At 41.8% G+C, this 52,387-nt stretch overlaps 2 protein-coding genes, 1 non-coding gene and 1 pseudogene across 3 annotated transcripts; 1 reads left to right on the forward strand and 3 right to left on the reverse strand.

Annotated features, from left to right (window-relative positions):
• Window positions 1-32,211: 32,211 nt before the first annotated feature.
• LOC121763903 lies at window positions 32,212-35,983 on the forward strand (annotated as a pseudogene).
• Window positions 35,984-36,183: 200 nt separating this feature from the next.
• Window positions 36,184-36,663, reverse strand: LOC121764331. The gene has a single exon (XM_042160369.1). It carries the CDS (start codon window positions 36,661-36,663, stop codon window positions 36,184-36,186), a length of 480 nt encoding a protein of 159 aa, XP_042016303.1.
• Window positions 36,664-37,347: 684 nt separating this feature from the next.
• LOC121763497 (mitoferrin-like) lies at window positions 37,348-39,484 on the reverse strand. The gene is made up of 2 exons (XM_042159515.1): window positions 38,696-39,484; window positions 37,348-37,839 (listed from the first exon to the last, which is right to left on the reverse strand). The coding sequence occupies exons 1-2, from the start codon at window positions 39,404-39,406 to the stop codon at window positions 37,642-37,644; spliced, it is 909 nt and encodes a 302-aa protein (XP_042015449.1). The 5' UTR covers window positions 39,407-39,484; the 3' UTR covers window positions 37,348-37,641.
• On the reverse strand, window positions 37,419-37,489 carry TRNAG-GCC. Its single transcript has one exon. It is a non-coding gene; the product is annotated as a tRNA-Gly (tRNA).
• Window positions 39,485-52,387: the final 12,903 nt, after the last annotated feature.

Consider the following 52,387-nt stretch of genomic DNA (forward strand, 5'->3'; position numbering starts at 1 on the left):
GGATACACTCAGGTCTATGGAGTGGATTATGCAGAGACGTTCTCTCCGGTAGCCAAGCTAAATACAGTTAGAACACTGCTGTCTATAGCTGCATCTAGAGATTGGCCTTTACATCAGCTGGATGTCACTAACGCCTTTTTACATGGAGAGTTGGAAGAAAATAAGGAAGTCTACATGGAAGCCCCTCCAGGTTTTCTTGGAGAAGGAAAACCTTGTATGGACTAAAACAGTCTCCCCGGATATGGTTTGGGAGATTCTGCCAGGCAATGTTCAAGCATGAGTATGAACAAAGCCACTCTGACCACACATTGTTCATTAAGAAGAAGGACGGCAAGGTGACATGTCTGATCATCTATGTGGACGACATGATTATCACAGGAGACGATGAAGAGGAAATCAAGAATCTGAAGGAGAATCTATCTAAGGAGTTCGAGATGAAAGAGTTGGGGGCACTGAAATATTTCCTTGGAATCGAAGTCTTGAGATCGAAGAAGGGAATCTTCCTGAGACAGAAGAAGTACGTACTGGATTTACTAGCAGAGACTGGTTTACTAGATTGCAAGCCCTCAGATATTCCTATGGTACCCAACCATGGATTGAAGATAGAAGGAGCAAAGCTAGCAGACCGGGAGAAGTATCAACGATTGGTGGGAAAGTTGATCTATCTCTCACATACTCGACCAGATATTACCTATGCAGTTGGTATAGTCAGTCAGTTTATGCACAAACCGCAAGAAGACCATATGGAGGCTGCCTTGAAGATTGTAAGATATCTGAAGGGGACTGTAGGATACGGAGTACTCCTAGAAAAAGGAGGAGATCTGGAGGTTCATGGATACACTGACGCTGATTGGGCAAGCAATCTAGTTGACAGGAAATCTACGGGAGGATACTTCACGTTCGTAGGGAGAAACCTGGTCACTTGGAGAAGCAAGAAACAAAAGGTCGTTGCCTTATCTAGTGCGGAAGCAGAGTTCCGAGGAATCAAGAGTGGTTTAACGGAGATTATGTGGTTGCGGAGGTTACTTACTGAGATAGGATTTCCTCCAACACAGAAGAGTCAGTTATTCTGCGACAACAAGGCGGCGATCAGTATTTCAGAAAATCCAGTGCAACATGACAGGACTAAGCATGTGGAAGTAGATCGACATTTCATTAAGGAGAACCTAGAAAAAGGAGTCATAGAATTTCCATTTGTGAGGTCAGAGGATCAGCTGGCAGACATCTTAACCAAAGCTGTGAATTAAAGTGTTCAAAGAAGTTCTTGGCAAGTTGAGCATCGGAGATGCCGCGACTCAACTTGAGGGGGAGTGTCAAACCCTAGAAGACACAATTCAAGGAAAGAATCAAGGAAAGAAATAAATCTATTTTAGGAGAATACCAATTAGTGATTATACCTAGAATAGATTGATATGTTTCCAAATATACTTGTATTTCTCTCCTATAAAAAGAGATCATTGTATAGTAGAAAACACAGAAATACAGAAATAAGAGAATCATAAACTTTGTTCTCTGCAATTCACCATTCTTAGTCTTTTATCCCTTATCCCTCTCGGTTACCATCTTCAAGAATACCTTGGTATATGAAATTCATACAGTTACCGTTGCGGTATACCGAAAATCCGGTATTTCGGTATTTTTTCGATACGGTAAGGGCGGTATTTTGGTATTTTTACCCAGCACGCAATATATTGAAATGACTTAATTGACTTCATTAAAACATTTATTTATATATTCTATATTATAAATTTTAAATATCGAACTATAAATTAAAGTATTCGGAGTGGGTTATATTATCGTTATCGTTGGAGTTGTATGAATTATTCTACTTTCATGATAATGGCAAGGCTTTCTTTTTAGCTCAACCAATTGAAAGTAGGGATTTGAGAAGCTTCTTATTTAAGTCCCACTTATCATGTTAACATGTTTGTTAGGTTAATTATTATTATATTTATATTGCTGTCTTGTCTGATATTAGAAGTTGATGAGAATAGTTTATATCACGTCTTTGAAATTTGTCTACTTTAATCTTCAAGAAGATTGGTCGTTAGAATTAATATTTAATCAAGAGTTAACCATTACCAATAATGATGATATAAGTGAATCTGATTTACCATATTTAGACAAAGTAATAAAAGTAAACAAATAAAGATAAAACAGTAGCGAAAGACTTTGTATAGCCACCTCACCGTTGCCATGAGTTTATGTTGGCATTACTTTTTTATATTTTATTTTATTTTATTTTTTGGAGTATTTTATAATTAATATTAGATCATTAAATTCATTATTTTAATTAATGAATTCTTGAAACATGGAATGTCCATATTAAATGTACTGAGCAATTAAAAAATTACGATTTTGGATGCTAGACACAAATTCTTTGAAGTAATCATACTAATCTTGTTTGTCACTATCCCAACATTCATTTATTGTAGAAAACGAATATTAATTCTAGAGTAATCATGCTAACCTTATTACTTTTGAATTACGTGGTTTCCAACTCCTAATACCTTGAGAATGAAATTTATGCTGTGATGAATCCGCGAATTTCTGATGTTAGTGAATGCAGGAAAATACAGATCACGACACAGAGAATTTACGTGGTTCGATTTACTGAAGTAAATCTACGTCCACGGGAAGAAAAGAGGGCAGAGTTGTATTGCTTGATCTGTTTTCTACAGCTTACAAATACAAACTTGCTATATGGTGTTTTATCTCTAGAGAGCTTAACCTTTTTCTACCAGATCTAAGTTCTATTTATATAAAGGACCAAGATCGTGGCATGCAGCACCATTTATTAGGTAGTGGATGTCGTGGAGATCGTGGCCTAAGATCGTGGATGTAGCGTAGGTGACGGCCTACGATCGTGGCCTGAGTTGACACCACGTGGTAGTGGGTGTGTTGGAAGTTGTGGAAATCCTGCATGGGTCCACTAACTCCTTGTTCGGTCGAATACTGAGACCGAACTGCTTTGGTTGCCGATCTGAGAGTAGAGCTTGATGCCGACCTGAGAGCAGAGCTTGATTGGTTGGATTTTGCCGAGCTGTAGGCTGAGGCCGAACTCTTACTGAGACCGAACTGCTTTGGTTGCCGATCTGGGAGCTTGATGCCGACTTGAGAGCAGAGCTTGATTGGTTGGCTTTTACCGAGCTGTAGGCTGAGGCCGAACTCTTTGGTAATGCCGAACTCATACTCTTCCTTGGGCTTTGGGCTGATGGGCCGTTGGTGCTGTTGGGCTTGTTTAGTCCGTACCCCATCACTACCCCCCCCCGAAAGACGAAGTGAATCACTTCGGCGAAGCGAGTCACTTCGGCATTCTGGATAAAGGTACGGGGGAGGCTGTCGTCAGGGGACGTGCCTTGCACGTGACTGCATTAAATGCGACAGTAAAATCCGGCCGTTGAATCCCGAAAAGGTGGGATTCGAAACGGTGCGACGATTTTGAAATCTTCGCCGAATCTGATAAATACCTCCTTTCTTCATCATTGAAGCACTTTTGCGACTGCTTCTTCTGCACTCTATCTCCTTTGCGTAAAAATTTCCTTCCGCTTTCAAGAATTTCTTCAGAATTTCTTCAGATTTTGCAAAGAGTAAGAACCATGTCTTCTTCTTCTTCTTCCGAGTTAGGTAGCGGTAGGAAAGGGGGCAAGGGGTCTTCTAGCCGGAAAGAGTCCGGAGAGAAGACTGTAGAATACTTTCACAGCGTCTTGAGTAAGGACACCGTGATATCTCTACACGAAAAATATCTTCTTCCCGGGGGGAAGGCGGTGGTTCCCGACGATGATCATAGGGCTAACGACCCGCCGGAGGGTTATGCCACCGTTTACGAAGCCTGCTTAGAATGCGGGCTTCGTTTCCCTCTTCCCCCACCTTTTGTAGAGCTTCTTGATTTTTTTCAACTCCCTTTAGGTCAGGTGACTCCGAATTCTTGGAGGCACTTGTCGGCTTTTGCTGCCGAACTCCGTAGGCTAGATAAGGATCTGTCTCTGCGGGCAATCCTTAATTTTTTCCAATTTAAAAGGAAGGGATCTTGGTTTTACTTGATCCCCTTACAGCCTTTTAGGGCATTCTGCAAAACCAAGTGGCCGAAATGGCAAAACCGCTTCTTTTTTTATAATAGGACAGCGGCTCCGGGCTTCCCCTGGAGAGGGCCGAAGTCCGTGATTCCTCATCCTCGGTTAGAACCGTTGGCCGAGCTCGAGGGCGAGCTCAATAAGATTCCTATGATTAGGAAACAATACTCGGAAACTGAGCTCGTCAAGGGCGACCTCGTGTTCAATATCTCGTCTTCGGACGAAGAAACTGAGGGTGAGGATTTCTTTTTTATGCTTTACTGCTTTAGCAGCGAAAACTAACCTTGTTTCCTTGCTTTTTGGCAGTGTACATGTTGAACAAGGCTACCCGAAAATCTTCGGAGTCCAAGGAGCCGGAGAGGCCGAAAACCACCAGCTCGGCGTCTGATGCCGAGAGGACTCCGAAAAGGCAAAAAACCTCTTCGGATCCGAAGAAGCCGGAGTCGACTTCGGCAAAGGGGAAGGGGAAGGCCCAGAAGCCCCCGAGAGTGCCAGAGAAAGACGTGGTCTTGGCGCCTCCTTCGGAACATATCTGTGAGCCGTTTTTATGGCCCACGGACTTCGCCGAGGTGAATTCTCTTCTTGATTTTCTGGCCTTGCTTTTTTCCTGTATTTTTGTGGCCCCTTTGTTGACTTTTTTCTTTACTCATTTTCAGAGGAACGATATGCTCTCCAAGCTCGTCGCCGTCGAACTCTCCAAAGCGTCCAACGACTATGCTGAGATGCAGAGGAAGTTGGCGGCTGCTTGTCATCGGGCCGAACAGGCTGAGGCTAACTTTGAGAAGGCCAGAGCTGCTAGGATTTCGGCCCAGGATGAAGCTCAGTTTGCCAAAAACCAGCTCGTCATCCAGCGAGAGCAGACGAAACGGAGGGATGCTGCTGCCGTGGTTGCCCAAGGGGAGGCTCTCCGTGTAAACACGGAGAAACTCTTTTTGAGCAGCCAGTTCTCGGCCTTTGTCGGTAGTCTGGTAAGGCTAATTACCGATAAGGGCGAGCAGGGGGCCGACGTCGTGCTGCCTCTGTATAGCCGAGAGATAGCGGCTCGGCTTCAGAATCTGCCGCTCCTTGAGGAGCTCGCTTCATCCTCGGTCCTGCTTTCTGCAGACCGAGTCCGGAGTTGTCGAGCTGATCGGGACGAGAACCTGGAGGCTATCTTTGCCTCCGTGGGACCCGTTTCACCCCGCTTCGACTTACAACGGAGAGGGTGAGGCCGAGCCGCTGGAGCTGGAGGCCGAAGTCGAGCGGGCCGGGCATCCGGAGAAGGAAGCCGATCAGGAGGCGGAGGTGAGGCCGGCAGGATGCGAGGCCGAGGCTGAGGTAGCTCAGGAGAAAGAAGCTGAACCAGACCAAGGAGCCGGAGACGAAGCTGGCGGAGTATGATTTCGTCTCCCTTCTCTTAGTCTAATTTCTTCCTTGTGAAATGGCCTTGAAGCCCTCCTAGTGTAAAAAATTTTCCTTGTGAATGAAAAATTCTCTACACTTGTCTTCGTATAGCTTTTCGTACTCGCCTTTATTCCTGTTGTATTTTACTATCTGCTCGGTACAGCTGCCGAACTAATATAGCTGCTTTGTACTCAAGGAGATGGAGATACTTCACTGGAAACGGCTGTACTCTTCGGCTTTAGACGAAGCTGAGAAAAGAGCTATAGCCGATCAGACGAAGAATGACGAGCTTCTGGCTCGTTTAGTGAAGCTGGATGCCGATAATAAGGACTTAGAGTCCGATAAGAAGGATCTGGAGGCCGAGCTGAATACGACCATTGCTGAGAGGACTGCGTACGAGGATTACATCCGTGTGCGCGGGGGAGTGACCATATCAGATGCTCAGAGTCGAGTTGACGAACTGTGGGAGGAATATCATGTACTCCGGAGGAACAATGCGCTGGAGAGCTCGGCTTGCCAACAAGTTGTGACATCACTGCGGCGTTGGGCTTCTCGGTACAACATTGTTCTTTCTCGGCGCCCCTCCATAGAAAGATTCCTTCGGCATATCGTGCCAACAGATGCTCGCACTCCAGATCAAACCTCTGGTTCCCTTGTTCAAAATCCTACTCCAAGTCAACAACGAACTCCGGATCAGCCGGAAACGTCAAGACGAGAACGGGCTCAGGAGCAACCGGAATCGTCAAGACAGGGACGGACTGAAAGTCGCCGAGGAGTTGTGACTATGAGCGAGCAAGATCGGCAAATGCTTCGTGAAGAGACTCTTCGCCGCCGAGGTGCTAGGACTTCCCGGGCTCAGAGAAGAGGTGGCAGGTCGATTAGAGCATCTCGTCAACCTGCTTATTCTGCGGCTGCCTGGAGCGCCCGAACTCAGCTTCACGAGGATTTTGTGAATAGATGGCTCAACTTTAGCAACCCTGGACAGTAGAATAGTCCTTTGTAATAGCGTAACGCCATCTCGTAGGGTAGCGGAGTTGTGTGCCGAACAAGATTTGAAAAATGAAATTTTGTTTTCGCTTCTAACACTCTGTATTTACAGCTTAGCGAAAAAATTTCATCGTACTTGTCCTCGGTCTTATGAAGTAAACTTCTTTGACCGGACTTGGTCCTTGGTCTTATGAAGTAAACTTCTTTGACCGGACTTGGTCCTTGGTCTGATGAAATAAACATCTTTGACCGGACTCGTCTTTGGTCTGATGAAATAAACATCTTTGACCGGACTCGTCTTTGGTCTGATGAAATAAACATCTTTGACCGGACTCGTCTTTGGTCTGATGAAATAAACATCTTTGACCGGACTCGTCTTTGGTCTGATGAAATAAACATCTTTGACCGGACTCGTCTTTGGTCTGATGAAATAAACATCTTTGACCGGACTCGTCTTTGGTCTGATGAAATAAACATCTGGTCTGATGAAATAAACATCTTTGACCGGACTCGTCTTTGGTCTGATGAAATAAACATCTTTGACCGGACTCGTCTTTGGTCTGATGAAATAAACATCTCTGACCGGACTTGGTTTGGGTTCTAATTTGGCGATTTTTGTCGCCGGGATCGAACTTTCCCTTGTCCTAATTCGGCGAGTTTTATCGCGTGGATCGGACTTTCCCAGTTAACCGAAGTGGTCTTATGCAGTAAACCTCTTTGACTAGACATGGTCGTCCTCGGTCTTATGAGGTAAACTTCTTTGACCGAACTTGGTCGTCCTAATTCGGCGAGGTTTATCGCGTGGATCGGACTTTCCCTTATTGCAGTTCGTTTCAGACGAAGTGCTTATTTCTTAAGCCGAATTGTGGTCTTGTATCTTCCTGAGAAGCTTGGACTCACAATCGTTGGCTTATTGCAGTTCGTTTCAGACGAAGTGCTTGTTAAGCTGAATTGTGGTCTTGTATCCTCCTTGGAAGCTTGGACTCACAGTCGTTGGCTTATTGCAGTTCGTTTCAGACGAACTGCTTGTTTAAGCTGAATTGTGGTCTTGTATCCTCTTTAGAAGCTTTGACTCACAATCGTTGGCTTGTATATGTTCTAAGAAGGGGATCAGCCTTCGAAGAACAAGATACCTCAGTAACATTTGTAAGAGACGACACGCACATAGACAGACAAAACGCACATAGACAAAACGCACATAGACAAAACGCACATAGACAAAAAGACCAAGCAAACCAAAGAAAGCACATTGACCGAACAGGACTCAAGACTGACTGACTGACCGGACTGTCTCTTACAAATGGAACTTTTTGAGGTTGGAAACGTACCATGTTCGGGGTACTTGTGCTCCTGACACGCGAGTCAATTTGTAAGACCCTTTGCCGAGGACTTCTGACACCCGATATGGACCTTCCCATGTGGGTTCGAGCTTGCCCAGCTTTTCTGCTCGGCTTACTTCGTTGTTTCTCAAGACGAGATCTCCCACTTGAAATTGCAGCTTTTTTCACCCTTTGGTTAAAATACCGGGCTACTTGCTCCTTGTACTTGGCTGCTTTTATGCAGGCCAATTCTCTTCTTTCTTCGGCAAGATCTAGTTCGGCTCTCAGTCCGTCACCATTCATTTCTGAGGAGAAATTGAGTTCGGGGACTGGGTATGCCGATCTAAACCGGAATCACGGCTTCAGTGCCGTACACCATCGAGTTCGGCTCCGGTGTGACTTCGGTCATTTCGCCTGCCTCTGACTCCGGCTGCTGTGATTGCTATGCTTGATGGTGCCGAACTGATTGCTCGGCACTTTTAAGCGCAATCTGCGAACACACTTGCTCTTTTTCGATCACCTCGGATGACCGCTATCCCTCCTTTGGTGGGGAAGGTGTTCGGCGAGGAAGCCTCTGATCGCTATGATCGGGCTTCTTTTTGTCTTCTCTAGATGAGCTGTCTAAAGACCGTTTTCGACGGTCTGCCTCATCGGCACGAGAAAACTTGTCCGCAATGTCCCACATCTCTTGAGCTGTTTGCGGACTGCATTCCACGAGCTTTCTGTAGAGAGCTCCGGGCAGGATTCCATTTTGGAATGCCGAAATGACAAGTAGATCATTGAGATTATCTACTTGTAGGCATTCCTCATGGAATCTCGTCAGGAAGTCGCTGATCTTTTCGTCGCGACCTTGACGTATAGAAAGCAGCTGAGCCGAAGTAATCCGGGCTTCCGCTTTCTGAAAAAACCTCCTGCTGGCGTTCCCGATGAGCAGCTCGGGGAACAGCTTGCACATATGGACCTCATTGAGACCCTGGTTCGCCATATTATACTGATAGCGTCCCAGGAAGTCATGAGGATCCACCAACCCGTCATAAGTCATTGACGGAGTTCGGTAGTTCTGTGGCAAGGAAGTTCGGGTGATATCGGCCGAGAACGGAGTCTTCAATGCTCCGTACATGGCGAACCCGACATCTCTTCGGTATGGAGGAGATGGAGTTCTCCTGTGATTCCGGTACCGAGGAGGAACAGGAACATGTCGGGGTTGAGGATTCTTCTTCCTGGAAGACACGGCACTACTGCGGTAGCGACTTTCATGTCTGGATGAGGAAGGAGAGTCCACCGTTTTCGTCTTCGGCTCTTGGCTCTTTTGCAGGAAGGCTAAGAACTCATCCTGCTTCTCAGCCAAGAACAGCTTGACAGCCTCATTCAAATCAGGCTGCTGGGAAGACTCGGTGTGTGGACCTTTTGAGCGGCTTGTTCCTTCATCGTGAAAACTGGAAGTAGCTGTATCCCGAGGCTGTTTTCCGGACCTGCGGGCTGGACTAGCTTCCTCATGGTTTTCACGAACGGTATTACGGGTAGTGTGTGATCTGGTATGCATTTTTTGGGGTGGAAAAAGGGTCAAAAATTCGCTTATCACAAATTTGGTTCTCTGCTCCACGACGGCGCCAGGATGAATCCGCGGATTTCTGATGTTAGTGAATGCAGAAAATACAGACACGGACACAGAGAATTACGTGGTTCGATTTATGAAGTAAATTCTAGTCCACGGGAAGAAAGAAAAAGGGAGAAAAGAGGGCAGAGTGTATGCTTGATCTGTTTTCTACAGCTTACAATACAAACTTGCTATATGGTGTTTTATCTCTTAGACGAGCTAAACCTTTTTCGGAGTAGTGGACCCATACAGGATGTCCAAACACACCCACTACCACGTGGTGTCAACTCAGGCCACGATCGTAGCCATGACCTACGCTACATCCACGATCTTAGGCCATGACCTACACGACATCCACGACTTAGGTGTTGATGCAAGCCACGATCTTAGTTCAAGATATAAATAGAACTTAGATCAGATAGAAGAGGGTTAAGCTCTCTAGAGATAAAACCAATAGCATATAGCAAGTTTGTATTTGTAAGCTGTAGAAAAAGATCAAGCAATACAATCTTGCCCCCTTTCTTCCCGTGGACGTAGATTTACTTCAGTAAATCGAACCACGTAATTTCTTTGTGTCATAATCTTCATTCTCTACCAGCATTTACTAACATCAGAAATTCGCGGATCCATCACTGGCGCCGTCTGTGGGAAACGAGAGAACAAAATTTGTGATAAAGCGAATTTTTGATCCATTTTTTTCACCCAAAAAATGCATACCAGATCGCAGAGTACCCGTATTCCTGCCCGTGAGAACCAGGAGGAAGCCAATCCATCCCATAGGTCTGGAAAACAGCCTAGGGATAAATCCACCACCAGTTCTCATGGCGAAGGAACAGGCCGCTCCAAAAATCGTCCCACTGAGTCTTCCAGCAGCCTGATTTGAATGAGGCTGTCAAGCTGTTCTTGGCTGAGAAGCAGGATGAGTTCTTAGCCTTCCTGCAAAAGAGCCAAGAGCCGAAGACGAAACGGAGGATTCTCCTTCCTCATCCAGACATGAAAGTCACTACCGCAGTAGTGCCGTGTCTTCCAGGAAGAGAATCCTCAACCCCGACATATTCCTGTTCTTCCTCGTACCGGAATCACAGGAGAACTCAATCTCCTCCATACCGACGAGATATCGGATTCGCCGTGTACGGAGCACTGAAGACTCCGTTCTCGGACGACATCACCCGAACATCCTCCTACCACAGAACTACCGAACTCCGTCGATGACTTACGACGGGCTCGTGGACCCTCACGATTTCTTGGGGCGCTATCAGTATAACATGGCGAACCAGGGTCTCAACGAGGGTCCACATGTGCAAGCTGTTTCCCGAGCTGCTCATCGGGAACGCGAGAAGGTGGTTCGATAGCCTCCCCCAGGGCAGCATCAGATCTTACCGAGATCTAATGGATGCCTTCCACAGGAGGTTCTTTCAGAAAGCGGAAGCCCGAATCACTTCGGCTCAGCTGCTTTCCATTCGTCAAGGTCGCGACGAAAAAATCAGCGACTTTATGACAAGATTCCACAAGGAATGCCTGCAAGTAGACGATCTCAACGATCTGCTTGTCATCTCGGCATTCCAAAATGGAATCCTGCCCGGAGCTCTCTACAGGAAGCTCGTCGAGTGCGGTCCGCAGACAGCTCAGGAAATGTGGGACATTGCGGACCAGTACTCCCGGGCCGATGAGGCAGACCGTCGCAAACGGTCGTTAGACAGCTCATCGTCCCGAGGAGACAGGAGGAAGCCCGATCATAGCGATCAGGGACATCCTCGCCGAACTCCTTTTGGCGATCAGGGACATCCTCGCCGGACTCCTTTTGAAAGGATTCAAAGGACTCCGGTGCAAGAAAGATTGGGACCCCGTCTCAATCCCGAGAAGCCGCCCGCTCAGTTCGTACCGCTGAACAAGCCGGGAGCGGAAATTTTCGAACTACACTCTGACCTGTTCGAAAAGCCAAAGCGGATGACGAAATCTGCCGCGCGCCGACCCCAGGATAACTACTGCTCCTACCATCAAGACCACGGTCACGATACCGAGGAGTGCAGAAACTTGGCTGCAGGTATCGATGTTCTTGTGAGGGCAGGGACATTGAAAAAATACCAAGCAAGCAGTCAAAGAAGAATAAGAAGCAGAGAGGTGCGAACTGCGCTCCTCAGGATCCGAAAAGGCAGCCGGATCCCGAAGACGATGACGAGCCGCAATATGATGGAGTAATCCTGACTATTGACGCTCTCCCTGCCGGGAAGACCAAGTCGTCCCTGAAGTCAGAGCGCAGAGGCTCCAATCGAGAAGAGCCAACGCATAAAAGGCTGAAGCAGGACGAAGTAATTACGTTCTCGGATGCTGATCCCGTCCCGGCCATCTCTCCTCACCAAGACGCCATTGTCATCCAAGCCGGAGTGGCAAACAAACTGATCCACAGGGTATTTGTGGATACAGGAGCGTCAGTCAGCATTCTTTTTAAAGAGTGCTTCGACAAACTAGAAGTGGACCCAGCTCGGCTCAGCCCGGCTCCGCTTCCCCTGAAGAGCTTCGCCCAGGAGGACACCCGCCCTGAAGGTATTATCAGCCTTCCGATCACGGTGGGGAAAGCGCCTACTAGCTCCAGTACGATGATTGAGTTTTTCGTGGTGAAAGCTCGGTCCCCGTACAACGTCATCCTGGGAAGAGACTGGCTCAACACAGTTCGGGCCATTTGCTCCACTTATCACCTCACCATCAAGATCCCTACTAAAGGAGGGATAGCGGTCATCCGAGGTGACCAAAAGAGAGCAAAGGAATGTCTGCAAATTGCGCTTAGAAGTGCCGAGCAGTCAGATCGGCACCACCAAGCATAGCAATCACAGCAGCCGGAGTCAGAGGCAATGACCGAAGTCATACCGGAGCCGAATTCGATGACAGTTCAGCTGTACGAAGACGATCCATCCAGAACGGTTAAGATCGGCTTCGCGGGAACGCCTCTACTTCGGGAAAAAACCATCCAGCTCCTCAAGGAGTACAAAGACGTCTTTGCATGGTCTCCGTTGGACATGACCGGAGTGCCCCCCGAGGTAATCACTCATCGTTTAAATATTGATCCTTCGGTCCGGCCGATAAAACAGAAGCAAAGACTCTTTGCGGCAGAACGAAGTCAAGTCATCCATGACGAAGTCCGTCAATTATTGAAGGCGGATGTGTTATTCGAAGTGAAGTATCCTTCGTGGGTGGCCAATCCTGTCATGATCAAGAAAAAAGGAAGGAGGATGGCGGATGTGCATAGATTTCACCGATCTAAATAAGCACTGTCCCAAAGATTGCTATCCCCTTCCGAACATAGATAAAAAAGTAGAAGCTCTGATAGGCTTTGAAATTTTTTGTTTTCTTGATCTATACAAAGGATACCATCAGGTTTTAATGGATGAGATTGACGCTTCAAAAACGGCCTTCATTACTGATTTCGGCATTTTCGCTTATAAAAAGATGCCATTCGGTTTAAAGAATGCCGGAGGCCACTTATCAAAGGATGGTAGACAAGCTTTTTCGGCACCTGATTGGAAAGGAGGTCGAAGTGTATGTTGACGATATAGTCGTCAAGAGCAAAAGCACCTCGGAGTACGAGCACAACCTCAAGTCCACTCTCAACGTGCTCAAGAAAGCCAACCTCAAACTTAATCCCCAAAAGTGTACCTTTTTGGTAGATTCGGGAAAGTTTCTGGGTTGTTGGGTTTCAAAGGACGGACTCAAGGCAAACCCCTCAAAAGTTCAAGTCGTTCAGAACATGGCAATGCCGAAGTCCATACATGACGTGCAAAGGCTAACCGGATGTCTAGCCGCACTGAATCGATTCTTTTCCCAAGCAGCCGAAAAGCAACTGCCGTTCTTCAAGGTGTTAAAAAAGGCACCAAAGTTCGAGTGGGGAGCCGAGCAGAAAAGGGCCTTTGACGAGCTCAAAAGTTATCTAGCCGAGCTTCCTATTCTCTCTGCTCCAACCGAAGCCGAAGTAATATTCTTATACTTAGCGGCATCGGATCAAACCATCAGCGCGGTGCTTGTACGAGAAGAAGGCCTAAAGCAGCTTCCCATCTATTTTACAAGCCGAGCATTAAGAGGTCCAGAAACCAGGTATCAACCTCTGGAAAAGATTGCTCTGGCATTAGTAAATGCAGCAAGGAGACTGCGGCCATACTTCTATGCTCACAAGGTATGCGTCTTAACTGATCTGCCACTTCGGCAAGTGTTGACCAAACCAGAAGCATCAGGCAGAATCGCCAAGTGGGCTATAGAGTTGGGAGAGCACACAATTGAATATCTACCTCGGAAAGCCATCAAGGGACAAGCCTTGGCAGATTTTCTTGCAGAAGCAAAGTTCGATCAAGCAATTCCTGTTATTGCCGAACAGAAGAATTCTGCCAATGCCGAGCTAGCACAGCCCTTGGAATCCGAAGTAGAGCCGCCGGACTGCTGGAGCGGATTCGTAGATGGAGCTTCAAACAAATGGGAAGTGGAGCTGGAATTTACTTGTCGCTCCCGACGGACACGAGGTAACCTACTCACTTCGGTTCCTATTCCCCACTACTAATAATGAAGCCGAGTACGAAGCCCTCCTGGCCGGACTCCAGTTAGCGCAAAGTCTGCTCGTCAAATCTCTCAAAGGTCCATTGTGATTCACAAGTCATAGTAAATCACATGTTGGGTACAAGTGAAGCCCGTGACGAGAGAATGAAGAAGTATTTGGACAAAGCGCAAAGCATCAGCCGAAGTTTCTCCTATTTTCGGATAATCCGTATTCCCAGAGCGGAAAATAGCCGAGCAGATACCTTAAGTAAGTTGGCCTCAGATCCGAGCTCAAAGGCGGAAGAATTAATGCATCGAAGCATTGATGAAGCCGAGGTACGTTCAGTATCCAGCTCGCCGAACTGGATGACGCCGATCTTGCAGTATCTGGATCAAGGACAATTGCCCGAGGATAAGAGAGAAGCTCGGAAGATTACGTGCCGAGCACTTCGGTACGAACTTCATGAAGGAGTCCTCTTTTAGAAAGTCTTACCTCCAGCCGTTATTGCGGTGCGTAGGACCAGAAGAGACGGACTACATCCTCAGGGAAGTTCATGAAGGATCGTGCGGTAGCCACATCGGAGCCAGAGCTTTAGCTAAAAAAGTTCTGAGATGGGGATATTATTGGCCAACCATGGTACAAGAGGCAGTGCAGCTCGTCAAGAAGTGTACGAAGTGCCAAATTCATGCAAATGTCCCAAGGATGCCGCAGACCGATCTATACACTATGCAAAGCCCTTGGCCTTTCATGCAATGGGGCATAGACATAGTGGGACCACTTCCTCAAGCTCCTCGGCAAATGAAATTCCTTATCGTTGCCGTGGACTACTTCACGAAGTGGGTGGAGGCTGAACCATTAGCTACAATAACGAGCTCAAAGGCATTGGACTTCGTCTGGAAGAACATAGTGTGCCGATTTGGCATACCCCACATCCTCATCTCGGATAATGGGACTCAGTTCACCGACAAGACGTTCAAGAATTGGTGCCAAGAGCTGAACATTCAACAGCGGTTCACTTCGGTCTCCCATCCCCAAGCAAACGGACAAACGGAAGTAACGAACCGGATTCTGGTGAAAGGGTTAAAAGCTCGGTTAGAACAAGCCAAAGGACAATGGGTAGAAAATCTCCCTCAAGTCCTATGGTCCTACCGAACTACACCCAAAACCTCCAACGGTGAAACTCCGTATAGTCTGGTGTACGGCACTGAAGCCGTAATTCCGGTGGAGATCGGCGTACCCAGTCCCCGAACTCTAAATTTCTCCTCAGAAATGAATGACGACGGACTGAGAGCAGAACTAGATCTCGCCGAAGAAAGAAGAGAATTGGCGTGCATAAAAGCAGCCAAGTATAAGGAGCAAGTAGCCCGGTATTATAACCAAAGGGTGAAAAAGCTTCAATTTCAAGTGGGAGATCTCGTCTTGAGAAACAACGAAGTAAGCCGAGCAGAAAAGCTGGGCAAACTCGAACCCACATGGGAGGGTCCATATCGGGTGTCAGAAGTCCTCGGCAAAGGGTCTTATAAATTGACTCACATGTCAGGAGAACAAGTACCCCGAACATGGCACATCTCCAACCTCAAGAAGTTCCACTTGTAAGAGACAGTCCGGTCAGTCCGTCTCGTGTCTAGTTCGGTCATAGGGGTATGTGTTTTTATTTGTTTGTTTTTTACTTGTACCTTTTACTTGTCGTTTTTTAAAAGGTTTAAAGTCTTTTTCTTTCGTCTTTTTCATTTTTTCCCTATGTGTTTTGTCTCTATGTGCTTGTCGTCTCTTACAAATGGTACCAAGGTATATCGTTCTTTAAAGACTGATCCCCTTTTTAGATCGATTATTAAAGACTATTGTGAGTCCAAGCTTCTAAGGAGGATATAAGACCACAAGTCAGCTTAACAAGCAGTCCGTCTGAAACGAACTGCAATAAGCCAACGATGGTGAGTCCAAGCTTCCAAGGAGGATACAAGACCGCAATTCAGCTTAACAAGCACTTCGTCTGAAACGAACTGCAATAAGGGAAAGTCCGATCCACGCGATAAACCTCGCCGAATTAGGACGACCAAGTTCGGTCAAAGAAGTTTACCTCATAAGACCGGGGACGACCATGTCTGGTCAAAGAGGTTTACTGCATAAGACCACTTCGGTTAACTGGGAAAGTCCGATCCACGCGATAAAACTCGCCGAATTAGGACAAGGGAAAGTTCGATCCCGGCGACAAAAATCGCCAAATTAGAACACAAACCAAGTCGGGTCAAAGATGTTTATTTCATCAGACCAAAGACGAGTCCGGTCAAAGATGTTTATTTCATCAGACCAAAGACGAGTCCGGTCAAAGATGTTTATTTCATCAGACCAAAGACGAGTCCGGTCAAAGATGTTTATTTCATCAGACCAAAGACGAGTCCGGTCAAAGATGTTTACTTCATAAGACCAAGGACCAAGTCCGGTCAAAGAAGTTTACTTCATAAGACCGAGGACAAGTACGATGAAATTTTTTCGCTAAGCTGTAAATACAGTGTTAGAAGCGAAAACAAAATTTCATTTTTCAAATCTTGTTCGGCATACAACTTAGCTACCCTACAAAATGGCGTTACGCTATTACAAAGGACTATTCTACTGTCCAGGGTTGCTGAAGTTAAGCCACCTATCTGCAAAATCCTCTGGAAGCCGAGTTCGGTTGTTCCGAGCAGATGAAGAATAAGCAGGTCGACGAGATGCTATCCTCGACCCAACGCCTCTTCCCCGAGCCCGAGAAGTCCTAACACCTCGGCGATGAAGAGTCTCTGCAATAAGCATCTGCTGATCTTGCTCGCTCATAGTCACAACTCCTCGGCGAATTTCAGTCCGTCCCTGTCTTGACGATTCCGGTTGCTCCTGAGCCCGTTCTCGTCTTGACGTTTCCGGCTGTTCCGGAGTTCGTTGTTGGCTGGGAGTAGGATTTTGAACAAGGGAACCAGAGGTTTGATCTGGAGTGCGAGCATCTGTTGGCGCGATATGCCGAAGGAATCTTTCTATGGAGGGGCGCCGAGAAAGAACAATGTTGTACCGAGAAGCCCAACGCCGCAGTGATGTCACAACTTGTTGGCAAGCCGGGCTCTCCAGCACATTGTTCATACGGAGTACATGATATTCCTCCCACAGTTCGTCAACTCGACTCTGAACATCTGATATGGTCATTCCCCCGCGCACACGGATGTAATCCTCATACGCAGTCCTCTCAGCAATGGCCGTATTCAGCTCGGCCTCCAGATCTTTCTTATCGGACTCTAAGTCCTTGATATCGGCCTCCAGCTTCACTAAACGAGCCAGAAGCTCGTCATTCTTCGTCTGATCGGCTATAGCTCTTCTCTCAGCTTCGTCCAAAGCCGAAGAGTACAGCCGTTTCCAGTGAAGTATCTCCATCTCCTTGGGTACAAAGCAGCTATATTAGTTCGGCAGCTGTACCGAGCAGATTGTAAAATACAACAGGAATAAAGGCGAGTACGAAAAGCTATACGAAGACAGGTGTAGAGAATTTTTCATTCACAAGGAAAATTTTTTACACTAGGGCTTCAAGGCCATTTTACAAGGAAGAAACTAGACTAAGAGAAGGGAGACGAAATCATACTCCGCCAGCTTCGTCTCCGGCTCCTCGGTCTGGTACAGCTTCTTTCTCCTGGGCTACCTCAGCCTCAGCCTCGCCTCCTGCCGGCCTCGCCTCCGCCTCCTGATCGGCTTCCTTCTCCGGATGCCCGGCCTGATCGACTTCGGCCTCCCGCTCCAGCGGCTCGGCCTCACCCTCTCCGTGGTAAGTCGAAGCGGGTGAAACGGGTCCCACGGAGGCAAAGATAGCCTCCAGGTTCTCGTCCCGATCAGCTCGACAACTCCGGACTCGGTCTGCAGAAAGCAGGACCGAAGATGAAGCGAGCTCCTCAAGGAGCGGCAGATTCTGAAGCCGAGCCGCTATCTCTCGGCTGTACAGAGGCAGCACGACGTCGGCCCCCTGCTCGCCCTTATCGGCAATTAGCCTTACCAGACTACCGACAAAGGCCGAGAACTGGCTGCTCAAAAAGAGTTTCTCCGTGTAAACACGGAGAGCCTCCCCTTGGGCAACCACGGCAGCAGCATCCCTCCGTTTCGTCTGCTCCCGCTGGATGACGAGCTGGTTTTTGGCAAACTGAGCTTCATCCTGGGCCGAAATCCTAGCAGCTCTGGCCTTCTCAAAGTTAGCCTCAGCCTGTTCGGCCCGATGACAAGCAGCCGCCAACTTCCTCTGCATCTCAGCATAGTCATTGGACGCTTTGGAGAGTTCGACGGCGACGAGCTTGGAGAGCATATCGTTCCTCTGAAAATGAATAAAGAAAAAAGTCAACAAAGGGACCACAACAAATACAGGAAAAAAGCAAGGCCAGAAAATCAAGAAGAGAATTCACCTCGGCGAAGTCCGTGGGCCATAAAAACGGCTCACAGATATGTTCCGAAGGAGGCGCCAAGACTACGTCTTTCTCTGGCGCTCTCGGGGGCTTCTGGGCCTTCCCCCTCCCCTTTGCCGAAGTTGACTCCGGCTTCTTCGGATCCGAAGAGGTTTTTTGCCTTTTCGGAGTCCTCTCGGCATCAGACGCCGAGCTGGTGGTTTTCGGCCTCTCCGGCTCCTTGGACTCCGAAGATTTTCGGGTAGCCTTGTTCAGCATGTACACTGCCAAAAAGCAAGAAAGCAAGGTTAGTTTTCTTCGTTAAAGCAGTAGAACATAAAGGTAAAGAGAATTCCTCACCCTCGGCCTCTTCGTCCGAAGACGAGATGTCGAACACGACGTCGCCCTTGACGAGCTCAGACTCCGTGTAGTGTTTCCTAACTATGGGAATCTTGTTGAGCTCGCCATCGAGCTCGGCCAATGGTTCTAACCGAGGATGAGGAATCACGGACTTCGGCCCTCTCCAGGGGAAGCCCGGAGCCGCTGTCCTATTATAAAAAAAGAAGCGGTTTTGCCATTTCGGCCACTTGGTTTTGCAGAATGCCCTAAAAGGCTGTAAAGGGATCAAGTAAACCAAGATCCCTTCCTTTTAAATTGAAAAAAAATTAAGGATTGCCCGCAGAGACAGATCCTTATCTAACCTACGGAGTTCGGCAGCAAAAGCCGACAAGTGCCTCCAAGAATTCGGAGTCACCTGACCTAAAGGGAGTTGAAAAAAAATCAAGAAGCTCTACAAAAGGTGGGGGAAGAGGGAAACGAAGCCCGCATTCTAAGCAGGCTTCGTAAACGGTGGCATAACCCTCCGGCGGGTCGTTAGCCCTATGATCATCGTCGGGAACCACTGCCTTCCCCCCAGGAAAAGAGTATTTTTCGTAAAGGGATATCACAGTATCCTTACTCAAGATACTGTGAAAATACTCTACGGTCTTCTCCCCGGATTCTTTCCGGCTAGAAGACCCCTTACCCCCTTTTCTACCGCTACCAGACTCAGACGAAGAAGAAGCAGACATGGTTCTTACTCTTTGAAAGTTTGAAGAAATCCTGAGGAAATTTTTGAAAGCGGAAGGAAATTTTTCACGCAAAAGATAGAGAGTGCAGAAGAAGCCAATAGCAAAGGTGTTCAAATGATGAAGAAAGGCGGTATTTATCAGATTTGGAAAAGATTTCAAATCATCGCACCGTTTCATATCCCACCTTTTCAGGATTCGACGGCCGGATTTTACTGTCGCATTTAATGCCCGCATTTAATGCAGTCACGCGCAGGGCACGTCCCCTGACTTCAGCCTCCCCCGTCCCCTTTTTCAGAATGCCGAAGTGACTCGCTTCGCCGAAGTGATTCACTTCGCTTTTCGGGGGGGGTAGTGATGGGGTGCGTACTAAACAAGCCCAACAGCAATGACGGCCCATCAGCCCAAAGCCCAAGGAAGAGTATGAGTTCGGCATTACCAAAGAGTTCGGCCTCAGCCTACAGCTCGGTAAAAGCCATCCAATCAAGCTCTGCTCTCAGGTCGGCATCAAGCTCTACTCTCAGATCGGCAACCAAAGCAGTTCGGTCTCAGTATTCGACCGAACAAGGAGTTAGTGGACCCATACAGGATGTCCAACACACCCACTACCACGTGGTGTCAACTCAGGCCACGATCGTAGGCCATGACCTACGCTACATCCACGATCTTAGGCCATGACCTACACGACATCCACGACTTAGGGTGGTGATGCAAGCCACGATCTTAGTTCAAGATATAAATAGAACTTAGATCAGATAGAAGAGGGTTAAGCTCTCTAGAGATAAAAGACCATATAGCAAATAGCAAGTTTGTATTTGTAAGCTGTAGAAAACAGATCAAGCAATACAACTCTGCCCCCTTTTCTTCCCGTGGACGTAGATTTACCTCAGTAAATCGAACCACGTAATTTCTTTGTGTCATAATCTTCATTCTCTACCAGCATTTACTAACGTCAGAAATTCGCGGATCCATCATTCTGCATTACAATTAATGCACTTGTCTATAAAAAGGAAAGGAGAAATTTAATTTCCCTGCAAGGAATTTATGGATTCATGTACAAAAATCCCCAACTCATGATGATCAAGAACATGCATATCTCAGTTAGTAGATAGTACAAGAGGCTATGAGAAATCATAAAACAAAGGCAATCATGAGTTTCTTGCTATCTACATTTTGTATATAGTTATTTTTATACATGTACAAGAGGATTCTTTTGTCGCATTGTTAGATTATCACAATAATTGCGGATGTAAGAAATTAAATTACAAGGCGTTATTTAAATTTCCAATTTCAAATCCGTGGCTCTATACAATTTAGAAAATAAAAATAACAATAAAAAATTGGGGACAATTATATTGATGAATATTATGCTTGTAATTAGTCATCAAACTTGAGAAGAAAGGAGATCTATTGGGACAAATTAAAAATTGATAAGAACTTTCTCAAACAATTTAATTCCAACATTATAATTGTAAGCATAAATTAACTAAATCGATGGTTATTTATTTATCGTTGAATCTTGGTCGTCCGTACATCAACAACACACGCATTCTAGGTAAGAAAAAGAAGAGAGAGAAGCTTATTTTTGTTTGATTTTGGGGAAATTAATCGAAAGAGAAAGGAAAGTGCGAGAAACGTGGAAAAGGGCTCTCCTCTCTTGTCTGGACTCAAGTTGTCAACATGGGCACTCCCACAATCATCACAAAAAGCCTGCAATTTAACAAACTAGACACAAAATATATAAAACAAGAATTATTAATTTGATCCAACAAAGAAAATTTATACTGAAAAAAAATAACTTGGATCAGACGAGGACGAGGATGAAGCTTGTAGGTAGAAGGAACCGTGAAACTCAGGATGGATAGCGCTATGACATACTCAAAGAAGTGCTCGTTAGCTAAGCTAGCTAGCCATGGCGCTATCCCTCCTGAGCTTTACAGTTTCCTTCTCTACTTCTCTACTCTCTCTCTCTCTCATGAGTTTTGGTCGTTTTCAAGCATTTACATGAATGGTGTAGTGCAGTAGAAAGGGTGTATATTTATAGGTTGAAAACTTTTTATTTCAATATACCACTACTCTTTTTATATTGAGTATATTTAATTGGGTATTATCTTCATCACACCTTTGCAATTGTATCAATTTTCTTTTTATTTTTGAGAAGAAAAAGAATATGTTACTTTAACGTACGTCGCCGACTTGATTTGATCAATGCTAAATTAAATTGTAGAATTATCAACCAATGCATGAGAAATTTTAGTTGATCTAAGTTGTGTTTGAATTTTTATTTCAATCTACCCCTTGCATGCTATTATGGCAAGGCGAAAAGTAATTTTCCAATAGGGCGACTTCATAGTCTTCCGATTTAACGGGATAAAAATATGTGAATATATGCTAACTACTCACAATTTAATTAGGTAGTGATGTTATTAATTGTAATTAATAAAGCAGCATATATTCAAGATAACCACATTTTTAATTGATATGGAACTTTAGGTAGAGTTATTGGATAGCAAAGTTCAGAAAAAATTATAATTTAATTTTTTAATCAGTAAAAAGAAGAAATATGCATGTTTTATTTTTAAAAGAAAATAAATGTAACATTTTAATTTGGACAAACTAAAAAGAAACTATAGATATCTTGAATGTGCGCTTAGCATAGATAGATGGACATGGCCTGGGTCTCATGAATTTCCTGATATTTTCAAGAAAATGGTTGTGGTATAAACAGATTTAATTCTTAATGTCAGACGTCGAACTAAAATATGATTCATATCGTCGGATAACATATAGTTCATTTTAAGATCATTTTAGTTCAATCTTTCTGCAATGAAATAAAACGATCAAATAATGAAGTTCGTATAAAATGATGTAAAATGATCTAAAATTGAAGTGTATCATTTGCTTGATCTAAATTATACTCCCTCCGTCCCTAAAAAATAATAGACAATATTTGAAATGACAAGACTTTTAATGCACAATTGGTAAAGTAAGAGAAATATAGAAAGAAAAAAAGTTATTGGATTATTGTAAGTTTCCTTAAATAGAATTGGTCTATTTTTAAGAGACATCATAAAATGACAAATATGATCTATTTTTAAGGGACAGATGGAGTAACAAATATTAGGAGTACTTTAAAAAACTATAATTTTTTATTTACTTCTACTAAATAATAATACGGAGTAGCAAATTAAACTGTAGTTTTCAAATATTTTACAAATGTCTCATACGTTTACACTTATGATGAAATTTGTTGTGATTTTTTTTGTCATTATATCGTCACCACATATATACTAATTATTTAACTACCATAATTTAGAACAATAGCAAATTTATTCAGAAATTAATCAAATTTTATTATTTAAATGATAAAATTACAAAATTTTAATTGAATGGAACATATATGAAGGCACAAAAGTTATGATCTCTACTTTAGAAAACGATAAAATTTATATACTCTCATAATTTTATTTTTGAAACTCTTTTTGGATTCTAGTGACAATTTTTGGCTCAGTGGTGGATATGCATGTGAAATATAGCGTGCGTGTCTAGGGGTGGGTAGGTACGGTATACCTTACCGAAACCATCATATCGTATACATTACCGAAAATTCGATATGAGAAAAAATCATACCTTTATCTTACCAAAATTTTCGGTATATCGAACTTCAGTATACCTTATTTTCGGTATGACAAATTTCAATATCGATACCATACCTTATTTTCAGTATGTCATATCTAAATTCGGTATACCGTACTTTGCGGTATACCAGAGTTTTACGGTATATCGGACTACAATACGACATACCAAAATATCATTATTTTGTAAATAATTCTAAATACAAACACAAATGAAAATAAAATTTCAAAAATACTTAGAAAACATGAAATTTAATCAAACTCAAACATATTCAATAAAAAAACTGCAACAATTAAACTCCACGCAATCACATAACGTTCAACGATATTTGTTTGGAACTAATTTAACTAAAATCTTATATTTGTTTGAAACTAATTGATTCAACGATATCAAGTTTTCCTAATTGAGTTTATTTGATTTTATATTTACATGATTACCCGACAACTATAATGAGGCAAGATTTGATTTCTACATGTAAATATTTATTTGTTTAGTAAAAGTATGAATTTACTTGATATAATTTGGCATATATTGATATCGGTATATACCGAAAATTATGGTATATATCATATTTTCAGTATATACCTAAAATTACGATATATACCGCATTTTCGGTATACCCCGGTATACTTGTCAAACCCTAGAAGACACAATTCAAAGAAAGAATCAAGGAAAGAAATAAATCTATTTTAGGACAATACCAATTAGTGATTATACCTAGAATAGATTGATATGTTTCCAAATATACTTGTATTTCTCTCCTATAAAAAGAGATCATTGTATACAATGTAGAACACACAGAAATACAGAAATAAGAGAATCATAAACTTTGTTCTCTGCAATTCACCATGCCTAGTCTTTTATCCCTTATCCCTCTCGGTTACCATCTTCAAGATGGTATCAGAGCAGGTTATTAAGGTGGGGACTCAGAGAGAGTTCATCACCGTCCCAAGGCTACCTTTCCCGACCGTCTGTCCTTAACCCTGTGAGCAAACAAAATGTCAGAAACCACCGAGAGTTCAAACACAGATCCACATAACACAAACACTTCAAACCAAACCAATTTTCCACCAGATTTTGCGGCACAATTTGCCGAATTCCTGAAATTTAAGGAATTTTCATCAGGGCAGAGCTCGAAAAACCCCTCAACCCAGCCAGAATCGCTGGGGGAAGTAACCATCAAAACAAAGCTCAACGGGAACAACTATCCCCTATGGGCCAACTTGATGAAGAGGGCTATTGGCGGTAAAGGGCTGACCTATCACATAATAGGAGTTTCAGACCCCGAACCGCCGATAACCGACCCAAATTACCCGAGGTGGCAGCAGCGAGATCACTGCACCTTCAATTGGATTATCAACAACATCGAATCCGACCTTGTAAACGAAGTTTCTCAATACGCGACCGCCAAGGACCTTTGGGAGGGCCTGACAATCACGTATGGCAGCGGGAGAGATCCATTTCAGGTGTACGACCTACACATACAATGTATGATGATCAAACAAGGAGGAATGACCTTGGAAGCATTGTGGCAAAAATTACAGGATTTGTGGATATCCATAGACGCCCGAGATCCAAGCACGATTGACCATCCTCCGTCAATCGAGAAAGAAAATCAACGGACCCAAAGGATGAGGGTGTATCAGTTTCTTACCGCACTCGATGAACGGTATGAATCAGTCAAGAAGGAGATCATCAACAAAGAGCCATTACCGACTCCTCGAGAGGCATACGCGATGGTGAGGCGCAATGCCGACAATGCGCGAATATTGAAACCTACCGAACAACCAGGCTCTGGAATTGGAGTGGGACTGATCGTATTCGACCGCAACAGGACCAGTCAGCCTCCACCGCCACCACCGGCGCCGTCCCGGTATCCAGCCAATCACCGCAAAAGTGACGAAGATAAAAGCAAATTGTTTTGTAGCCATTGCAGAGGAAAGAGGCATACAAAAGATACCTGCTTCCTCATTCATGGGTATCCCGAATGGTGGGATGAAATGAAGAAATCTAAGCTCCAGAGGGCGGCGAATCCCGGCGGACCGAGGGCATCGACATCAGCAGCAGCGGCAGTCAGAGGCCAAGCCGCCTACGCCGAGCACGCGGCGGGTGGCTTCGGTACTCCAACCACCACCGGAGAGGAGAAAGCCGTGGCCACTGTCACGGCGGCGAGAGTGCAGATTGGAGGAGAAGCAAACGCGGCGGACCCGTCTAGGGTTTGGAGTGAAGGTATGAACCCTCCAAGTTCTGCCAAATCATGTTTTTTTCCCCATCCCCGTAGACTTATTGTTTCCAGCCCCAAAACTCCTCACATATTGCACCCCGTACCCCACTTCGAAAATAACTCCTCTAAACTCCCCAAAATTCCTCATAAACACATTCCAGCCCCTAATCCTTGTGAAAATCTTGTGATACATCCCACAATAAAATGCCAAAATTCCTTTGAAGCCTTGGCCATGTCATCTACCTCAGAAATAGGAGAAAAGAATAAAAATTGGATTTTTGATTGTGGTGCAACTGACACAATGTCTTTTGATATGTTTGATTTTGAAAGTATTTCCAAGTCAAATAAAACTCATGTTCAAACTGCGAGTGGAGATCTGGCACCTGTTCAAGGGGCGGGAACCATCACTATCTCCCAAACCCTTCGACTCTCGAATTGCTTATTTGTTCCGTCACTATCTCACAAATTATTGTCAGTTAGTCATGCGACTAAAGAATTGAACTGCAAGTTACTAATGCAGCCCCGTTTATGTTTACTGCAGGATACCCAAACGGGGATGATAGTTGGGCGTGGCACTGAACGACACGGACTGTACTATGTGGATGAGGTGGCCCATCAGAGTATTGCGTTGCTCTCTCACGGACTGACCGATAAGCAGGCTTGGCTTTGGCATCGCCGGTTAGGGCACCCATCTATAGGATATTTCCGTCTGCTTTTTCCAAAGTTGAATTCTTCTTTTACCGTTAATTGTGAAACATGTTTTTTGGCCAAAAGCCATAGACATTCGTTTAAGTTAAATAATACTAGAGTGAAAACTCCCTTTTCATTAATTCATTCGGATGTGTGGGGTCCTGCACTTGTTACTGGGGGATCGGGCTTTCGCTATTTTTTGTTGTTTGTTGATGATTATACACGCATGACTTGGGTTTATTTCTTAAAAACAAAATCTGAAGTTTTTGACAAGTTCACCCAATTCTATACCTTCGTACAAACTCAATACAAACACAATATCCAAATCCTTCGATCCGATAATGGGGGGAGTTTGTCAATTCTAAAATGCAGTCTTTCTTCACTGAAAAGGGATTAGTCCACCAAACCACCTGTCCACATACTCCTGAACAGAATGGGGTAGCAGAAAGGAAAAACTGATATATTCTAGAAGTCACACGAGTCTTCCTAATCGAATCCCGAATCCCAAAATCTTTTTGGCCAGAAGCCGTAGCCACTGCTGTCTACCTTCTAAACCGTCTCCCTACCAAAATCCTGAACTTCAAAACACCTTTGGATATCCTATCTGCCCAAGCCACTATCCCATCATCTCTTCGTCTAGAACCTAGGATATTTGGGTGCTCCGTCTTTATCCATATTCCCAAACACGAGCGGTCTAAATTTTCCCCTTGTGCTGTTAAATGTGTTTTCCTAGGGTATGGCCGGAATCAAAAGGGCTACAGATGTTATGGTCCTAAAACACGAACCATGTATACCACCATGAACTGCGACTTTGTTGAGGGAGAATACTTCTATAGCCAACCTAGCGGTCAGGGGGAGAGTCGACCAGAAATTCCAGAAAATGACTCACTAGGCTGGCTACCGACACCAATACCCGAACCTACACCTACACCCGTACCCGAACCTACACCTACACCAATACCCGAGCCTACACCAAACCAGGAAGAGAATCACAACAGTCAGGGGGAGGGAAACTTGACTAGTCCAAGTCAACCTGTTCTAAACGTCGGTCCACCAGAGACAGTTAGCGGTAACACCGGGCCGTCAAGTTCCAATGTGCAGGACGAGGAGTTCGGCGACACCTCGCTATCTACCCCGGTGAGGGATCCTGAGGTAAATAGTCATAACTCTGGAAATATTACTCCTGTGGAAGAAACTAATAGTGACAGGGAGAATGAGGAAATTGAGGAACAAGCAGACATGGGTTATGAGTTACCGCTAAGGAGTACGAGAGGCGTTCCTCCTCGGCGATACTCTCCAGACTGGAAAGGACGAAAGTCCTAATATTCTGTAACTAATCTTGTGCAGGGACATCTCACAGAAATGGCTAGAGCTTTTGAGGCTGCCCTCTATGAGGATGAGATTCCTCAATCCTTTGAGGAGGCGATGAAACACAAACATTGGAGAGAGGCAATGAAGAAAGAAATAGATGCCTTAATAAAGAATGGAACATGGGAGAAGTGTACTCTACCAAAGGGAAAGAAGCCAGTAGGATGTCGATGGGTCTTCACAATCAAAAGACGAGCAGATGGTTCAATCGAGAGGTATAAAGCACGACTGGTGGCTAAGGGATACACTCAGGTCTATGGAGTGGATTATGCAGAGACGTTCTCTCCGGTAGCCAAGCTAAAAACAGTTAGAACACTGCTGTCTATAGCTGCATCTAGAGATTGGCCTTTACATCAGCTGGATGTCACTAACGCCTTTTTACATGGAGAGTTGGAAGAAAATAAGGAAGTTTACATGGAAGCCCCTCCAGGTTTTCTTGGAGAAGGAAAACCTTGTATGGACTAAAACAGTCTCCCCGGATATGGTTTGGGAGATTCTGCCAGGCAATGTTCAAGCATGAGTATGAACAAAGCCACTCTGACCACACATTGTTCATTAAGAAGAAGGACGGCAAGGTGACATGTCTGATCATCTATGTGGACGACATGATTATCACAGGAGACGATGAAGAGGAAATCAAGAATCTGAAGGAGAATCTATCTAAGGAGTTCGAGATGAAAGAGTTGGGGGCACTGAAATATTTCCTTGGAATCGAAGTCTTGAGATCGAAGAAGGGAATCTTCCTGAGACAGAAGAAGTACGTACTGGATTTACTAGCAGAGACTGGTTTACTAGATTGCAAGCCCTCAGATATTCCTATGGTACCCAACCATGGATTGAAGATAGAAGGAGCAAAGCTAGCAGACCGGGAGAAGTATCAACGATTGGTGGGAAAGTTGATCTATCTCTCACATACTCGACCAGATATTACCTATGCAGTTGGTATAGTCAGTCAGTTTATGCACAAACCGCAAGAAGACCATATGGAGGCTGCCTTGAAGATTGTAAGATATCTGAAGGGGACTGTAGGATACGGAGTACTCCTAGAAAAAGGAGGAGATCTGGAGGTTCATGGATACACTGACGCTGATTGGGCAAGCAATCTAGACAGGAAATCTACGGGAGGATACTTCACGTTCGTAGGGGGAAACCTGGTCACTTGGAGAAGCAAGAAACAAAAGGTCGTTGCCTTATCTAGTGCGGAAGCAGAGTTCCGAGGAATCAAGAGTGGTTTAACGGAGATTATGTGGTTGCGGAGGTTACTTACTGAGATAGGATTTCCTCCAACACAGAAGAGTCAGTTATTCTGCGACAACAAGGCGACGATCAGTATTTCAGAAAATCCAGTGCAACATGACAGGACTAAGCATGTGGAAGTAGATCGACATTTCATTAAGGAGAACCTAGAAAAAGGAGTCATAGAATTTCCATTTGTGAGGTCAGAGGATCAGCTGGCAGACATCTTAACCAAAGCTGTGAATTAAAGTGTTCAAAGAAGTTCTTGGCAAGTTGAGCATCGGAGATGCCGCGACTCAACTTGAGGGGGAGTGTCAAACCCTAGAAGACACAATTCAAGGAAAGAATCAAGGAAAGAAATAAATCTATTTTAGGAGAATACCAATTAGTGATTATACCTAGAATAGATTGATATGTTTCCAAATATACTTGTATTTCTCTCCTATAAAAAGAGATCATTGTATAGTAGAAAACACGGAAATACAGAAATAAGAGAATCATAAACTTTGTTCTCTGCAATTCACCATGCTTAGTCTTTTATCCCTTATCCCTCTCGGTTACCATCTTCAAGAATACCTTGGTATATGAAATTCATACCGTTACCATTGCGGTATACCGAAAATCCGGTATTTCGGTATTTTTTCGATACGGTAAGGGCGGTATTTTGGTATTTTTACCCAGCACGCAATATATTGAAATGACTTAATTGACTTCATTAAAACATTTATTTATATATTCTATATTATAAATTTTAAATATCGAACTATAAATTAAAGTATTCGGAGTGGGTTATATTATCGTTATCGTTGGAGTTGTATGAATTATTCTACTTTCATGATAATGGCAAGGCTTTCTTTTTAGCTCAACCAATTGAAAGTAGGGATTTGAGAAGCTTCTTATTTAAGTCCCACTTATCATGTTAACATGTTTGTTAGGTTAATTATTATTATATTTATATTGCTGTCTTGTCTGATATTAGAAGTTGATGAGAATAGTTTATATCACGTCTTTGAAATTTGTCTACTTTAATCTTCAAGAAGATTGGTCGTTAGAATTAATATTTAATCAAGAGTTAACCATTTCCCAATAATGATGATATAAGTGAATCTGATTTACCATATTTAGACAAAGTAATAAAAGTAAACAAATAAAGATAAAACAGTAGCGAAAGACTTTGTATAGCCACCTCACCGTTGCCATGAGTTTATGTTGGCATTACTTTTTTATATTTTATTTTATTTTATTTTATTTTTTGGAGTATTTTATAATTAATATTAGATCATTAAATTCATTATTTTAATTAATGAATTCTTGAAACATGGAATGTCCATATTAAATGTACTGAGCAATTAAAAAATTACGATTTTGGATGCTAGACACAAATTCTTTGAAGTAATCATACTAATCTTGTTTGTCACTATCCCAACATTCATTTATTGTAGAAAACGAATATTAATTCTAGAGTAATCATGCTAACCTTATTACTTTTGAATTACGTGGTTTCCAACTCCTAATACATAGAGAATGGAATTTATGCTGCACAATGCAGAAGTACTCAGCTTTTTTTTAAAAATAAATGAACATAAATTTAAAGCTCGTGCAACGGTGAGTTCGCACGTGGCACATTTGATCTAAATATACATTAACTATTACGCCAACACACGTACACGCTGACGTACTAATCTTGATACATAGGCTGAAAGTAGATTTTGTCCTATCGGTTATGGTGTTCATTTAAAAATGTCTCATTATGGTAATCCTCATTACATATATAATGTAGTAGTAGTATTGTTGAGAATAAAATGTCATGTAAACAAATTTTCGACGATCGAAATATTAACATAAACATAGTAGCTGAAATTAGACATTATTATCTATGTGAAAATACACATTTGTGGTGAACTATTAAAAATTGTTAGTCTAACTTAATTATGTCATCTCGTTTAGGGACTTTTTACTCAGTTTTATCTCAACATTCAAGGCATTTACTCGATTTTGTATAATAAAAACATTGAAGGAAAGTGTTCATCAAACAAATATTCTTTGTTACAATTAACTCTGTGTTGTTAATTAGATCTTCCAACTTGAAAAACAAAACTCACCTCAAAATTGAGAATAATTAATCATCCAAAGCAAAAATTAGACAAAGAAAAAAATAAATTAGAACCTGTCGAGGACACAAGTTGATGATTTGAATTCATCAGATTGTATTAGCTGTCAGCATATCATTTTGTCCCCATCCTAATTCTTGCAACATAAATAAAATATACAGAGCTGTAAAACGTGATTATATGAAGCTGATAATTGAACTTCATGTTTGGAAGCTTGACCAAAAATGGTCTAGCCATGATTCCATCGAGGCGTGGGCTTTTCCACAATTTATGCCATTTTTTCCATTTTAAGCATTGCATTATTTTGAGTCTGACCATTACCCTCTTGGTATAAAAGGATGAAATGCTCATCATAAATGTAAATCAATGATTCATCTCATTTTATGTTCGATTTTTAAATCGAATCCGTAGTTTCCAAGCATTTAGCTTCTACTAACAAATAGTAGTAATTCTTATTTCAATAAATATGAGTATACTCGAATTTTGTGGCTGTAACTTTCATGTCATTTGCTTTAGACGACTAAAATCCAACATTATGGCCCTTCTGATATATTGAATGGAATGAAAGATGAAATTGAACGAAAATAAGAATCAAATGATAATTTCTTTGCATTTTTATTTTATTTTATTTTTTCTTTCATTTTATTATATCGAGTAAATAAATAAAATGAGAATAAGAATGACATTTCATTCCATCATAATTACTAAGAAGTGCCTAAGAATATAATTGGAATGTTATCGATTTTTTACATGTTACTGCAAATTTCATTGTACTAACCTTCATAGAATAAAATTATTGGTGAAACAAATTATACTCACGGTTAAATTTCAAATTTTTTTATATATGTACTCCATTGACTAAAAAATAAAATTAGTTAAAAACATACTGATATAATTAGCTCAATATATTGAAAAAAAACCGAAATTGCTATATAAATCACGAAAATTTGTTACTAAATTTTAGTTTGTCCTACAATTTTTTCGCAAACTGAATTATAACAAACGAAGTTTACAATTTTCCCATCCATCTTATTTATGACGATATACATGAGGATTTGAAATCCGATTTTAAGCATGTCACCACCGTATAAATATGTACTCCATCCGTCCTTGAAAATTTGTCACATTTCATTTTCTGCACTCGTTTAGAAAAAATATAATAAATAATTAAAGTGGAGAGAATGTAAAATAAGAGAGAAAATAATGTGAAAAGACTCTCATTTACGTTATTCTCTCTTTTACTTTACCCTCTCATCACTTTAGCTACTATTTATTAAGAGTATTTTTTATCTAAAACGAGTGTAGAAAAAAAATGTGATAAATTTTCAAAGACGAAGGGAGTATGATCCTAATGAAGAGCAAATGTTTCTAACATAGCCATTAGCCATAACATTTCCTCATCCTTAAACTCGGCTACCACATTCATCGACGCATTTTATTGTAAATGAGATGAATGAGATAATTGCGAAAATTGCAAGCTTACTTGAAAAGTATGGGACGGACCATTTTTTATCATCTTTAGTAATTTATTTAACAATTTATCATAAACTAATAAAGCTTTTTTAAAATGAATAACCGCACGGTGAAAAAAAAACCTACCTTAATTGGTAAAGTGTGCAGAAGGATAGCCGTTGGCCTAATTCCGCCCGAGCTGACGGAATTTCTGAAGCTGCTGCTTCGTTTACTCCGCCAAACACTCCCTTATTTTGATGCATGCTCTTCTCCACCACCACAACCACCGCTTCCCCCTACATCATTCGCTTTTCTCCTCCCTCCGCCGCAATGAGTTCCGCAATCGCGCTACCCTTGATTTCTCTCTCCAAATCCGCCTTCTCCGACCCCAATTCCTTCAAGAGCTCCGTCTCTCTGAGGTTTAGAAATGAGACTAGGATGGTTTCGCGGTCGAATTTGGGGAAATATAGGGTTTTCATGAGTGTCGCCGTTGGATCGGATGCGGCGGTCATTGATGACGCACTGTTCAAGGACTACACGCCTTCTACTGCTTTCCTCTTCCCCGGCCAGGTCAGTGTTTGAATTGAGCTTTTGCAGTTTGGTTTTAGTTATGCGGTTAATGTCTTACAGATTTGATTCGCTGATTAAGTTTTGGATTAGTACTTCAATTTGTAGCTCCATTGTTGTTTAATTTACACTGGATAGTTTAATGTTGCACAATGAACTGCAAAGAGTGTTTATTTGATGATCAAGTTGCTTGTTAGTTTCCTTTGTTGTTACTGGACCTTCAATAAGTACTTCCTTGCTAGTGCTACGATCAAAGTTACAACACTGTGTGAATTAGTAGTTCAATTGATTCATGTCTGGAATCATATACTATAAGGAACTTCTTCGTACTGGTATATTGAAATTACACAAAAAGTTAAGCTCAGGTTTACTTATAAATAAATGTGTATAGATGAAACTGTCACTGTTTTGTTGAAATGCTTTTAGGACATTAGTTCTTGTGTATCTGTTGATGCTTCATTGAAATGATATGCTGACTGTTTGTGTCGTATATGTGTTATTTCTCATATTTTTACTTCTTTGAAGGGTGCACAAGCCGTTGGAATGGGGTTGGAAGCTCAAAAGGTGCCTGCTGCAGCTGAATTGTACAAGAAAGCTAATGATATTTTAGGGTAGGCTCAACACTATGAACTAGTAGTTCTCTGCTTTTCCAAATGTTATATTCATGCTCTAAGTTTTTCCTAAATTGGCTACACTAATCTGCTGTCGTATTTTGTCATTGCAATTACATAAATTACTCGTAAACAAATATTATATTGTTGAATAATTTAAGAAGTTGAAACTTGACAATGTTCCCACATGGTGCTCCCTTAAAATGTGTTAACTTTTGATACCTTACTTAACTTGGTCCAATCGTCCGATACCAATAGATCTTCTTGCCATACTTGAAATGTGACTGTGTGAGAGGTTTAGGTGTTGACAAATGACAATAGACTAACAGGTTATCGCATAGATACAAATAAAGAGCATAGTGGTTTTATCATGACAAGAGGAAGTCACTTGGGATTGTCCACTTATCACTACGGCATATTCAAATGATGGGTTAAATTGTGGTTTTACTTCTAACGTTACCATTTGAAATTAGTTTTCTGGACTTCTGTGTACTTTTCATTTTGGTTGGTGTCCTCTCTAATAAGTATTATAGAAGTTCAGTATCTTACACCATTTTTTTAATTGAATTAAGGTTCGACCTTTTGGATATTTGCATTAGTGGACCAAAAGAGAAACTTGATTCCACCGTCTTAAGCCAGGTATACTGTAATTTTGTTACAGAAAGAAGATATGTGATATTAATCATTATTTTAAACGACACAACTTTGAAAATACCATCTGTAGGACCCTAATACAGTCTTGAAATATCTTATACAGTAAAGGCATTTTCTTGATATGATCTAAGACAGTAGTGCTTCATCAGCTAACACACGCTCCATTCTCAAAGTTTATTCCTAATTTGAAGGACACACAATCTTATTGTAAAAAGGAATTTATGGACTGATACATATCCTGAATCAATTTCCCAGCCAGCTATCTATGTTACAAGTTTAGCTGCAGTTGAGGTGCTTCGAGCTAGTGATGGAGGTCAGCAAATAATTGACTCTGTTGACGTCACATGTGGTCTAAGCTTAGGAGAATACACGGCCCTTGCATTTGCTGGAGCATTCAGGTATACTGCCAAGTGCCAACTGAGTCTAGTGTTTTATTCGGATAGCATTGTTAAATATGTTATGGTTGGCCTAATTTTTATACATTCATATGATATGCTGCCTCAAGTAAATATATCTCTGATGATGGTCTCTTTGTTGGTCCAGCTTTGAAGATGGGCTTAAGTTAGTGAAGTTAAGGGGTGCGGCAATGCAGGTACATACACATTCAGTTAAATCAGGAGTAGTTATGTGAATTAACATCATGTTTCTGTAATATAAAAACGTGTTCTCTTGCAACCACCAGGATGCTGCTGATGCTGCTCAAAGTGCCATGGTTAGTATTATTGGACTAGACTCTGATAAAGTGCAGGCACTCTGTGATGCTGCGAACGAAGATGTAGATGAAGCAAATAAAGTTCAAATTGCAAACTTCTTGTGCACTGTAAGTTTGTATATGCCGGATTCCATATTTAAATAGGGATGACAATAGGTCAGAATCAAATTAATGTAGTATCTCACACTCTGAGCCCCAATCTCTAATCTTAACCCTATTAACATCTACAACCTTAATGTTCTTCTAACAATAATAATCAAAGAACAGTCAAAACAAAAAATGTTAAACAACTAAATTTAATAATGCCCTTGTCCTAATAAAGGAAAATAATTATTTGACTATTCCCATTCCCTTTTACCCAGTTGGACTGAAAAGAATTCCTACTCACCCTCCGTTCAGGCTGAGTCTGGCTGACTATCAGATTTCCATGTAGGATTTAGGGGAAACTGCCATCCCTACGCTATATTGGTCACTCTGCTTACCTTGGTCACACTCACCCAAATTACTTGTTCTCGCAGGGAAACTATGCTGTCTCTGGAGGCCTTAAAGGAATTGAAGCAGTTGAAGCAAAGGCGAAAGCATTTAAAGCTCGAATGACAGTAATACTCTCATTGTCTTGGCATTGCCCTTAGTCAATTTGTGCACCAGATTTTTTACCTCACATATGAACTTAGGTCCGATTAGCAGTTGCTGGAGCTTTCCACACAGGTTTCATGGAGCCTGCCGTATCAAGATTAGAAGCCGCTTTGGCATCGACTGTAATCAGAAAACCCAGAATACCAGTCATATCCAACGTTGACGCAGAACCGCATGCAGACCCAGAGACGATCAAGAAAATACTTGCTCGCCAGGTAAACATGGCTTCCATTAATTATCTTCAGGAACCTGATTATATCCAATCATTCATGTCTATTGGCAATTCTAGGTGACTTCTCCTGTCCAATGGGAGACAACCGTGAAAACCTTGTTGAGCAGAGGCTTGAAAAAAGGCTATGAATTAGGACCCGGGAAGGTAGAACTCAAACACTGTTGAATTTATCGGTCTCAAGAAACATACTACGAACTTGATTTTCGATATTGAGCCAATCTTGATGTATGTTTTAGGTCATTGCTGGCATTGTGAAAAGGATGGACAGAGGTGCTGCTGACATTGAGAACATTGGTGCCTAATCATAATATTCTAAGCTACTTCCTCAAGCCGGTTTTTGCCAAAATCTCTCTGCGTATACGAACAGGACTTCGTACAGCAGATAGGATCTTGAAGACCAACGTTGTGATTTCAGAGATCCAAGCAGATTATTTATAGTTTCAATTAATTAGCTGGAAGCAATAAATGGTACTGAAATTTTGAATTTCATGAGATTTATTTGAGCTTGAAATATTTGTGGATGATTGCAAAAGAGAAGAGAAAACACAATCACACAACTTGTGAAAAGGGTAGATTCAAATCAAAATTCCTGCAATTGCAAACACTATGAACCGATCTCACGAATTCTACATTAGAATAGTCTTAACAATGACATTCAATTTCTTCAAAAAGCAATTCTTCAATTTCTAGCAAACAATATACACTATCTCAAAGATCTGTAAAATCAGTGATCAATCGGTGCAGAGGACGGCGGCCGCAACCGCCGGAGCCGGTCAATCCACTGATCCTCGGGGATCTGGCATGCCCAGTCTGGAGCGCCGCCGCCGAACGAGATCTGACGCATCGCATCCATCACCCTGCCGGTGTTCTCCGCCGTGAGAGGAGCGTTCCGCCGCGCCTCGTCCTCTCTGAAAGCTCGCTCAATCGCCCTCTCAGATTCGGTCGCCTCCTCGACTTCCTTCTCAGCATCGTCATCGCTTCTATCTAGCGAAGATACTCCGTTCTCCACCCAGTCATTTGGTAGTGGATGGAAAGTAGAATTCGGATCTCGATCGGATAGATCTGCGCCGCTGTCGTCTGAGTCTTCGCCGCCGTTATCGACGGAGGAAATAGGCTGGTAGTAGTCGCTTGAATCGTCGGCAGTGGAGTCCGAGTCGCTTCCGCAGATGCCGTTATCCTCGTGCGAATCAGCTGATGCATTCATCGCTGCTCCACAACTAAAACCTCCAGTCCGACGACCTATAAATAATGTTTGCGTAAACAAAAATTTAGGAAAGTTAGTTTTATCTCTCTAATACTCACGTAATACTAACAATCCTTCCAATCTTGTTAACTGAATAAAGTAAGAAAAAACTAAGCAAGAGAAATAAAATTGAATAGAGTAACTACTCATTTGGATTTACTTATAATTTTTACTTCGTATAAACATAGGGACATTTTACTTTTTCATCTGTCGCATAAAAATACTTTATTTTCATTTGAAAGTTCTCCCCAACTTAATACTTATATGCATCGATTTGTTTACCACGTATACCATTAGGATCCATCATTAATAATAATTATAATGTGGGTCACACTATTCATTAAAATAGTCCATTATTAATAATAATTATAATGTGAGTCACACTATTCACTAAAACTAGTTTAATTATTATTCTATCTCTCTTACTTTACTAATTATACACTCACTAAAACTATTTAGTTATTATTTTATCTCTCTTACTTTACTAATTATACACTAATATATGTGTCATTTCAATTGGCAAAATTTAGGGACAATAAATCAATAAGAAGATTAATTTGTATTTCGTCATATAAAAAAAAAAGTTAATTTGGCAAACCCTATTATTTTCTCTTATGTTGGCATATATAAAAAGTGATAAAAATAAAACATTGAATGTACCAGCCGGGTCTCTTATTTCAGCATATATAGAAAAAGTGATAAAAATAAACATTGAATGCACCAGCCGGGAATCGAACCCGGGTCTGTACCGTGGCAGGGTACTATTCTACCACTAGACCACTGGTGCCAGTTGTTTTAACATATGGATACTTATACATTAACTCTACTCAAATAAAAAACTGTGAGTACAATAATTCACAGCAATCCGACCTATATAAATACTATAAAGTGTTGTAGTTGTTCTGAAAAATAAATCTGTTGGGTGTATAGAAATGGTGGTCAAGTAGAATTGGTGGTGTGATGGAAGAAGGCTTTAGCAGCTTCATATGTAGACCAGCAAATAGCAGCAGCTGGGGCGTGGAAGAGTATCCTCGGCATCCATCCCCTCATGAGGCCGGCGTACCCATCTTTCCTTACTATTGTTCCACAAACATCTTGGATAGAACCACTCTCGAATCTATCACATCCACATACCCCCTGCCAACATATATAAACACAGGAAACAGTCATTCCCAAGTTTCCATTTTTACTACATGTTTCTGCTTTACATGTTACTCCTACAACTTATGTGCCAACAGCCAACCTAACTACTCCCTCCGTCCCATTACAATAGAGGTGTTCCATTTTCAACACACATTTTGGAAAAATAATAAATAAATAGTTAAATTGAGATGACTCTTATTTATATTACTCCCTCTCCAACTTTAACTATTTATTAGTATAATTTTTCCAAAATGAAATGCCTCTACTACAGAGGGACGGAGGGAGTACTTCTAATCTACAATAGTTATCCCAGTTTCCACTGCAATTTTCTACAACTCTTTATCTGCTACATACATCTTAGACAGGATATTGTGTGCACTTGGGCTCATGACTTGTAGCTCAAAACAGAAAAATACTCTTGCCCTTTGCTACACTACAAAGTTCAAAACTTTTTAACCACTTCAGAAACATACTTAATCATGTAGTCATTTTTCTTTGAAACTATACTTTGTAATTTTTGTTTTCCCTACTAATTATGAGTTGATTTCAAATTATAAAACCACTCAGTTTTCATATAATATTTGAATCTACTTTCCACTCTCCAGATGATGATAAAAGCTAAATATATAGTACTAGATTTCCCTTCATTGTAACCCTTTACCATTCTTCCAACCTTCAAAACTTTCATCAATCGTAAAAAATTCAAAGTGCCCTGTTCTTTAGCTAAATAATTCCTACTATATGAATTTTCATAATCTCTCTTTCAACATTCACATATGAAACTCAATTAATTATCAAAAAATATGCATATAGCCTAAATTCACAATAAAAACAGTGAATCTCAAAATACCTGGCATTGCAATTGAGTCTTGACCACATCTAACGGCGTCGTCACGGCGGCAGCCAGAGCCCCCGCCACCGCCCCAGCAGTAGCGTGAACCACAAACTTCTCCTCCCCCGCGCTCTCAGGCGACACATCCATCAACCCTCTCTTCGCCGCTTCATACGTCGCAAAATGCACCGCGGTGAAGGGCGCATTCATCACCACAGTAGTTCTATAAGAGACGAAAAAAGCCCCAATTCCCTCCTCCCTCACCACCCTCCCCACGCAGTCCCAGACGCCGCGGTACGGGCTGCCCCTCAGCTGGAGGCGCTGCTTCACCACATCCATCGGCGTCAGCACCGCGTCGCTGGCCACGGTGGCGCACACCCCTGCCGCGGCGTGCGCGGCCGAGCTGCCGCTAGGGTTTCCGCCGGAGAAGCTCTGCTTGCACGCCTCGTAGACGGAGAAGTAGACGGCGTGCGCGGGGCCGGCGCCGATCCCCATGGCGGCGATGCCGCGGTAGAAGCCGGTGGCGCCGTCGGATTTGAGGATGGATCGGATGGCTTGATTGACGGTGGCGGAATTGAGCGGGCAGGAACTTAGGGCTTGCATCTGCGTTTTGATAGTGTCGACGGGGAACATGGCCATGTGCTCCGCCATGCCGGCGATTGAGCCGGCGATCATGAATTGCCAGAATTTGAGGCCGTCGTGCGGCAGGGCGGAGGTGTCGGCGGCCATTGGCGGTGGAAACAGAGGGAATTGGGGAGAAGGGATTGGGATTTGGCCATATAGAGGAGGAGAGTCGTGATTGAACGAAACTTGGAAGCAGGAGAGGGCAAAGTGGGCATCACCAAGTATGGGGCTGCATAGGCGTCACCACGGTTCGGGAACTGGCGGTTCACGGTTCGGAACCGCCGGTTCCGGTTCAAGAAAATCATGAACCTGAGCCGGCCCGTCCTATGTTCGACGGTTTCGGTCCTGAACCGTGAACCGGCGGTTCATCTAAACGGGCGGTTCCGGGCTGGATCGGCCGATTCGGCGGTTCAATGTTAATTTTTTTTTAATATTGTAATTCAAGTAAAAAATGTAAATATACTTGCATAAATAAAATTAGAATAATGCGAATGCGACGTACAAATGCAATTTTATTGATACAAATTAGAACTTCAAAATTACAAATTGCAACTTCAAAATTACAACTTAAAAACTATAAATTACAAAAGACTGTTGATTACAATTTACAAATTACATATTCGAAACAAATGGGAGAAAAAAAGAAATAAAGGAAAAGGACTTGAGCTCAACTTAAATTTAAAATTTAAGTTGAGATGCCTACGTATCCTCAATGCTTAATTGTATTTTGTAATCAAAGTCCACGTAGTTCTCTTACCTTGCTTACCTATTTGGCTTGATCGGAGGAATTGGCCTACTCTTCTTCGTCGGGGAAGTAGTCTTGGTCGGGTTGTACTACTTGATTGTCCAAATCCGGTTCTTGGTCTCTAATTTCGACGGAGCACCAATCATCAAGTAACATAGTGGCTTCCATGTTTTGCCCGGTGATTCTACATCTTCTGTCGTCCAAGACGTTGCCTCCAACACTAAAGGCGGACTCGACGGCGACGGTGGAAGCCAGAACCGAAAAGATCTCCTTGGCCATTGATGCAAGGATGGGAAAATCTTTCTCGTGTGATCCCCACCAATCTAGGACGTCGATTTGTTGGGGAACGAGACCTCCTTCTTCATCATTGAATGAAAAGTGTGAGCCAAAACTCACTTGCCGAATTTGCCGTCCTTCCTCCGCTGCTGTAGCCGTATAGGTCCGCCAATTGGGATTGGGCGTCGGGGTCATCAGCTTGGAAGAAGCCAAATTTATGTGTTTGACGGGGGGTCTAGGTCTCACTTGGTGGGTACTGTTGTACTTGGGCTTCATAATCGTGAAAGAGGGCCCGCAAGTCGAACTCAAAATTTATTTGGAGGGTTGGGAGGTGGGGGAGGTTTATTTGGAATGTTTGGGCTAGGTTTATATAGTTGCCGCCGTCCTCGTCATTCGATTGCAAAGCTCGGAGTGGTTCAAGATCAATAGAAGTCAAATTGTTATAATAAAATTCTAAAATTTTTAAAGTACCAACTAGTCTTCATTTTGGATCCAAAACTTTTGCAAGCAAGAAAACCGTTGGGATCTCATTGAAATACTTGATCCATTTTTCAACCATATAATATAAAACACACATTAATTCAAGATTATTTGCGGAATTTTTCATTGCAGTTTTAAAACCAAGTGATATGTACATGCAAGTTCTAAAACACGAAAGGATGTGCAATAATACACACCCGATAACTCAACGGTGGCATTTCTAAAACCTTTGAATAATTTAAATAAACTCATGCTTTGATCCCAACAAGAAGAGGTTAGATATAAATCATCTACACGGAAAGTTCTATAAAAATCAACCAAATATTCTATATGCTCTAATATAGAATGCAACATATCATATGTAGAGTTCCATCTAGTAGTGTGACGCCCCGGAATTTTAATTCCTTAATTTATGATTAAGTCGGATTTCTAGCTCGATTAATTCTCGTTTGGAAGGCGTAGAAATTTTCGTTGTATTTTTCGACGTTGGGATAATCAAGTATTGTATTAAAAACAATAAGTTGCAAGTAAATGCATTTTAAGATAAAAGTATGAGATATGCTTTTATTAAGATTTCAATGTGGAGATACAATTACATGGAAATATGGAGATGCTAATAAGTACACACTACATCTTTGAAAGGGGCAACATTCAAGCTAATGAGAGCTTGGACAAGAGCTACTCCAAACCTAATACTCTAACAAAGGACTAAACTTGGCATATAGACAAATAAGTGAGGTGACAAATCCATTCTCCTCTCTTCCTTGATCTTTTCGATCTTCCCCTCCACCAAGCCCAAAAGTGCAGCCACACACCTGCAAGGAATACACCAAGAAGGGGGTCAATGTTTAGCACACATGAGAAAGGATAGGGAGCACCAACTAAATTTAGAAAGGGAGGAATAGACATTTCATAGCAGCAAGAAAGCTGCAGAATTGGCAATAAGGTCAGCCCAAATGGCTCCCTTCCCAGCATTTCATCATTTTAGGAGCTAACCCAAGCTAGCCAAAGAAATAGAGATCAACCACAAGCCAAGAAAATGAGAAGTAGGCTTCCCTTCTTTCGAGATTCAGAGAGCAGCCAAGAGAGGGGCTTGTTCTTCCCAAGGATTTCACCAACTTAGTATGTTTTGCATAAACACAAAACTCAAAAGTGAGTCAACCATGCAGCCTAAATTAGAAGTACAATCTCCAAGGAAAGCTGGCACAAAGTGCCAAGGATAAAGACTATATAAACAGCTTCATCTCCCTTCTCCTCCCCACAAATTCGACACCCCAAATTCACTCAAAGTTAAGAAGTGCAGCAAGGAAAGGAGGAGGAGCAAGGAGGAGGCTTTGAGGCAAGGATCAGCCCGATACCGAGAGGAATCACCAAGCAAGGTAATTCCCTCAATACCCCATACCTTTTTGCATCATGATAGCAAGAACTTAGAGGACATAGAAATAGGACCAGCACTCAATTACCGTAGCCTCGGCCGAGAAAGAATGACAAGTAGAACATGCTCACGTATAGTAGTCAAGCATAGCGATGTGTAAGCATTAAAGTAGAGACAACAAAAGCACATTCCAGTGAGCGAAAGCGTCCAAATTGCTCAAACATAATTTGTAATCGAAACTCCGAACTTAACAGAACAAGTTAGGGGAGTGGGGGAGAAGACTTAGCTTAAGAGAAAGGGCTGTCCGGCGACGGCGGAACTCCGGGAACTCCCGCGAGGCAGCTGCAGTCCGCGGCTGAGGAAGGGAGAGGGAGGCGACGCCTCCTCCCCACTGCTGACTTCGCCGAGAGGAAAAGCACTCGCCGAAGGGCGTTCGACGGAAGGAGCAGACGTGAGCCTCCGGTGAGTGTTGTGGCTGCCTCGCGAAGGGGGCAGCGGCGAACGACGAGAGGACGGCAGAGATCGCCGGTCGCCGGAGATGGAAGAGTAGGCGTTGCTGCTTCCTTGTTCAATTAAATTCTCAAATTGGGAAATTAAGGAAAGTGAATTGGTGGAGCTTATTGAGGAGGTCACGATTGAAAAGAAGGAAAAAGGGGAACATGTTTTGGGCCAACTTTAATTAATTGGGCCGATGGAGTTGTTGAAAGAAATAAAAAGGAATCTTAGCTAGTTGGGCTTATGGATGAACTAATTAAAGAAGCCTACAAATTATTAGTTGAGAGCGAGAATTTGAGATTGGAATTTTAGTTGTTCTTGGAAATTTATATTATTTTGGAAAAGGAATTAATTTAAGGAATTAAGCTTGGAGCTTAATTAAATTAATCTCTGAATAAATTATCCCAAAGACGTGAAAGGTTAAGCGGAGACGCGGATGAGCCGACCGGCGTCGCCTGCGACGCCATGGGCGGCCTTAAGAAAAATTTGAAGAAGAAGGAATTTAAGGAGAGATTTTAAGAATCCATATTTTATTAAGAGAAATAGAATTTCTCCAAGAAAAGTAAAGAGAATAATTAAGTGTTGCAGAGCAGTAAAGCCGAGTTAGGATTTAAGAAAAATCCAATGAGCCGAGACTAAGAGATAGGATGCATGCATTCTTTTCTCAGAAAAAAAAATAGTTCGAGTAATAATTAGCGTTTACGCTATTTGTTTCTAAAGGAATTTGTTCAAGGGGGCAAGAGAGGCCGAACGAGGAATTGTTAATTGGAGAAAAGCATAACAGGTGGGCTTTCTTTTAATATCCAGCACTATAGTGTGGATATAAAGCAAATGTTTTGAAGTTATGAAATATCTTTTCTGGAAAATGAAGATGTGATCATCTCTTTTAAAGTTGTTGTCATACCATAAAATATTTGTTTTGATACCTGTCTGTGAGGGCTATATGCCGGGAGTTTGGCGATGCCAACAAAATTGATAACGAATTCGAGTCTGAGAGTGGGTAGAATCCCAACACAGACTTATACGCGCGAGCGCTGTGAGCCATCCTAGAGAGAGGTTGGCCGGCGAGGGTGTTCGTTGAAGGTGGCCACCTTCAACGGCACATTTGATACTCAGACAGGGAGGGAATACCAAGAACTTAGACTGATCAGTCGGACTTTTAAGATCACAAAAGAATCTAGTATGCTCGGGCCTTTTTAAGAAAAACCCCGTGTGATACTGTTGATGGGTGACAACTTATATATGTATGTTTTGTTTTTGGCACGTGTCCACTGAGTACTCCTGTACTCAGCCCTGCATGTATTTATAAATGTGCAGGTTGAACGTCAAGATGAAGGAGAATTGATCGGAGTTGATGCTATTAAATAAGCTTGTGGATTTCTCGGCGATTCGTGTCTTCATACACGAAGTCGTTTAGTAGGGACCTCTTTCCGCTGCATTTATTTTGTTAAGTGAGAAGCTTATTGTCTCACCTTCGAACTCTGATTTAGTTGATATGATGAATGATCCTATTTTGAGATCTTGTAATCGAATACTTGCCTTCTAATTTGTGGTATCAATCTATTGGCCTTTCGGCAAGTCCCTTGAGCTCTTTCCCCATTTCGTTAATTCTGTCTATTAGTCACGGATTTCCCGCTTTTGCTATCATTAGCAAAGTGCGGTCGTGACAAGTAGACACGTCTAAAGTAAAAGTTGTGTACCTTATTTTCTTCGAATGACGATACTTCTTCCTAGGGGTGTGCATTCGGGTTTCGGTTCGGTTTTTTGTCAAAACCGAACCAAAACCGAAAAACCGAATTTAGTTCAAAATCCAAACCGAACCGAACCCGAAAAACCGCAAAACCGAAACCGAAAAACCGAAAACCGAACTTAAAAAACTGAAAAACCCGAACAAAACCGAAAAAAACCGAAAAACCCGAAAAAATAAATATAATATTAATATATATATATATGTGTGTAATTTATTTTATTTTATATATACTAATAGAATATTTATATATAATATAAAATTAATAATACATATAATATATATAATATAGTAGAATTTATTAAAATAATATACTATATATTATATATAATATAATATATTAAATTAATAGAATATATATATAATTCGGTTATTCGGTTTTTTGGTTTTTTTCTTCGCCCGAACCGAACCGAACCGAACCGAGAAACCGAAATTTTTGTATTTTCAAAACCGAACCGAACCGAAAAACCGAAATAACCGAACCGAATTTCAAAATTTCGGTTTGGTTCGGTTCGGATATTCGGTTTCCGGTTTTTTTGCTCACCCCTACTTCTTCCACGCCTTGCCAATTTGAGGCTTCCAGTGGATCAAAGATACAGCTGTTGTAATAGGTTGAATATGTCTTTGCCATAAAGACAAAGCATCTTGTACACATAAATTTAAAATATGACAAATACATCGTTGGTGAAAATACTTACCACTTATCACCGGGGAGCAAGCCGCAATTAAATCGGGTATACTTGCAGTGTTAGCGGTTGAGTTATCAAAACCAACCGAAAATATTTTTTTGCATAAATCATAATCAATCAAAACTTGAATAATTAAAGATACAATTGCTTGTGCGGTGTGCGGTGAAGGAAATTGTCTAAAACCAATTAATCGTTTATTTAAAGACCAACTATTATCTATAAAATGACATGAAATTCCCTTGTAAGAATTTCTTTGGAAAAAATCCGTCCACACATCAGAGCAAATATTAACTTTGTGCCCTAAGTTGGATAGAAATTTTCCAACTTCTCTTTTTTTATAAAAAAACTACCGGTTGTTAGATCTTTGAGCAGTTGAGGGTGGAATTCTTTTTGTAGCAACATTAAAAGCGGTTTGCATAGTAACTTCATATTTTTTGTCATTAAAAAAATTAAACGGCAAATGTTTCATTGCCGCCCATCTTACCATAGCATCGGTAACATTTTTGGGATCATATTTAAATAGAGGCGTACCTGTTTGAGACGATGAGCCGGCAGGGAAGTTTATTTGGCTTTGGGACTTAGTATGCCCATATTCCACGGGGTGTTTTGTCTTCAAATGGCGATGGAGAGTACCATATCCCCCACCGATTCCAAATGGATAGACTTTCTCGCAATAGTTGCAATATGCTTTGAACTCATTTGTCTCCACGGTAGTGGTCAGATCATTAGGATTTGAAATTACCACCGGTACCTTCTTGTAATGTTTGGTGAAAATATCGGATTTCAACTTTGGAGGCATCTTCTTCTTTTGTCGTCCTGAAGGAGGAGGAGCATCGGCCTCCTCATCATTTTCGCCAACTTGGCCGGCGCTAGAAGGGGGGAATTGATGCGATCCATCATCGCCTTAATCCGATGATAGATTCACATCGTATTCGAATTGCGAAGCCGAATGTGAATGCCGCCCTTGTTGGTCGTCGTCGGCGAGGGAAAGTAACAAGGCCGCATTTCGATCTTCTTCCTCCTACGAAAATTATACAACTAAGTAAAAATACTAACACAAAAATAAAACACATAGACACATAGATGTTAAAAAAATGAAATTATGAATTTAAAAAAAAATGAATTAACAAAAAACATAAACATATTAGAACTTACTTGCGCTCGAAGAGCGGCTCGCCTTCCCACCTCCTCCGCAACTTGTGCTCTACTAGGGGCACGTCGACGACGAGTATCACTTTGATCTTGGGCAATTCCCTTGCCCCGATCACCACCACGACGAGATGAAGACATGATATTTATGGAAATTGAAAGTGGAGAATAGAGAGTAGTGTGATTGTGTGAATATAATAACGTGAACAACGTGAGTAAAGTATGGGCGCAAATAACGTAAACAACTTGAGAGAATGAGGATGGAGAGTAGAGAAATTGAGATTGAGAAGAGAAATTCTTATTAACACAAGAATGGGGTGAGAAGAAATGAAGAGGATGAGGGTATTTATAGGGGAAAATTGTGATTAAATAAAATAAAAAAATTCAAAATTTCAAAATTTTGAAAACCGTCGGTTTACCGCCGGAACTGCCAGTTTTCAGTTCAAACTGCCGGTTTTTCGGTGGAAACCGCCTGTTTCGTCAACGGTTTTCTGACGAAAATCGGCGGTTCCTGACCGGTTTCTGAAAAGCCTAGGGTTAGGTCGGAAATAGGCCTGAAAAGGTGTTGGGAACCGGCGATTCCGGTGAAACCGTGAACCGCTGGTTACGGTTTTCGAAAAATTGGAACCTGAACCGGCGGTTCCGGTCACGGTTTGAACCACCGCCGACGGTTCCGGTTCCGGTTCCGGTTCGGAACCGCCGGTGACGATTCCGGGCCGGTTCGGCTGGTTCGGTTCGGTTTTGTGACCTCTAGGGCTGCATCTACTTGATTGGCAGGTTGGTGCCACGTTGCAACTTGCTAGACTGCACTAAAAGTGGGGTGGATTGAATTTGAGGGGGTGTTTATTTGATTTTTTATTTTAAATTTTGTTTACAATACATTTGCAATAGATATCCAGTTTCATCCCAACTCATAGGCTATTAATGACTGATCCAGAATTGGATAAATTACAATGCCAAATCTAATTAAAAAATTAAATGGTAAATCGGATATTTTGGGGAAAGACTCGATACTCGATCGGATTATCTAATACCAATGTTTTAAAAACCGGACCGGACCGGCTGGTTCGACCGGTCGGACCGCGAACCGGTAGGTAGTGCGGTCCGGTTCACCCCTTTAAACCACCACTGCATTGAACCACCGTGAACCGATGGAATCGGCCGCTCGGACCGGTTGGACCGTGAACCGGAAACCGGTTTTCTATTTTTTTTTTCAAAATTTTTAAAAATTTGTTGTTGGTAGAGGTTGAACTCATGACCTCTCTTCTAGTTAAGAAGACCTCTACCACTCCACCATATGAGCTCACTGAACAATTTGAACATTAAATATTTTTATACATTAACCATTAATTTTATCTACAAAAACTAATAATTCATTTTAATTTTATTATTCTTTAATATAATTGTTAATTATAATATATATAATTATCATCCTTTATATTTTAATGATGCTCTACTTACCACCTATATTATTATTAGTACCATATAAGATTCATTATTTACTATAAATAATTTTTTTATATTACATACTTAATTTATATACCCTAGCTATTGACATTAATGAATAATCTTATCTAAACTAATTAATAAGTACTTAATTTGTATTTAATTATATATTATATTACGAAATAAATTTTCTTAAATTAATATAAACATTATCTATTTTAATACATGAAATATTAAATTTTTTATCTAGACTAACTAATATTAAATATATATATCTGAATATATTTACTAAATTTTAATATTATTTATATTTATACATCACTAATTATCTATAAGGTTTAATGTTTTGTGATATATTATTAATTGTAAATCATTTACTAAATTTAATATATTTTTAATTATATATTTGTAATAGTAAAACGGTTAGACCGGTGGTTCGACCGGTTTGACCGGTTGAACCGTGAACCAGTAACGTCGCCGGTTCGCTTGCCGGTCCGGTTTTTAAAACATTGTCTAATACCCAACAACTCATCTTAAATTTCATTATGTAGTCTCATATCCAATTCCATTGGAGTATTGAATGTCGGATATCCAATACCTATTGGGTATCAAATCAAGTACATGTAAATCCATTACACAACATCTATATTCCCACCGCCTAGTAAACATAGTAATGAAATCTATAATCAAAAGCAAAAATGATTATCGTGCCTATATACTTAAATTAGGATTTGTAATTAAGATAAAATTTCGTAATAGATTTGTGCATGCCCAAATTTGATACTGTATCGGAAATAGTTGAAGTTTCGATAAGATTTAAATTAGTGTTGCAACTAACATAAGTAATAAATATTAGATGAAGCCCAACCAGGTGTTAGCTCTTCTAGATAGATATATTAACGTTGTTGCAACTGGCCCAAGGTGGCTCCACGATTAAGTGTACGGGAATAAGATAGTCAATAGTAAAGTAAAAGGAAATAACTATTGGACTGGATTTAGTACCACAAATCAATCTAAATCATTATATACACAACTAATGATTGAATTTGATTTTCTATACTTCTAACTAATTCAATTTAAATAAAGAATAATAAAAACAAAGTGTAAAAATAAATAAAGAGATGTAGCGTTCTAGGTTTCGATAACTATGGTTCTATAATATCAATTATAGTACTCTATACAAATTCCATGGCTTTACGTGTATCAAGAATTATTAAGGGAATCACAAGATAGATTAAGCATTCTCTTGAAGAACCCAATAGATCAGTTGTTAAGGACCTAAATCCTTAACGTCGATTTCCACACAAAATCAAGAAACGAGATGTCGTCGTTGTCGAGCGCCCAACGTTGGGTCGTGACTTGGACGGCAAAAAAGGCGCGGTTGAGCGCGAGATCAGCCTCGTCAGCAACCTTAGAAGATGTTTCTTGTTTGCTACTCAATTGAGCCAAAAGAATGATAATTTCATATATTGATTGAATGAATAAAAAAGATAACAGTCTATCCTATTTATAATGCTACTGATTTAATGAACAAGAAAACAAAGATATAGAAAAAGATATGCTAAATCCCTATAATATCTAAACTAAATAATAATAATAGAGGTTCGTATCAACTTCCCCACGGTTAAAATCCACCTTGTCCTCAAGGTGGGAACCACGAAGCAAAAAGGAGAGTTGAAAGCAGAAGCTTCGGCGAGGCAACTCCTCCTGGATCAAACACACACCGAACATGTGAACGTCTCCCTTCTTCACTTCCATAAAAAATCAACAAAGGAGACCCAACTTTGTCGGAAAAATTCCTTGCCAAATCGAAAAGCTTGTCCACGCCTCCCAGAATACCCAAGCATGGCATGTCATTACTCGGAGGGATCAACCTTGCATCTTTGTCGAGCGATGTTGATCGATGATTCATACTTGGAACATCACCGACTTTCAAATCCACATAGACACAAGCAATTACGGGCAAATCGGTGTAAGCACCATCTCTTTTCTTGCCCCAACAATTTCCAACAACATTTTTGGATGACACTTGAACAACATTGAGTGAGGCAATTATCTTCTCCACTTCACCAATAGAACCATCCTCCTCTTTATCTTCTAGCAATGTCTCCTCCTTTTTCACCAATCTTCTCGTCATATACCCCAACGAGTACTTGCGGTGACTCATTGTCGTTCTTGACAATCCCTTTATTCTTGACGAACTCTCCAGGGGACTCGTTGTTTGGAACATCAAGAGGAGCGCCATCATTGTGAACATCGGTAATGTCATTGGGAACATCATCACCGAATACTATCGTGGGAGTATTATCAGTTTTCTCTTCGGCTAAATTCTCATCTTGAATGTTCTCCTCAAACTCCTCCTCATCATCCGCATAACATAGAATGCATTGTTTACACACATGTCCCCTCACCCATTTCTCGGGACAGTGCCAGCAGAGACCCAACCTGGACCGTTCTGACTTCTCCGCCTGGGAGACTCGTATTAGCGGCAGGCGTGGCTGCTCCGGAGTTTGACTGGTCACACGTGCGGGCTGATTGTACAGGTCCAGCGTTGGCTTTTCGGTGGAGTAGCGGGGCTGGTGGGAGGCGGGTTGGACTCGCGCTCTCACCTCCTCCCGAGGGCGAGGTCGGTCCCAGTATGTCTCCGAGTGTCGGGGCAGGTCAACGGTCGGGTAGCCGCGGTCCTGCTGTTGCGCCGGTGGGTCCCAGCACGTTGGGCGGTGCCGCTGCATTGCGGTTGTCGGGTAGCGATCAAACCTTAATTGGGTCTGATGATCTCCGCGATCAGATAGGTGGCCACCCCTCTCGACGTAGCCGCCGCGGTGTCGGGGCCAAGAGTCTTGCGCGCGATCGCGATACCCGATGGGCTGGTATCTCGGCCGTGGGCGACGATCAGGTGGATCCAAGTGGTGTGAGACGTAGGGTGATTCTGGATCAGGCCACGACGGCGGACGGAGTACTTCCACCCGGCTGCTTGGAGGGTCCCAACTGGTTACACGGCGAGGTTGGGCCGGCTGGTAGGGACGGAATGGCTGTGTGGCCTGAGGGAAATCGTATTGACGACGGTGATAGCCAGCGTAGTCGTATGACATGTTGACGGACTGAGGCGTGGCTGTGGTGGTTGATGATCGTTTGACTTCGACGCGACACGCGGGAATCCTTCCCATCGGGCGTTGCAGAAGTAGTGTTGTCCTGCGGCTAGAGCTCGGCGGACAGGCGGGACTCGACAACCAAAGCAGTTGCTGTGCGCGGAATGTTTTCCGTCGGGCAGCGATGTAGCTTCGGTTCAAGATGGTGGGAGGGTCAACTCTCAATGAAAGCACCAGTTGTTAAGGACCTAAATCCTTAACGTCGATTTCCACACAAAATCAAGAAACGAGATGTCGTCGTTGTCGAGTGCCCAACGTTGGGTCGTGACTTGGACGGCAAAAAAAGGGCGGTTGAGCGCGAGATCAGCCTTGTCGGCAACCTTAGGAGATGTTTTTTGTTTGCTACTCAATTGAGTCAAAAGAATGATAATTTCATATATTGATTGAATGAATAAAAAAGATAACAGTCTATCTTATTTATAATGCTACTAACTTAATGAACAAGAAAACAAAGATATAGAAAAAGATATGCTAAATCCCTATAATATCTAAACTAAATAATAATAATAGAGGTTCGTATCATCAGTCCACTTCTAATGATTAATTAACACAAAAATCCTAATAGCTTCGAAGATTCAATTCCTTCATACGAAACCCTCAAATCTCAATTATTTTTTTATTGGCAAATGAATAGACATTAAAAAGCCTTATTATGGTGTACTCGAACTTGATAACTTTATACTTAATTAGACATTACCACTATACCACTAGGACGAATCATACACACTAATCAAATTTTACAACTATTGTTAATAAAGGTGTTGGTTATTAACCATTCAAACAAATGCTATTCATCTCTTGAATTTCATAACAAATGCAATCATTCATCCATAGGATGGTTGAATTTCATAACAAATGCAATCATTCATCCATAGGATGGTCAAACAAAGCACCTGAAAAGTCCAAATAACAACTAGAGCCATGAGTAAAAATCATAGATCTTCATAACATTATCGTAGTAGAATTATCTATAAACTTTGAATTCCACGTACCTCTTTCAATTTAAATTATTTTCATAAATATAACAAACTCCGAATTGCATGTATTCAGATTAAGAAATTTGCAAAATATTGTATCATGTTCATATATTTTCAAAAGGCAGAATACTAATAATTTTTCTATTGATATTGATGTTAAAGAGAAATGATGTGTTTTGCATTTGAAACTGATATATTTTGCGTTGTAAACTAATATGCCCAATTATATTGTTAATGTAAAATACAATTAATTTGTTAATAAAACATGTCAAATTTTTTAATTTATATTCATGTTAAAAAACCACTGATATATAGGTTTTGTATTGCAAATTGATATACTCAATTATGTTGTTAGTGTAAAAATATACAATAAAATTGTTACTAAAATATGTTAAATGTTTTAATTGATATTGATGTTAAAGAGAACTAATATGGAGTATTTTTTAGCATGTCATTTCAAATTATCAAACCTCTCTACTTATTTTTTTTGGTCTAAAAGCCAATTGAAACGCATAGGCAACATAAAATCCACGCACCTTTAAGGTTGTAAAAGTTTGT

This window comes from Salvia splendens, chromosome 14 (assembly GCF_004379255.2).
Source record: "Salvia splendens isolate huo1 chromosome 14, SspV2, whole genome shotgun sequence".
Lineage (NCBI taxonomy): Eukaryota > Viridiplantae > Streptophyta > Magnoliopsida > Lamiales > Lamiaceae > Salvia > Salvia splendens.

What these genes read in the sequence shown, in the direction of transcription:
- LOC121764331 (XM_042160369.1), bottom strand. Translation starts at nt 36,663, where the DNA reads ATGAATGCATCAGCTGATTCGCACGAGGATAACGGCATCTGCGGAAGC.
- LOC121763497 (XM_042159515.1), bottom strand. Translation starts at nt 39,406, where the DNA reads ATGGCCGCCGACACCTCCGCCCTGCCGCACGACGGCCTCAAATTCTGG. An exon ending in AGACTCAATTGCAATGCCAG is followed by an intron (nt 37,840 to 38,695) that starts GTATTTTGAGAT and finishes ATATGTTGGCAG; the next exon opens with GGGGTATGTGGATGTGATAG.